Source organism: Aedes albopictus, chromosome 2, assembly GCF_035046485.1.
Source record: "Aedes albopictus strain Foshan chromosome 2, AalbF5, whole genome shotgun sequence".
NCBI classification, from domain to species: Eukaryota; Metazoa; Arthropoda; class Insecta; order Diptera; family Culicidae; genus Aedes; species Aedes albopictus.
Window position 1 is genome coordinate 99008262 of NC_085137.1, and position 72089 is coordinate 99080350.

The window sequence follows — 72089 nt, forward strand, 5'->3', positions numbered from 1 at the left end:
ACGACGACGCCAGTGCAGCGGAGGACGGAAATGAACCAACTCCCACGCTGAGGGAAGTTAAGGATGCCATTCACCAGCTCAAAACCAACAAAGCAGCTGGTAAGGATGGTATCGCAGCTGAACTCATCAAGATGGGCCCAGAAAAGTTGGCCACCTGTCTGCATCGGCTGATAGTCAGGATCTGGGAAACCGAACAGCTACCGGAGGAGTGGAAGGAAGGGGTAATCTGCCCCATTCACAAGAAAGGCGACCATTTGGAATGTGAGAACTTCAGGGCGATCACTATTTTGAATGCTGCCTATAAAGTGCTATCCCAGATCATCTTCCGTCATCTGTCACCTAAAACAAATGAGTTCGAGGGAAGTTATCAAGCCGGCTTCATCGACGGCCGGTCGACAACGGACCAAATCGTTACCGTACGGCAAATCCTCCAGAAATGCCGTGAATACCAGGTCCCTACGCATCACCTGTTCATCGACTTCAAAGCGGCATACGACAGTATCGACCGCGCAGAGCTATGGAGAATCATGGACGATAACGGCTTTCCTGGGAAGCTGACTAGTATGCGAAACTACCGGGGTGCCGGGGTTGCCAGGCACCCCCTAGAATTTGAATGCATTGCTATGAGATATGGGGCGATGAATGATGAATGGATGAACTTATGAATATTTCTTTGTAGTGCACCCCCTGACAAAAAATCGTAGTTTCGCCCATGCTGACTAGACTGATTAAAGCAACGATGGACGGTGTGCAAAACTGCGTAAGGGTTTCGGGTGAACTATCTAGTTCATTCGAATCTCGCCGGGGACTGCGACAAGGTGATGGCCTCTCATGCCTACTCTTCAACATCGCCCTGGAAGGTGTGATGCGACGAGCCGGGCTCAACAGCCGGGGAACGATTTACACAAAATCCGGACAATTTGTGTGCTTTGCGGACGACATGGACATTATTGCCAGAACATTTGAAACGGTGGCAGAGCTGTACACCCGCCTGAAACGCGAAGCAGCAAAGGTCGGACTGGTGGTGAATGCCTCAAAAACAAAGTACATGCTGGTAGGCGGAACCGAACACGACCGGATCCGTCTGGGTAGTAATGTTACGATAGACGGGGATACTTTCGAGGTGGTGGAGGAATTCGTCTACCTCGGATCCTTACTAACGGCTGACAACAACGTGAGCCGTGAAATTCGGAGGCGCATCATCAGCGGAAGTCGGGCCTACTACGGGCTCCAGAAGAAACTGCGGTCGAAAAAGATTCACCCACGCACCAAATGCACCATGTACAAAACGCTAATAAGACCGGTAATCCTCAACGGGCACGAGACATGGACCATGCTCGAGGAGGACCTGCAAGCACTCGGAGTTTTCGAGCGACGCGTGCTAAGGACGATCTTCGGCGGTGTGCAGGAGAACGGTGTGTGGCGGAGAAGAACGAACCACGAGCTCGCTGCACTTTACGGCGAACCCAGCATCCAGAAGGTGGCCAAAGCCGGAAGGATACGTTGGGCAGGGCATATTGCAAGAATGCCGGACAACAACCCTGCAAAGCTGGTGTTTGCAACGGATCCGGTTGGCACAAGAAGGCGTGGAGCGCAGAGAGCACGATGGGCGGACCAGGTGGAGCGTGACTTGGCGAGCATTGGGCGCGACCGAGGATGGAGAGCGGCAGCCACAAACCGAGTATTGTGGCGTACTATTGTTGATTATGTCTTGTCTTAATGATGTTGAACAAATAAATGTATGTATGTAATGTATGTACCCATTGTGCAATGCAGTTTAGGGAGAGTCGAGACACAAGACGGGAAATGCCAAAACGTCGAGAGACAAAACGGGGAATGCCGAAACGTCGAATGCCGAAACGACGAAAGGGACAAAACGTCGACAGGACATAACGTTGGACACGAATAATCTATGCAATAATGCCGTTTGAGCCTTTATGATAAGTTATTATATTACCTTTGTAAATGTTTTTTGGAAAGTTAAAGAGGTTATGTGCCTTTTTGAGAACGATTTAATAATGAGAAAAAGAAATCACTCAAAGGGGCTTTTCCCTCTTTCTAAATTTTTGTTAAAAAATAAAAACTAAACTAAACTAATAATCTATGCAAGTAGTGAGTTCTTTATTCGTTCAAAGAAACCTATTATTTTACTTTGTAACCGTTGCTACAAGGTTCAAATAGTTTCATAACTACACCATGTGGTCGAAAATTAAAATGTTCGGTCAAGGTGACCTCCGTAGTCACCAAGACCTAATAGTCAAAGACCTCAAAATCTCTGGTTGGAGGTCCTCTGCGGTCCGTGGCTCTAAATATGAAGTATAATTCCCTTCACAGTTCGACAATAGAGCGGCCTTGCCGTCTCGACAGGTTTCGTCCGAAGGAAGCGCCTGTTCTACAACACCAACTCCTGTCGCGCAGAACATTATAGTTTCAACTTTTCGACGTTTTATCCTTTCGACGTTTTGTCCCTTCGACTATTTGTCCTTTCGGCGTTTTGTCACCCATCAATGAGATTATGAATTTAAGTGCATTTGACATGATGAAAATTGAGTTTTTTTTTAAATGTAACTTGATTAACCCTTATGTGGCCGACAGGGTTCCCGGGTACCCAGCGCCCATTTAAAAAGCACGTTGTAGAAAAAAGCAAAAATTTTGTCGGACACATAACGGTTAAACCAATACATAAATAGTCGCATTTTGAAAAATGTTGCAGGTGCTACTTGGGATACTAAGTGTTAGTTAACCCAGGAGCGGTCGCGTCGTGTACTGAGTACACGCACTATGAAAAAAGCACATTTGCGGTACACAGCATGAGCGTGGTGTTACTGAGGGTGGCCGAAGACGCGACTGTTCGAGGGTTAAGCGATTAAATGCATTCGTTCATGACGTACTATAAAAGGTAATTGGCGATCCTCTAACATCTAAACAAGAATTCCATTTGCTGGCCACTATTCTACTATACACCATGTAGCCATTATTTTTTATGAACCGTCCCAACAAACATTTTTGTTGTACAAGAGTGGAATGAACCACTCTTAAGCAAACTTTAGCTTAAGAAACTGTTGTTCGACTAGTTCTGTTTCTTGGGGTCTTCGGTTAAATTGAATTCTTTCAGTCCTTAGTAAACAAATTCTTTGATCCCTTGAAATCTCTCCCACCTGAACTGTATGCATAGGGCCAACCGAGAGCTATTAAACACTTCGCCGGCTGCCAAAATCACAAAGCGACAATTACCGGTCCCGATATAATTTGCATATTTGCATCGCTGGTGCTGTCGCTACTGCTACAGTGCAGTGTGCAATCACCGATGCTACACAGCTGAACAGACGCCCATCTCTCGCTTACTCTTCATTTTCTCACTCGACTGCACCCAAATTGAACCGACTATGGTTCCGTCGACTCCTACCTATATCGACTGACTGGTGCCCAGAGGGGAAAAAATACAAAGCTACCACCACCAGACTACAAACTTACCTAGGTACTGGCTGCTAGCTTTGGTGTCGTTGGTACTCGTAGCAAAAATCGTCATTCCATTCCACCTGAGGCAACAGCAAACAAGGCAACAGCCAGCGCCGGCAACCAACGAACGGTGGTAATGGAATTCATAAAAAGTGCAACTTTTGCTACCCCCGGCAACGGCGGCGGCAATGATATGCAAAGGCAGTAGCAGCAGCCTCGGTGTTCAATTCAGGTGGAGCAGCATGGTTGCTTTTTAAAATTTATGAACTTCAGAACGCGAATGAAAAACAGGACAGGTACAGTGGAACTCAAATGATGAGCAACAAAACAGTTTTTTTGGTGGATTTTCAGCTTATCTATTCAAGTGGCATATGTTTAGTATTTTGAGTCATTAACGCACGCGTAGAAGCTTATCTTCTTCTTATTCATATTCGGATAACCATGAATATGAATATGATATGAACATGAATATGATACTCATTTTGTCCGAGTATTTTCTAACGGGATAAACGAATACCGTCAACGATCGGCAACGAACAATTGGAAAACTATCACAACTGATCCAAACATTTTGCACGCCACTGTACGAAGGTATTCGAGCAAGTAAGTGTTCACCAGCCGTGTAGTCTTGTTTGAAAGATGAAGTTCGGTTGAAGGAACACATTCTACCGTTTCCAAGTGGGCAAGAGTGAGCTGAGCGTGTGCAGGCAGGTGGGGCGCATGGATGGAAGCAAACATTCCACCATTCAGAACGCGCGGTATGTATAAACTGTGTTTCAAGTGAAGTGATGAAAGATGGCAGCAGAGTTGTAGTTGAAGTTAGGAAGCAAGAAAAAAGAAAGAAATTGAAACCCAACCGTACCTCGACGGTCGGAAAGGGAAACCGGGAAACTGTGCGGATTCAGGGAAAATGGCATTTGAATTGGAATGCATTTCATATTTCAGAGTTGAGTTCTGTTCAAGTTTCGTGGATATTTTATTCAAGTGGGAAGGTTCCACCCCTTTGGCGCAAGCGAAGGGATCTCAAGCACGCACCAGTTTTTGGCTGTTCTACTGCTATGTGATGATTGATAAAAGGCAACTCAGGTGGCTTGAATCGATTTAAACGTTACGGTTTGAAAATGAATAGGAAGAAGACTGGTTTGTACCTTTTTGTTTGCCCATGTTTAATTTGCACGGCTTTTGTATTTGTATTGGATCTTAGTGGACTCCTGGATCCGTTCTTCCTAAGATTATCTAAATATGTATGTTCAGTTCTTACCTACTTACTTTTAGTCCTGAGCGCCCACGCTGGTGCAGAGGGTCGAAAGATCTCCAACCTAGGTGATTGCCCTGCATCGCCTTGATCTGTGGAGAGGTCAAATTTATGTCGACTTCTTTGATTTCCTTGTTGAGGCTGCGCCTCCATGAGCCTCTAGGTCTGCTTCTGCTGCAATGTCCTTCTGGATTCCAATCTAATGCTTGTTTGCAGATTTCGTTTTCGCCCTAGTGTGGTCGACCCGCCTCCATTTTCGCTCCAGAATTTATGTCGTTATCGGTTTTGGAAGACATCGACGATGGAGATCTAATTCTCATGCCACCATACATGAATTATACAACGCAGACATCTATTGATAACGACCTGCAGCCGTTGAGTGTTCTCCACTGATACACACCAAGTTTCACTGGAGCCCGACCTGGTGTGATGGTTAAAGTGCATGCCATTCACGCCGAGGACCTGGGATCGAATCCCACTCCCGATAAACTCACAAAATGTGAGTTCTTCCTTCGCAAGGGAAGTAAAGCGTGGGTCCCGAGATGAACTAGCCAAGGGCTAAAATCTCCATAATACAGATAAAAAAAAAGTTTCACTGGCGTACAGCAACACAGATTTCACGTTGAAAATTCGGATTTTGGTGTGTCGACTAAATCTGGTTGTTTTCCATACATTTCACTCGCAAAAGTTGCATTCGCCTTCTGGTGCCGCCATCGGCCGGCGGTGTCAGGCCATTCGGCCGAACGATCATTAAGCCGAATGGTCATTTGGTCTTATTTTTCGCCATTACTGGTACAAAACCTGCTTCACAGCTTAGTGTTCTATGAGCACTTCCACAGTTATAAGCTAAGAGCTTCCATTGCCTATGACCACATGGTATGTGTAGTATATCGTATGGCAGGGACGAAGATTGATAAACTAGGGTAAGGGAGGTATTTTGGACCCCAATAGGAAGTGGATGAACAATTAAGCGAAAAAAGAAAGTCCCCACTTAAAATTATGGATAATTTCAGTAGGCATTACGTAGAGCAACATGTTTTCTGTCGAAAAAGGCCAAGAAATATCAAAACTCCTGAAGGATCTCGGGCTTCTATTTTGGACCACCTGATTTTATTTTGGACCACCAAGTGCACATATTTTGGCCCACCAAATTAAACTTCAATTGATTGATGAAATGAAAGTCACGTCAGCAAAAATTTAAACATAGTTAAAACTTCATGAAGTTTACATCTTTTCTATTCATTTTTTGAGGCAGGGAGCGTTTAAAAATTACGTAACGGTAAAAGATGAAATTTTGTTGAAATTGTCAGTTTTTACGCATTGTAGTATGATGTTTCATAAAAAAAATGTTACGCAAAACGTGTATTTATTAACTATTGCATGACGTCAGTCACCATGCATAAATTACGTAACGCTTCATAGAAGTGTGAAAGTCTAGTGATTTTGCTAAATATAAAGGCGTTCCATACGTATTGTAATGAGTGGAAAGGCCATCAAATATAAAGTTATTTGAATGATACGTAAATTGTAAAACATGCATTAGATAACACATTGTCTCAGTCATCAATTGATTGCCGAGAAGGACAACTTTTCTAAACTGGATGACTGAACACCTGAAAATTTAAACTTGTCGAAAAGTTGTAAGGATACAAATCGAATCGATATTTTTAACCTGGCGAAAAGTTGTTAGAACAAATCGAACCCACAACAATCTCATTGTAAAATAAACGTATAACAACCCAGATCACGGGAGGTCCCATCTTATTCTATATATCTGTTTTTAGAGTACATTGCGTTTGCATGAATATTTTCTCCCTTTAGAAGGAACTGGAGAGATAGATCTGACAGGTGGTCCAAAATATGTTCACATCTGATTATGTTGAACATATTTTGGCCATACCTCAAACCACCATTTTAGTAAATATTATCGCTCCACCGAGGTTAAGAATAGTTTATTTTGAGTTCTTACAAGGCCCTAACTACATTCACATGAAATAAATATTTATTTGTAAAATATAATACCTCTTTAAAGTCGACTACAAATTTGTCACCTTCTTTGTTTTTGATGCTTTTCCGTGCGTTTCATTGGAAGTGAAAACATTTTCTCTATTTTTGATACTGAACAGCATATTTAACTGACATCCAAAATAAAAGTCATCACATAGTTGAATACTTTCCGTGTTCCAATAAAAATTTACCAAGATTTAGAAGAGATTATGTGATAAATATCATAAAACTCCCTAGGTGGGCCAAAATACCTGCCCGGTCCAAAATACCTCCACTACCCTATAATCAACGAAGTCAAGGGAATTTCCCTTACGAAAAGTTCCTAGACCGATTGGGAATTGAACCCAGCTCCCACCCTCAGCATGATTTTTTTCTTCTTTTCAACATGGGTCGTTCTTTCTGGTATCATTGCCAAAATAGTCTTTGGCGTTGAAACTGCTGATATTCAGATCACAATTTTTTCCTTCTTTTAAACATAGCCTATACTTTCTATATCCGTTGTTAGTTCCGTTTATAGTTTTTGACAATAATTGTTGAAAAAGGCAAAACAACAGATCCGTTTCCAGTTCTCTGCTGAATTGCAATTCATCCTGATGACAATTCGGTCTAATAACCATTCGGCCTAATGACCTTCGCCCTAATGGCCTTCAAATGCAGGGTCACATCTCGGCCGCTATATGGCTACCAAAATATTGGAAGCTTTTAACATTCTCCACTGATTGCTCAGATACCGTAAAGCAGGAAAGGTTGGCCGTGTTTATATCCAATGATTGGATCTTGTTGACGTTGATTGTGCGTTGATGGTAAGACCTGCCGCCGAGGAACGATTGGCAAGATCATCCCAATAAGGCGACGTGAAGCATCGTAGAGGAGACGAATGTCGCCAGTGTTAGTGGCCTTCTCGCCTCCGTCGGTTAGGTAGTCCAACTACGCTCTTTTGTCCCGTCTATATGAGCGTTTCACTTCCTTCTCAAGAGCCGAATAGCACTGACGGGCCACGGTTTTGGCTCCTCGTATTTTTGCTCGCTCTATCGCGACTTTGGCATTTCTTTGCTGCTTCTTACGGGTACGTACTTACCTTACCGATCAGGCCAAGGCCGGAGTGGCCTCTGATGTACATAGTAGCCGTCTCCATTCCACTCGGTCCATGGCTGTTTGTCTCTAGTTCCGCACTCTGCGTTCGGATGACTCTCGAGAACCATTTTAGTCGGGTTGCTATCCGACATCCTGATGACGTGACGTGACCCACCCACCGTAGCCTCCCGATTTTCGCGGTGTGGACGATGGTTGGTTCTCTCAGCAGCTGATGCAGCTCGTTGTTCATTCGCCTTCTCCAAGTCCCGTCTTCCATCTGCACTCCGCCGTAGATGGTACGCAACACCTTCCGTTCGAAAACTCCAAGGGCGCGTTGGTCCTCTGCACGTAGGGTCCATGTTTCGTGCCCATAGAGGACCACCGGTCTAATCAGCGTTTTGTAGATGGTTAACTTCGTGTTACGGCGAACTTTATTCGATCGTAGAGTTCTGCGGAGTCCAAAGTAGACACGATTTCCTGCCACAATGCGCCTCTGAATTTCTCTGCTGGAGTCGTTGTCGGCGGTCACCAGTGAGCCCAAGTACACGAGTTCTTCAACCGCCTCGATTCCATCATCGTCGATATGAATTCGGGGTGGCGGGCGCGGTGATTCCTCCCTGGAGCTCTTTGCATTATGAACTTAGTCTTCGACACATTAATGACTAATCCGATTCACCTGGCTTCACTATTTAATCGGATGTACGTTTCCGCCATCATCTCAAAATTGCGAGCTATAAGTAATATCAATATCATCAGCGAAACCAAGCAGCTGAACGGAAACGGACTTCGTGAAAATCGTCCCACTCGTGTTTATCCTCGCTCTCCTTATTACACCTTCTAACGCAATGTTTAACAGCAAGCACGAAATACCATCACCTTGCCGTAACCCTCTGCGAGATTCGAAGGAACTCGAGAGTGCCCCTGATACTCGAACTACGCACATCACTCGATCCATCGTCGCCTTGATCAATCGTATCAGTTTATCCGGGAATCCGTGCTCGTGCATAATCTGCCATAGCTGTTCTAGATCGATTGTATTATACGCCGATTTGAAATCGATGAACAAGTGATTGTTGAACGTTGTTGTACAGTGTTACACGTTGTATTCGCGGCATTTCTGCAACACCGGGCGGATGGCGAACATCTGGTCCGTTGTAGCGCGTTCACTCATGAATCCAGCATGATATTGCCCCACGAACTCTCTTGCAATCAGTGATAGACGGCGGCATAAAATTTGAGAGAGTATCTTGTAGGCAGCGCTCAGTAGTGTGATCGCGCGGTAGTTCCCGCAATCCAACTTGTTGCACTTTTTGTAGATGGGATGCACGATACCTTCCATCCATTCCTCCGGTAATACTTTCTCCTCCCAAACCTTGGTAAAGACCCAGTGTAGTGCTCTCACCAGTGTAGTGTAGTGCTCTCTCTACCATATTTTAGAAGCTCGCTTGGTAGTTGACCTGCTCCAATGGCTTTGTTGTTTTTCAACCGGCCAACCTCCTCCTAAATCTCTTGAAGGTCAGGGGCCGGAGGTCTTTCGTCCTGTGCACATACTTCTAGATCTGTTACCACGTCACCTTCGGTACTTGCAACGTCGCCATTGATGTACTCATCGTAATGCTGCCGCCACCTCTCGACCACCTCACGCTCGCTCGTGAGAATATTCCCGTAATTATCTCGGCACATGTCGGCTTGTGGCACGAAGCCTCTGTGCGAGCGGTTCAGCTTCTCGTAGAACTTTCGTGTGTCCTTAGCGCGGTACAGCTCTTCCATCGCTTCACGATCTCGTTCTTCCTGCTGGCGCTTCTTCATCCGGAAAACTGAGTTCTGTCTGTTCCGCGCCTGTCTATAACGGGACTCATTCGGTCTCGTACGGTGTTGCAGCATTCTCGCCTATGCTGCATTCTTCTCGTTTTTCAACTGTTTACATTCGCCGTCGTACCAGTCTGTGATTCGGAGTCGCGAAGCCTAGTGCTGTAACCGAGGTACTACCTATGACGGATCGGATGTCCCTCCAGCCATCTTCAAGTGTAGCTGCGCCAAGGTGCTCTTCCGTTGGTAGGGCCACTGCTAACTGCTGCGCGTAGTCTTGAGCCACTTCTACGTTACGAAGTTGCTCGATGTTGAGCCGCGGCGTTTGACTTCGACGCGTGGTGATAACTGTCGAAAGTTTTGAGCGCATGCATACAGAGGCTAAGTAGTGATCGAATCTATATTCGCACTGCGGTATGTGCGGACGTTGGTTATATCAGAGTCGATTAGAACGTGGTCGATTTGGTTTTCTGTTTGATGGTCGGGTGATCTCCAGGTGGCTTTGTGGATATCTTTGCGGGGGAAGAAGGTGCTTCGGACTACCATACCACGGGAGGCTGCAAAGTTTACGCATCGCTGGCCCATATGTTCCCTAATTGCAGACTTTAAGTTGAGCACTCAAGTTCTATCTATCTATCTATCTATCTATCTATCTATCTATCTATCTATCTATCTATCTATCTATCTATCTATCTATCTATCTATCTATCTATCTATCTATCTATCTATCTATCTATCTATCTATCTATCTATCTATCTATCTATCTATCTATCTATCTATCTATCTATCTATCTATCTATCTATCTATCTATCTATCTATCTATCTATCTATCTATCTATCTATCTATCTATCTATCTATCTATCTATCTATCTATCTATCTATCTATCTATCTATCTATCTATCTATCTATCTATCTATCTATCTATCTATCTATCTATCTATCTATCTATCTATCTATCTATCTATCTATCTATCTATCTATCTATCTATCTATCTATCTATCTATCTATCTATCTATCTATCTATCTATCTATCTATCTATCTATCTATCTATCTATCTATCTATCTATCTATCTATCTATCTATCTATCTATCTATCTATCTATCTATCTATCTATCTATCTATCTATCTATCTATCTATCTATCTATCTATCTATCTATCTATCTATCTATCTATCTATCTATCTATCTATCTATCTATCTATCTATCTATCTATCTATCTATCTATCTATCTATCTATCTATCTATCTATCTATCTATCTATCTATCTATCTATCTATCTATCTATCTATCTATCTATCTATCTATCTATCTATCTATCTATCTATCTATCTATCTATCTATCTATCTATCTATCTATCTATCTATCTATCTATCTATCTATCTATCTATCTATCTATCTATCTATCTATCTATCTATCTATCTATCTATCTATCTATCTATCTATCTATCTATCTATCTATCTATCTATCTATCTATCTATCTATCTATCTATCTATCTATCTATCTATCTATCTATCTATCTATCTATCTATCTATCTATCTATCTATCTATCTATCTATCTATCTATCTATCTATCTATCTATCTATCTATCTATCTATCTATCTATCTATCTATCTATCTATCTATCTATCTATCTATCTATCTATCTATCTATCTATCTATCTATCTATCTATCTATCTATCTATCTATCTATCTATCTATCTATCTATCTATCTATCTATCTATCTATCTATCTATCTATCTATCTATCTATCTATCTATCTATCTATCTATCTATCTATCTATCTATCTATCTATCTATCTATCTATCTATCTATCTATCTATCTATCTATCTATCTATCTATCTATCTATCTATCTATCTATCTATCTATCTATCTATCTATCTATCTATCTATCTATCTATCTATCTATCTATCTATCTATCTATCTATCTATCTATCTATCTATCTATCTATCTATCTATCTATCTATCTATCTATCTATCTATCTATCTATCTATCTATCTATCTATCTATCTATCTATCTATCTATCTATCTATCTATCTATCTATCTATCTATCTATCTATCTATCTATCTATCTATCTATCTATCTATCTATCTATCTATCTATCTATCTATCTATCTATCTATCTATCTATCTATCTATCTATCTATCTATCTATCTATCTATCTATCTATCTATCTATCTATCTATCTATCTATCTATCTATCTATCTATCTATCTATCTATCTATCTATCTATCTATCTATCTATCTATCTATCTATCTATCTATCTATCTATCAGCTCGCATTTCTGGTTCTGCTCAAAATTCGTTTTTGTTGATTATTGACCCGCTTGACATATCTCATCTTTTCTTCCAGTAAAATCCAGACAAAGTTTTCGTTCTAAATAGCCTTGACTGGTAGAAAAAAGTAGCTTTATTTTCTAAAGCCGACTGGAAAGAATGAACTCACATCTCCGTGACATCCCATACACAGCCCGAAGAACGATCCACAGCTCCACACAGTGCTACCCCAGCAGGAGATAGCAGTATGCAGATAAATTTCCTCCGCCGTTGAAGGTCATCCTTTCACCCCGTAAATAAGGTTCACAATTTTCCGCATCAATGGCCGGACCTCTATCATTGAATCATCTGCTTCACATCGTCCGTTTGTGATGCTCTGGCTCTGGGTAACGATGAACCTCCTCCCGTGCCAGCCGCCAGAGTGTGCGCAAAAAAAAAAGAACTATCCTTCTAACAAATGTTGTTATCTCATAAACGGTTCCACTTTCGGTCGACAGCTAAGAATTCCTACACGCCACCATTTCTTGTGCCAAGCGTTGTCGTCATTGCCGTCGTCATGCAGGCAACCTCCGGGTTGTTTGGGACCAAGGAAGTGCGATGCTGACACTTACCAGCCAGACCTAGGCGAAGCCAAGTTCCATCAGTCAGCCAACCAGCGATTGGATTCACTACCTATACATGCGGCGAAGCGAATATAGAAGACATCGAATGTCACTTTGCTGTAGCAACATTTCATTTGGAGCATTTCTCACTTTTGCTCTTTTGATTCCGGCCCGCATTGCCCTCATCGTCGCCTTCAATCCTTGTCCACTTGATGTTTAGAGAAGAATGGTACCGTTGTTGGGGGTAACATTTATCGGTTCAAGACGTCATGCTCTGTACCTTTTCATGACGTTCAATACATACAACTTTATCAATAAATACAAACATTTTGGAATGCAATATTTTCATTCATGTAACACCACTGTACGCCGTATTGCGTATTCACAAAAACATTACTACATATTTGGTTTTTACAAAGTATAGCATTATGAAACGAGCCTTGGAACGAGCTCACCAATTCTAAAAACTTTGTCAGTTGATCAACCTCACCCGATACTACAGTGAGGTGTTGGAACGACACAACACACATCCGCCAGCTTCAACCAACTGAAGCCAAGGAATCTTCCTCGCCATTTCCCCCCTCACATTGTCGCTAACTGGTTTGACTAGGACGATGTGTGGCGCAAAATGCTCTGACTTCCGCTTCAAGCCGACTGACTGTACGGATGAGAATGAATCGACAGCGGGAGCAAAGAGGAGAGAATATGAATAGAATTTCCATTCTTCAGTCGGATCCAGCAGTGGCGCTGAACTAGGAGGAGGTACAGCTGGTGGAACTCAGTCGAGCGCAGATAAGAAAAGGCTTTTTCCCCATTGCATTGGCCGAGGGGAAGCGTTCTATCGCAGCCAGCCAACCGTCCAACAAGGGGTAGAATATGGAGCAAGCCGATTTGAAAAGAAGGATTTTCCTTTAACTATTATTGCCTAGCAATAGCTTAGGGGCATTACAGTGCGCAAGGAAAGGAGAACAACAAAAAGTGGGCACTTACGCTGTGTCGAATCGTTTCATCATCGTTTACAGGGATTTTACACAGAGTTTATTGGTTTATTGATTGAAATATTACATCGTTGTAGGGCAGGTCAAGGATTTGATAACCAGTTTTTGTCAATCCTTTTAGCTAGTCGTTTCCTTATTCTTTGCTTACTAGAAATTCTAATAGATAAGCATGAGCACGATACAGGCTGGGTATGCTGCGCAGTTCAGATCCCATTGTGATCCACTAGCCTCTGCCCAGCAACTCCTATCCCTACCTCCAAGCGGTACCGGCCGGAAACTATAAGCAACCTTAGGGAAGATCGGGTAACCAACCCCGGTGGGAACTTTGGTCGTAGGCTGACAGGGAAGGGGGGGTTTGCTTCGGTAAACCTGAGCGTCTGTTCTCCAGGAGGAGCGGATCACAACAGCGTCTGATCCCCATGTTAGGGGCGGCTGATCTACGTCCGAGTGTCAGGGAAGGACTCTAAGCTCAACTGTGCACTATTGTCCTCCGGAAAGTGGGGGGTTGGTGTCAGGCCCTACGAGCCACCCGTAAAAAAACATTGTAGCGGAAAATCAGCATCAGAATAATACGAACCGAGACCAACGGCAGCGACCCCAGCGAACAAAAAGGACTTGCGATTGGAAACTCGCTACGTAGAACTGCCGATCTCTCAACTTCATTGGGAGCACCCGCATACTCGCCGATCTACTCAAGGACCGCGGGTTCGGCTTCGTAGCGCTGCAGGAGGTGTGTTGGACAGGATCCATGGTGCGAACGTTTAGAGGTAATCATACTATCTACCAGTGCGGCAACACACGCGAGCTGGGAACAGCTTTCATCGTCATGGGTGATATGCAGAGGCGCGTGATCGGTTGGTGGCCGATCGACGAATGAATATGCAGGTTGAGGATCAAGGGCCGATTCTTCAATTTCAGCATAATAAACGTGCACAGCCCACACTCCGGAAGCACTGATGATGACAAGGACGCATTTTACGCGTAGCTCGAACGCGAGTACGATCGCTGCCCAAGCCACGACGTCAAGATCATCATAGGAGATTTAAACGCTCAGGTAGGCCAGGAGAAGGAATTCAGACCAATTGGTAAGTTCAGCGCCCACTAGCAGACGAACGAAAACGGCCTACGACTCATTGATTTCGCCACCTCCAAAAATATGGCCATACGTAGCACCTTTTTCCAACACAGTCTCTCTAATCGTTACACCTGGAGATCACCACAGCAGACGGAATCTCAAATCGACCACGTTCTGATTGACGGACGGCACTTCGCCGACATTATCGACGTCAGGACCTATCGTGGCGCCAACATCGACTCCGACCACTATCTGGTGATGGTCAAACTGCACTCAAAACTCTCCGTCATCAACAATGTACGGTACAAGCGACCGCCATGGTACAACCTAGAGCGACTGAAACAACCGGATGTCGCCTCAGCAGAGGACCTCTAGAGGATTGCTGGAGAACAGTGAAAGCAGCCATCAACAACGCAGCCAAGAGCACCATCGGGTACGTGGAACGGACTCGACAGAACGAATGGTTCGACGAAGAGTGCAGAACGGTTTTGGAGGAGAAGAACGCAGCGCGGGCGGTAATGCTGCAGCATGGGACCCGACAGAACGTGGAACGTTATAAACAGAGGTGGAAACAGCAGACCCGCCTCTTACGGGAGAAAAAGCGCCGCCTGGAAGAAGCTCAGCGCATCCCGCAACGGCTTTGTGCCGCGAGGCGAAATGTGCAGGGATGAAGACGGAGGCCACTTGACGAACGGACGTGAGGTGATCGAAAGGTGGAAGCGATGGCGTGGAGAACGTAGGCACGGGAGACCACGGCAACGGAGGAAACGATGATACCAGTGCAGCGGAGGACGGAAATGAACCAACTCCCACGCTGAGGGAAGTTAAGGATGCCATTCATCAGCTCAAAACTAACAAAGCAGCTGGTAAGGATGGTATCGCAGCTGAACTCATCATGATGAGCCCAGAAAAGTTGGCCACCTGTCTGCACTGGCTGATAGTCAGGATCTGAAAAACCGAACAGCTACCGGAGGAGTGGAAAAAAGAGGTAATCTGCCCCATTCACAAGAAAGGCACCCATTTGGAATGTGAGAACTTCAGGGCGATCACTGTTTTGAATGTTGCCTACAAAGTGCTATCCCAGATCATCTTCCGTCGTCTGTCACCAAAAACAAATGAGTTCGTGGGAAGTTACCAAGCCGGCTTCATCGACGGCCGGTCGACAACGGACCAGATCTTTACCGTACGGCAAATCCTCCAGAAATGCCGTGAGTACCAGGTCCCAACGCATCACCTGTTCATCGACTTCAAAGCGGCATGCGATAGTATCGACCGCGCAGAGCTATGAAGAATCATGGACGAAAACGGCTTTCCTGGGAAGCTGACTAGACTGTTTAAAGCAACGATGGCCGATGTGCAAAACTGCGTAAGGGTTTCGGGTGAACTATCCAGTTCATTCGAATCTCGACGGGGACTACGACAAAGTGATGGACTTTCTTGCTTACTATTCAACATTGCCCTGGAAGGTGTGACGCGACGAGCCGGGCTCAACTGCTTTGTGGACGACATGGGCATTATCGCTAGAACATTTGGAACGGTGGCAGAGCTGTACACCCGCGTGGAACGCGAAGCAGCAAAAAAGGAAGGACGTGAATGCCTCAAAAACAAAGTACATGCTGGTAGGCTGAACCGAACACGACCAGGTCCGTATGGGTAGTAATGTAATGAGAGACGGGGATACTTTCGAGGTGGTGAAGGAATTCGTCTACCTCGGATCCTTACTGACGGCTGACAACAACGTGAGCCGTGAAATTCGGAGGCGCATCATCAGCGGAAGTCGGGCCTACTACGGGCTCCAGAAGAAACTGCGGTCGAAAAAGATTCACCCACGCACCAAATGCGTTCACGTACAAAACGCTAATAAAACCGGTGGTCCTCTACGGGCACGAGACATGGACCATACTCGAGGAGGACCTGCAAGCACTCGGAGTTTTCGAGCGACGCGTGCTAAGGACGATCTTCGGCGGTGTGCAGGAGAACGGTGTGTGGCGGAGAAGGATGAACCACGAGCTTGCTGCACTTTACGGCGAACCCTGCAATGCTGGTGTTTGCTACTGATCCGGTTAGCACAAGAAGGCGTGGAGCGCAGAGAGCACGATGGGCGGACCAGGTGGAGCGTGACTTGGCGAGCATTTAGCGCGACGGAGGATGGAGAGCGACAGACAAAAACCTAGTATTGTGGCGTACTATTGTTGATTATGTCTTTTCTTAAATGTGATGTTGAAAAAATAAATGTATTTATGTATTATATCAGTTTTACGTCTGATTGTCTCTGTTATCACAGGATTTGATTCCCCTTAGTGGGTTTTGGACCCACTGGTATGCTTTTAATTAACCAAACGCTCAAACAACACTGACCCCTTAGAACACTCTGCGCGTGCACTTAGTTCTGTTTTTGTTTCTGCGTGCGCGCATAAATTGCGCACTGGGATTATGACTTGCGGGCTCTCAACTGCTCTCACGCAGTACTCTAGTCACCCGCACAAAAACTCGTGTCAGCAATTATGTACATTTTATTGTTCGTTTTGGTCGTTTCTATTTTGTAAGGTAAATGCAACTGAGAAGTTCAGTGAAAGATGAGCGTAAATGGGCCCAATTTCTGCGTGGCATGCTATCCCTGCTGGGCGTTGCATGCTAGCACGTTATCTAGTTTCGTGCTTCCTTCAAAGAGCGAACAGCACACAGGAATCATTGAACATATCTGGGATTTTGAGTTTTGTTATACACTAGAACCTCTTTTTATGCACATGGCTGGGACTGCATAAATTAAAAATGTGCATAAATTAAAAAAGGCATAAAAAGAGGGAAATTTATGCATAAATTAAGTTTGGGCTTTAACTAGGGCTTTAATTAGAGAATCTAGTTCGCGAGAACAGGTCTTGCTCCTGGGCAGTTAAGATGGGGCTAAGGGGGCATCCAGAAAGTTCCCAGATAGCCCAAAAAGGGGGTTCCAAGGGGCTTCAGGGGAGTTTTAAGGGGTTGTTTCGGGGGATTTGTGGAACCTTCTGAGGGTGTTCTGTCAAGATTTTTTGGTGTTTTTATGGGATTACGGGGAATTCTGGGGTATTTCAATAGTATTGTTGCCGCAACCACTGTGCAATCGATCGACATGGTGAAACAACCAGGGATTCTTTTGTATATCGGTGCTCCCAACAGATCAATTGTAGCCTGTATAGCCTGTGCAGAAGATTTAGTTTGATAGAGCACAGTCAGCCTCATTGTTTGCTCAGCGAGATGGTAGTGTTTTGTGTAATGAATTCGGCACGTAGTAAGTGCAAATAATGTTAGTCTACAATTACAATTAGTTTGGAAGACGTTGCATAGCGATATTAATTCTATGGAGAAGACAGATATGTAAGTTTATTATCGATTACTTTATCAAATGAAAATTGATTATTTCAAATATATTTTAGCTTTAAAGCTGTTCAGTATAACAACTGAAAGACTGTTTTCCTTCACTTCGTCATCCACCAAACTGCGCCAACAAGTATTAAGTGGGTTTCAGGGGCGTTCCAATGGGCTTTTGGGGCAATTCAAGGGATCTCAGGAGCCTTTAAAGGACGTTGCCAGAGGTTTGAGGGGCGTTTTAAGGTATTTCAGAGTCTGCTCTGAAACTTCTTAAAATGCCTCAAAAATCCCCCTTAAACTCCCCGGGAACCCCATGTAACGCATCTGAGAGGCTTCGAAACCCCTGAGAACTTCTCCGTAACGCTTTCGTAACGCCCCTGAATCCCCCGAAAATGCTCTGAAACGTCTTGAAATGCCTCCAAAATCCCCCTTAAACCCCCTCGGACCCCATGTAACGCACCTGAGAAGCTCCGAACCCCACGAAAACTCACGCCTCTGAATCCCACCGAAGAGGCTCTGAAACGTCCTGAAATGCCTCCAAAATCCCCCTTAAACCCCCTCGGATCCCATGTAATGCACCTGAGAGGCCCCAAACCCTCCGAAAACTCCTCCGTAACGCTTTCGTAACGCCTCTTAACTACGTCGAAAATGGTCTGAAATATTCTGAAATGCCTCCAAAATCCCCCTTAAGCCCCCTCAGACTCAATGTAACGCACCTGAGAGACTTCAAATCCCCCGAAAACTCATCCGTAACGCTTTCGTAACGCCTCTGCCTCTGAAACATCCCTTCTGAAATGCCTTCAAAATCCCCCTTAAACCCCCTCGGACCCCATGTAACGCACATTAGACCTTCGGAAACACCCAAAAACGAACCTGTAACTTTCCTTTGCTCTCCTCTATAAACACCCCTTGGCCGCCGTTGCAATAGTTCCCGTCATTATGAAATATTCTTATGCACAATATTGACTCTGAGTAACTCTCCCTCTTTTTATGCAGGGCATAAAAAAGGTGCATAAATTAAAAGTGCATAAAAATAACATGCATAAAAAGAGGTTTTAGTGTACCCACGGCATGGTCATTGAAAGAAATATGGCATTCCGAGAGGTTTGTGAATTTTGATGCACCGCCAGGGGACCGGTTCCGGGACGACCAGGTGGACAATAGTGTTTCCAATATCTGGCATTTCAACAGCCATATTGACTGTGCTTATGAAAAAAGCAGAGAGAAAGAAGGTGATATCCAGGATCATGCCGAACATCTGGCGGATGAATTATTCTCGATGTTTGATGTTTATAAGAAGCTAGGAAATGCCTCAATATTTCGAGCAATGTTCACCCTTGCTGCTGCAGAATACATCTTAATTCATCATTGAACACATCTCATCCCATGTTCTCATCTCACCCAATGATAGGTGCATCATCTCACTGAAGATTCTGCGCACCACATCCTCTTCTCACGAGTAACCAAGCTCCCAGAAGAGTAACGATTCCTCTTCTCAGCCCCAACAAAGAGCACCGAAAACAATTCCACTCGCAAATTACAATTGCACCTTTGACGATAACGACACCGCACCATCCTCGGCGACAACGATTTGTTTTAGTCTCCGATTGAAAGCACCACCATAAACAGCATCGTACCGAGTTTTCCACAATGCTCTATCGTCGATGGCTAGTGGCGACGGTGGTCACGTTGAAATGGGTGCGACCATCAATCAGCCCGCATCATCGCGTAGGAATAAAGGAGAGAGCACCGCGGGGTGGCACAGTGCACACTGCAGTTTGCCTTGGTTACGTCATACCTCAGCCTCTTTCACTATGGTGCCACATCCGTCAGACCGGAATAGATGGATGCTGTTCGCCCGAATTCCACCCAACCACGCACCAACCAGCATCCGAACAGTAGTGGGCCACCGTGCGTTGTCATCAGCTGGGAGGTCAAATACTAGTGCAAATAATCGCCTGTTTAAATTATAATTAATTCGATTTTAGTTGGATCATCTGGATGCATGTATTTTGAATGCCGCCTGCAGCTACCGGGGCAGGGTTCGAATGGTTCTATCAATGTGGGTGTTTTTTTGGTAGTTTTTGGACCGAGTAATCGCTTTGCAAGGGTACTTTGTATGAACAGGAATAGTGGGAGTTACAGTGCAACGAAAATAGTTAGTAACAGTGGTTGTTCGTTAAAAAACGCCGGCTTAAAATATGCATTACATTTATTTGTATTACATCACAATTAGGATAACATATAATCAACATTAAAGGGTCCTTAAAATAAATTAATAATAATAATAATATAATCAACAATAGTACGCCACAATACTCGGTTCGTAGCTGTCGCTCTCTATCTTCGGTCACGCCCAATGCTCCCCAGATCACGCTTCTCCTGGTTTTCTTATCTGCACTCCACGCCTTCTTGTGCCAACCGGATCGGTAGCAAACATCAACTTTGCAGAGTTGTTGTCCAGCGTACTTGCAATATACCCTGCCCACCGTATCCTTCCGGCTTTGGCCACCTTCTGATACTGGGTTTGTCATAAAGTGCAGCGAGCTCTTGGTTTATCCTTCGCCGCCACACACTGTTCTCCTGCACACCGCCGAAGATCGTCCTTAGCACGCGTCGCTCGAAAACTCCGAGTGCTTGCAGGTCCTCCTCGAGCATGGTCCAAGTTTCGTGTCCGTAGAGGACCACCGGTATTATTAGCGTTTTCTACATGGTGCATTTGGTAAATGAGGATGAGTTTTTTTAGACCGCAGCTTCTTCTGGATCCCGTAGTATTTAGGCCCGGCTTCCGCTGATGATGCGCTTTCGAATTCTACGACTCACGTTGTTGTCAGCCATCAGTAAGGGATAGACGATCCTCCCTGAAGATATTACCGTCTATCGTGGCATTACTACCTAGACTGACCGGATCATGTTTGGTTCTGCCTGCCAGTATGTATTTTGTTTTTGACGCATTCATCACCAGTCCGACCTTTGCTGCTGCGCGTATCAGTTGGAAAAACAGCCTCTCTGTCACAGTTCCAAATGTTCTTGAGATGCGGAGAGGACACAGCTCAAGACAATCTTGTACAGAGGATTTGAAGGGAAGAGTATGGCTGGAATTCACTGACATCATCTTGAAGCTGCAAAGGAGGAGGCGCGTGGAGTCGTAGAATGGCTAGTGCAGACGCTATACAAGAGATGGTCCAAGGGTTCGGAGTCGGCAACCCAAGCAACACAACTTGTTACAATTCTGTATATAATACATTATTCATACAAACCTCACTTATATCACCGAAAAAGCACAAAAAAGGCGGCTTATAAAACATTTTCGATGTTACTAAAGATGTATTTCAATACATTCTTATAACATAAAATTAAGTATCGAATATGTTCTCGGCAACATCGTAAGAACTTACTTGTTGCTAGCAGGAAAGTATTCTTTATCAATCGCACACTGTGCAAATAAATGTGACACCTATTACATGATATTTGGTAATGGCTCAAAATAATTGTCAAGCCTTATAGTTCATTTGTAATTTACCGTCTCGATGTTTGGTCACAATGGCCTAAATTCATGTGGCATTCGAAATTTATGGTACATAAAATACACACCTCTTCATAAATTATTTCGCCTTCCATCGGACTGAAAACAAGGAGGGAGGTTTTTGTCATATTTCTAGTTTTTGTAAGATTTTCGAGCACATTTTCAGATATTCAACATGGTGGGTTCTTGACACAGTGCCGTCTGAAAGTTTTGGAAAGCTATTTTCAATTATATTGTACTAGCAGTCCCGGCAAACGTCGTCCTGCCTGCCTACTCTGTTTTTTGACATCCGGTTCTATGAAGAAATGCCCCTCAAAATGGAATTTCAGATTTTCCCGTTTTTCTTGCCTTCTCGGTCACTTTTTTTAATTATTTTTTCGTACGAACACGTCGGAGCCTTGGCGGAATGCAACAGTGAAATAATCATGTCGATCTGTTGACCCGTTCCCGAGCCTATTCGTGACATACAAACACCATTCCATTTTTATTTATATATAGACTAGCTGTCCCGGCAAACTTTGTCTTGCCGTCTTGTGGTGGTTTGACAACTATTGAGCTCAAAAAAGCACCGCACTCTAGATTGGTTTCATTTCGATCGTGTTGATTTCCTTCCCAGCTCATGCAAAATCAGTACTTTATCAATTTTCTTACTTTTCTAGTTGATTTTCGTAACTTTTTGTAGATATAAACACAGCCACCACGAATACGAACCGAACCGTTCAAGAGTCATCCTGATCGGTTCAGCCGTTCGTGAGTTTTGTTGCCTCAAAGGGGCTTCAAACTCATTTTTATATATATAGATTAATTATGTGCTGTAGAATTTATATTCGTTATCAATAAGGCAATTATATTATTCTATTGAATGCTTAAATTTTCCCAGATAAATAATTATTGGGAGAAAAACTTGTAGATGAACAAGCGGCTATACATCTATAAAAGCATTTGAGTCAAATCTTTTAGAAGGCACTGTAATTTATCTGGTCTGATAGGAAAAAAAATCAAAATATTGAAAATACGTTCAAATAACAATTTTTGTACATGTTTGCCGAATACTACCTGAACCGATTAAAATACATTGAAAAAAAATCTTAGCAACGTATTTTCTACATCCATTAGCAAATAGCATACAGGATGTGGGTTTTGGTTTTGGATACTTGTTTTGATCATAATTATGACAATAACAAAGTTAGAGTGCAGCTCCTGGGACGAATCTGAATAAATTCTTCTCTAATTTTGCGGGAGTAAATAATTGTGTTTCAAGGGGAAATTTATTCGCCACGTAAGTACTCAAAGTGACCGCAAAACATAAAATATGAGTTTCGGGTGCCTTAATAGTTAAATTTCCGTGCATGGGATGTTTCATAAATTTAAGTGAGTGAGAGAAAACAGAGGTCTGATAAACGTATACATTAACGTATTGAATACGTAAAAATAATGTATTCGTAACATATTTGAGCTCAAAAGTTATAACTATGTGCTGCTGAGGTTTAACATATCATCTTGAATTAAAAGAAATCAATGGTACCCCAATCAAGTTTAAGCAACGTTATATTTACGTTTCTGTAACATGTGGTGAGGTTGATAAGTTTTTGCAGAGGTTTGTTAATGCCGATCATAGCTTAAACTTGATTTCACCATAAGATGTGTACAGTTACGATTATAGTACTGTATTACAACATCTTTTCGAAAGGCTGAAATAACAAAAGGCTGACTTACGAAAGGCTGAATCACAAAAGGCCGAAAATGTCAGAAGGCTGAAATAACATAAGGCTGAAATAATGATTCCACTAATTTTCAAACGGCGAGTCTAAAGGCAGTCATGCGAGCCTAAAGGCAACACTAACATCACAGACAAACAGACATAACACTCTAATTATTCATATCATTTCATTTATTTAGTATTACATCAAATTCAAGATAAAACTGAATCAACAATATTTCTCCATAATACACGGTTCGTGGCTGCCGCTCTCCATCCTCGGTCGCGCCCGATGCTCGCCAAGTCACGCTCCACCTGGTCCGCCCATCGTACTCTCTGCGCTCCACGTCTTCTTGTGCCAACCGGATCAGTTGCAAACACCAGCTTTGCAGGGTTGTTGTCCGGCATTCTTGCAACATGCCCTGCCCACCGTATCCTTCCGGTTTTGGCCACCTTCTGGATGCTGGGTTCGCCGTAAAGTGCAGCGAGCTCGTGGTTCATTCTTCTCCGCCACACACCGTTCTCCTGCACACCTCCGAAGATCGTCCTTAGCACGCGTCGCTCGAAAACTCCGAGTACTTGCAGGTCCTCCTCGAGCATGGTCCATGTCTCGTGCCCGTAGAGGATTACCGGTTTTATCAGCGTTTTGTACATGGCGCATTTGGTGCGTGGGTGAATCTTTTTTGACCGCAGTTTCTTCTGGAGCCCGCTGATGATGCGCCTCAGAATTTCACGGCTCACGTTGTTGTCAACCGTCAGTAAGGATCCGAGGTAGACGAATTCCTCCACCACCTCGAAAGTATCCCCGTCTATCGTAACATTACTACCCAGACGGATCCGGTCGTTTTCGGTTCCGCCTACCAGCATGTACTTTGTTTTTGAGGCATTCACCACCAGTCCGACCTTTGCTGCTTCGCGTTTCAGGCGGGTGTACAGTTCTGCCACCGTTCCAAATGTTCTAGCGATAATGTCCATGTCGTCCGCAAAGCACACAAATTGACCGGATTTTGTGAAAATCGTTCCCCGGCTGTTGAGCCCGGCTCGTCGCATCACACCTTTCAGAGCGATATTGAAGAGTAGGCATGAGAGTCCGTCACCTTGTCGCAGTCCCCGGCGATATGCGAATGAACTAGTTCACCCGAAACCCTTACGCAGTTTTGCACACCGTCCATCGTTGCTTTATTCAGTCTAGTCAGCTTGCCAGGAAAGCCGTTTTCGTCCATGATTCTCAATAGCTCTGCACGGTCGATAATGTCGTATGCCGCTTTGAAGTCGATGAACGAAGGATGCGCTGGGACCCGGTATTCACGGCATTTCTGGAGGTTTTATTGTACGGTGAAGATCTGGTCCGTTGTCGACCGGCTGTCGCTGAAGCTGGCTTGATAACTTCCCACGAATTCATTCCTTTTAGGTGACAGACAATCTTGATCTGGCACTTTGTAGGCAGCATTCAAAATAGTGATCGCCCTGAAGTTCTCACATTCCAAATTGTTGCCATGCTTGTGAATGGGACACATTACCCGTTCCTTCCACTTCTCCGGTAGCTGTTCGGTTTCCGAGATTTTGACTATTAGCCGGTGCAGACAGGTGGCCAACTTTTCTGGGCCCATGTTATTGAGTTCAGCTGCGATACCATCCTTACCAACTGCTTTGTTGGTTTTGAGCTGATGAATCCTTAACTTCCCTCAGCGTGGGAGTTGGATCGTTTACGTCCTCCGCTGCATTGGCAGCGTCGTTTCCTCCATTGCCGTGGTCCCCCGTGCCTACGTTCTCCATGCCACTTAGGTGCTGATCGAAGTGCTGCTTCCACCTTTCGATCACCTCACGTCCGTCCGTCAAGAGGCCTCCGTCCTTATTCCTGCACATTTCGGCTCGCGGCACGAAGCCATTACGGAATGCGTTGAGCTTCTGGTAGAACTTCTGTGTTTCTTGGGAACGGCATAGCAGTACCATTTCTTCGCACTCCGCTTCTTCCAGGCAGCGCTTTTTCTCCCGAAAAAGGCGGGTCTGCTGTTTCCGCTTCTGTTTGTAACGTTCCACGTTCTGTCGGGACAAATGCTGCGGCATTACCGCTCGCGCTGCGTTCTTCTCCTCCAAAACCATTCTGCACTCTTCGTCGATTCGATCCTTCGATTCCGTTCCACGTACCCGATGGTGCTCTCGGCTGCGTCGTTGATGGCTGCTTTCACTGAACTACAGCAGACCTCTAGAGGGGCCTCATCGAGCTCGCCCTCGTCTGGCAACGCAGCCTCGAGATTCTGCGCGTATGCTGAAGCGACATCCGGTTGGTTTAGTCACTCTAGGTCATCGGTACCGTACTTTGTTGATGACGGAGAGCTTCGGGCGCAGTTTGACCATCACTAGGTAGTGGTCGGAGTCGATGTTGGCGCCACGATAGGTCCTGACGTCGATAATGTCGGAGAAGTGCTGTCCATCAATCAGAACGTGGTCGATTTGCGATTGCGTTTGTTGTAGTGATCTCCAGGTGTAACGATAAGAGAGGTTGTGTTGGGAAAAGGTGCTACGTATAACCATATTTTTGAAGGCGGCGTAATCAATGAATCGTAGGCCGTTATCCTGACTTACCTGAGCGTTTAGATCTCCTATGATGATTTTGCGTCGTGGCTTGGGCAGCGATCGTACTCACGTTCGAGCTGCGCGTAAAATGCGTCCTTGTCATCATCAGTGCTTCCGGAGTGTGGGCTGTGCACGTTTATTATGCTGAAGTTAAAGAATCGGCCCTTGATCCTCAACCTTCACATTCTTTCCTTGATCGGCCACCAACCGAACACGCGCCTCTGCATATCACCCATCACGATGAAAGCTGTTCCCAGCTTGCGTGTGTTGCCGCAACTCTGGTACATGGTATGATTACCTCTAAACGTTGGCACCATGGATACTGTCCAACACCCCTCAGGCAACACTACGGTGCCGAACCCGCGGTCCTTCAGTAGATAGGCGAGTATGCGGGTGCTCCCAATGAAGTTGAGAGATCGGCAGTTCTACGTACCGAGTTTCCAATCGCAAGTCCTTTTTGTTCGCTGGGGTTATTACCGTTGGTCTCGGTTCGTATTATTCTTTTGCTGATTTTTCATTACAATGGGTTTTTACGGCTGGCTCGTAGGGCCTGACACCAACCCTCTATTTTTCTATGGATCATAGTGCACAGTTAAGCTTAAAGTCCTTCCCTGGCACTCGGACGTAGATCAGCCGCCCCTAACATGGGGATAAGACGCTGTTGTGATCCGCTCCTCCTGGAAAACAAGCGCTCAGGTCTGCAGAAGCACCTGTCAGCCTACGACCAAAGTTCCCACCGGGGTTGGTTACCCCATCTTCCCTAAGGTTGCTCGTAGTTTAAAGCCGGTACCACGCGGAGGTAGGGAAAGGAGTTGCTGGACAGAGACTAGTGGATCACAATGGGATCCGAATTGGGCAACACACCCAGCATTTACCGTGCCTTAATACCCTGTTGAAAATATGTTTTGGTCATGTAGAGGAGCGCTCTTGAAAACTCGACTGGCATACGTTTCAGGCTCTGATTCTGAATGACAATCGGTCGGTTGAAGGCGCCCTTTTCACCCGCTGAGCTTGCTGACCGGAGGGAGACCAGCAGCAGAACGCGAAGCGAACTTTATACAAATTTGATGCATTTATTTGCACATCAGTCTCGCGGTGGTGTCAGCTGCATGGGGATAGTTTGCTCTCCATTTCCACCGTTTCCAACCTTTGCCGTTGAAAGCATTCCTCCCGCTGCCCGATGATTCAATGTTTGATGAAAGATTTTTCAATTTAGGATTTATCAATTAGTAGGTACCTCTACGCTACGTCCACATCCACACGTCATGAAATCGAGAACGGTCATCGGCTCACAATTAAATTGCACTCTGGATGCCGTTGTAGTTGGCATTTCAGTTTTGCATGAGGGAAAAAAGCGAGGCTGAGAGGGTGCTCCTGAATAAATTCATTATTCACTTCTACCGAAATGCATTTTTGAGTGATTTTCACTTGATTCCTAGCAAGCACCGATTCGCACGTTGTTGAAATTGTTTTTTTTTTTATATTTTTCTGAATAGTTTGGCTTAAAATTGTACCGCGTTGACATCACTTTTTCACCAGAATAGTAAAGGCACAGCGTATACTGTAACCACACTACTGGTTTCAAATTAAATAACGATTCATTTGGGGACGAAATTGACGAATTCATCAAAACTCCAAACCAATACAATAATTAAAACAATACTGGATAGGAATCGCATCGCGAACATCACATCCCATTTTATATATCACCCATCAAAATATTCCTGCAGTACACTCATTGCACAATTATGGGTCACACACAATTATTAGTCACTTTTCACTTTAATAGATAAATACTAATTAATTGCAAGCTTTTGTTAGCTATTATTATTTTTCGCTCATAAGTTGATTTGTTTTGTGTCACTATACGTATCGCACACGGGCTTATACATCAAAACATACATATTATCAATATTTTTTTGTTCGGCGCAAAACCAGCTGTCAAAGTAACGCTTCGATTGTGAATATCGGACAGTGCGTGCGCTGCTTTCGTAAGCTCTGTAAAAGCGAGATTAAGTGATTTTAAAGTGCGAAATGGTATCGTCACCAGAACAAAGGTATAATTTACATTCTAAATGTAGAAATTCATGTGACTGTAGCTAATTAAAGCTTATTTCAGGCAAAATTTAAGTGACTCATTATTGTGCCAAGGAACACCGAAAATCGCACAATTATGGGTCACTTTTTGTGCAGCATAATATTGACAGTTCTACGTACATGGGCATTGCATACTTTTAGGCGTTTATCGGTGGTTGTGTTGGAGAATTTGTCCCAATTTTGAAAAATTGATTTCAAATCGTGAAAACACGCTTCGTTAAGAGGTTTGAGACCAGTTTTGGATTCTACTATAGTTGATCTATCGAGAATAAGTGATCATTCATTAAAAAAATAGACAAAACATTATTTTTGGCCCGATTCCTCTCGAGTGACCCATAATAGGCAACAAATTGACCCATAATTGTTACACAGCCAATTTTGACCCATTATTGTGGTTTTCATTATTCACCAACATTTTAGTAATTTTCACCGCTTAAAGTGAATTTTACAAGCAGATTTTTATTTAAAACAATAAAAAGGGGTTTCAATGAAGAGAATATAAAATAAAAATAATGAAAGTGTTATTTTTGTATGAAAAACGATTCATATTATGAAATGGTTGTTCCTTGAGTGACCCATAATTGTGCAATGAGTGTACTAGAGAGTTAAGCTGTGTTCTATCTTCGATGTCACCAAAACTCGATAGGGACAGAAATTCTAAAGTGGCAGCTGTGAGTCAGCGGTACTGTTTATGTTTAGTTAGGCAAATCGACCAGCTCTGGAACTGTTTTGAGATTTGAAAAATACCGTACCCACAGACGACTATTGGTATAAGTTATTTATAACATGACAGCGGGCCCGAGCAGAGGGGAATATCAAATTCATGACAACAGAATTACATAGCCTGTTTTTATATCAAGACTTGTTATTGATAACTCAATTGATCAAATTATTACTTTTGTATAAAATGTTTTGTTTGGCAACCTTTTTTGTTATGATCAAGTTATTGAGATTCATCCACTACATAACATTTCAATTCGTTGTAGAACAAGTTAAGTTATTATTCAACTCTTGAGAATGAACAAATGGGTGATGAACAGTAACACAATAATAACAAGCTTTCAAATTCACTTCACAATATTCTTTGTTATTAAGTTGTTATTAAATATAACAAAACATGAATTTTATTGATCGTCCACGAACATTTTCTGTTGTGATTTTTGTTATTTTGCCGCTTATGACAGACAACTTTATATGTAACATAATATTATATGTTATTAACATAAAAATGAGTGATTCCATTATTCAGTTATTACGCCAAAATTACATATTTTATAATGCTGTTGATATTCTGTTCTGCTCGGTGGAGTATAAATTATGCAAGAGAAATCACTACTTTCTCCTATTAGCCTAGTGGTTACGGCTATGGATCGCCAATCCGGAGACGGCGGGTTCGATTCCCGTTCTGATCGGGAAAATTTCCTCGACTCCCTGGGCATAGTGTATCATGGTCATTGCCTCACAATATACAAATTCATGCAATAGCAGGCAAAGTAAGCCCTTCAATTAATAACTGTGGAAGTGCTCTAAGAACACTAAGTTGAAGCGAGGCAGGCCAAGTCCCAGTGGGGACGTAGAGCCATAAAGAAGAAGAAAAAGAAATCACTACTTTCAATAACCGACCCATTCCAAACGTTGGGTTAAAGTGTAACAAAATGTACAATTATTATATGTCAAAGCTGTGCCCATTGGGCAAAATCAAGCCCAAAGGTGGAAAAAATTAATAACTTTCTTAATACAAGACCATATGTGACCATCAATGGCTTATTCGAAAGCAAATTTTCTCAAGAATTGGTTAGTGGATGCTTCATGTACGGGCAACTTCTCTGGAACGAGTTATAGAGCTCGTTTTACCCCAGTTCCCCCTAAAATTTGTGAATTTCTGTTATTTTACGGCACTTGTTGTGATTTTAATGATTATTTCGCTGGGATACCATCGCCCCACTCCCATTGAGTAACGTTACATACAAAAAGTTATTAAAATGTTGGAATTTTAGGGTGTTGTGGAGTCAATTAGGCCATGGTATATTTTCAAGGTAGAAATTCATTTTTTATTTTTATTTATGATTTTTTACGTGACAATAACTAAATAAATGATCGAATACACATGGTTTATTCCTAAAGAAACCATTTTTGGCGAGTTTGATCTTAAATTACTGGTTATATTTAAGTTTTCCCGCATACAAATATGAGTAGTTCCCATCCTTATACCACAGATTCCAAACATTTCCAAACGATGAGCCATTGCTTATATACTCCAAAAATATCCTAAATGTTGTTTGCGCATAGCCCCATAGACGGGAGGTGACGGCAGCATATAGTTTTAGAGCTTAGTTTACCCAAACTCCCCTATAAACTTATTTTTTATTGTTTTTTAATTAAAACAACTTTAACTTGAAACTTCTATGCAAGGTATGAATTAATATTGATGAAGAGCCAACCAGTAATATCTCTGCATCCTATGAAATTTGGAAATTAAGGATACAATGGGGTTAAATGAGAAAAAAACATTCAAAAAGCTTGAATGACCATATAAATTGACAAATAGCTTGTTTGGCAGATAATATCCATAGGAGTTCATTAATGACTGATTGATGCACAGGTAGAACACATATAGCCGATGCGCTAAACGCGCGAGTATTCAGCAAAACCATGCTGAGAGTGTTGGGTTCGATTTTTGGTCGGTCCGGGGTTTGGCATTATTGAAATTCCCTTGACATAATGTCAAATGAACAACAGCATTTCCTCAGAATTGATGTGTGTATCAACATATTGATTTGATTTTTCGTATACGGATAGTACTGACCGTCAATGTTAATGTCGATTGATTAAAAATTGATTGAGTTATGTCGAAAAACAACCCGTGCAAAGAAAGAATTGAGTATATGTAATGTAGGGTGCAAGACTTTTTGGACAGGGTGTCCGATTTTGCACAGTCTGTACAGCAAAGTATCTAGCCGAATACAAAAAAATCAAGTCCATACCAACATCTTGAGGAATTTATATCTAACCTGAAAAGTTTTGTTTTTTGTGCAATTAAACTTGATTAATTACTAAACTTTTCTTTTGCTGTGGCCATATCCACCACTGATCTTCGTTAGTGAACAAGTAGGCGAAAGACTGCATATGCGACATAAGTTTGTTCGAGAACATCTGGCAAGGAAATCATCCCCAGAGCAAAATTCGTCAAATATAATGGCAGTATGTCTTTATAAAAACGATGAAATTGTACTACCGCCACAAACGGGAAGATTCTGCTTTAATGAACGCAACGCCAGATGAAGGTGACTTCGATTATGATCAGATGTACAAAGAAATGTGCTCAGGAAATCTAGTATCTACTACTAAAAGACATACACTATCCGTCATAAGTAGAGACTCACAGAAAGTATTGCAATAATATTGAATCACCCTAACTCACCTCGATATCTCTAAAACCAGAACACCTACAAAAATGCCGCTTTTTGAAAAGTTGTTGCTTTTGGGCTTCTGAATAACATTGATAAGGGACTGTCCATTAATTACGTAAGGGATTTTTTACGATTTTTCGACACCCCCACCCCCCCTTGTAAGATTTTTTGTATGAGAGCCCAAAAATTTGTGTATGGCTCGTAAGATTTTTCAAACCCCCCCTCCCCCTATAAACCCTTACGTAATTAATGGACAGCCCCTTAAAGACAGCATCTTTGTAAGGTATTGGAGATATCAAGGTGAGTAAATGCGATATAATATTGTTGCAATACATTTTTTGAGTATATACTTATGACGGGTAGTGTACTTGGCTAAGTGGAATAAGACTGACATATTATTAGTGTATAGCAAAACAAAATAAACACCTATTTGATGTTTAGGTTGCTATTTCGTTAACAAAAATATACTGAATGCATTGTGGAGAGTTTTTACTACAATGTGTTACTACAACCCCCATAAAGTCTATCGGCAAACAGCAGTTTGTATATTCTCAAATTCACGCTGCAGCTCTTCATCATGAAATGCTTGGAATGGTGAATAATGGAAGTGTGCGACATGGATTTTAAATATTATTTCACGTATCTATATATATAAAAATGAGTTTGAAGTTCCTTTGAGGCAACAAAACTCAAGAACGGGTTGACCGATCAGCACGACTCTTGCATGGTTCGATTCGTATTCGTGGTGGCTGTGTTTATATGTACAAAAAGTTACGAAAATCCACTAGAAAAGTAAAAAAATGGTAAGATACGGATTTCTCATGAGCCGGGAACAAATAAAGCGTGATTAAAATTAAATCAATCTAGAGTGCGTTGCTGCGATGACCTCAACAGCTGTCAAATTACCACAGCTTGGCAAGACAAAGTTTGCCGGGACAGCTAGTTGATTATAAATTTCTTCATCTTCAATACCAAAATTCCGAGAAATAAGCAGCAGCATATTTTGCCCCATTATCCCCCAAACGTCATATTTATAACATTTTTCATGTATACTCATTGAAATCAGAATGTTAAAATATGAATGATATATTATATTAACTGCAATGGAACAATTTGATTATACTTCTAGGGAAATTGGGGTGAAACAGGCTGAAGCAATGTCGTAAGTACAAGAAACATTCGTATAGGAATTATCTGCCAAACAAGCTATTTGTCAACTTATATGGTCATTCAAGCTTTTTGAATGTTTTTTTTCTCATTTAACCCCATTGTACCCTTAATTTCCAAATTTCATAGGATGCAGAGATATTACTGGTTAGCTCTTCATCAATATTAACTCATATCTTGCATAGAAGTTTCAAGTTAAAGTTGTTTTAATTTAAAAACAATAAAAAAATAAGTTTATAGGGGAGTTTGGGTAAACTAAGCTCTTAAACTATATGCTGCCGTCACCTCCCGTCTATGGGGCTATGCGCAAATAACATTTAGGATATTTTTGGAGTATATAAGCAATGGCTCATCGTTTGGAAATGTTTGGAATCGGTGGTATAAGGATGGGAATTACTCATATTTGTATGCGGGAAAACTTAAATATAACCAGTAATTTAAGATCAAACTCGTAAAAAATGGTTTCTTTAGGAATAAACCATGTGTATTCGATCATTTATTTAGTTATTGTCACGTAAAAAATCATAAATAAAAATAAAAAATGAATTTCTACCTTGAAAATATACCATGGCCTAATTGACTCCACAACACCCTAAAATTCCAACATTTTAATAACTTTTTGTATGTAACGTTACTCAATGGGAGTGGGGCGATGGTATCCCAGCGAAACAATCATTAAAATGATTACAAGTTCCGTAAAATAACAGAAAATCACAAATTTTAGGGGGAACTAAGGTAAAACGGGCTCTATAACTCGTTTCAGAGAAGTTACCCGTACATGAATCATCCACCTACCAATTCTTGAGAAAATTTGCTTTCGAATAAGCCATTGATGGTCACATATGGTCTTGTATTAAGAAAGTTATTAATTTTTTCCACCTTTGGGCTTGATTTTGCCCAATGTGCTGTGGTTCAGTTTCTCTGTGAACATAAATTAAACAGATACTCGTGAGTTTAATTGCTTGTCAAAAACAATCACAAACCACAAACTAAATTTGACGGAATTGATGCCGAACTTATAGCCATTGATACCAACTACAGTAGTGCGTGAAGTGTTGACAAAAAAATGGTTTGAAATAATGAGTTGGCATAAAACAAACCAAAAAGTGTATAAATTAGCCAAATCGGCGGAAAATTGGTTAAATTGAATGGAAACCACGTGGAGTTTTACCTTACGTGCTGCAAATATGATATAGAGCGACCAAGTTTGTATACGTATGTACTACTATTCTAAACCAATTTGATGAATAGTAAAGCGCTTTTGATGTGGTTCGTTATATGTGCTGTCAATAAACTACATCTACTCAATTGTTGCTCATTTCACACACGTTGGCGCAAACAAACTTGTTTAAATGTATCTGAATCGTAGACTTTGCTAACATCTTTTCCTTCATGCACCCTAACAATAGCCGTAGTTTGTGGATGGGCCCCTACACCAGATCAGGTTGCTACTATTGCAGGACCAATAACACAAATGACAGGCAATTAAATCGTGACACGTTTATGGGTGTAATGAGTAGGAATAATCAAAATGGGACAGAAGAAGATGAGAGAAAGAGAGAGAGAGAGTGGTACTAAACTCGAGTGAGATTTATATGAGTTATGGCACACTTCCAATGTGTGACGTGATGAATAATGTAGCATGGTGACCACTTGTTACTGTCACGTACCTACATCGATTGTTGTGGTACGTAATAAAGGTGATATAACGCTGTGATTGAACGAGTGTAATTACAGGTGCTGATTAGTATCACGTTAAACTTTTTGAAAAAAAAAACATTCTAGGAAAAAGTCGTTAATGTAACCTTTGGGAGGAACAACAGGAGTATTAGTGTTGAAATATGGAACCAGAATAGTTATTTATGTAAGGAGTTTCAAAAAGTTGATTTTTTTTAGCACGAGTCGTACATCTAACCAACGAGGCCGAGTTCGATATATACGAAGAGTGCTGTAAAAGTCGAGTTTTGCAACGAATTCCATACAAAATTTTATGCAATGATTTTTGTTTTTCATTATACAGTTCATTTGAATAGCATAATGTTCATAATTCAACTCAAATGAGTTGCATAATGAACATTACTCAACTGATTTCAGTTGTAGAATGAAACGGTTGGGAAAAGTAGGTCATTATGGTACTAAAATGAGTAGTGTAAAATAGAAATTATGATACTGAATTGCATAAAAGTTTTATATTTCAAATGTGATAAAAATGTTTAACGTTTACCAAATATGGATGTTCTAATATTTCTCATATTTTGTCATATTCTGTCATATTTCAATAATAACAATCTGATGTTTTAGTTGTATTACACCTTGTCCTTTTTTTACGTCCATGCTTGGCTGAGCGACAAAAAATTCTACCGCTAAGACAATGAGCAAACTCAACAGTTTTATATTTTTTAAAACATCTTCGTGATTAGGAGAAGTGCACAAAAATATAAAAATGTGTATTTTGATCATTGTTTTGCCGGTAGAATTTTTTTTCGCTGAGCCAATAGTGGACGTAAATCAAGGTTTAGGTGTAACAGTAAATTAGCATGAGTCTCCATTTCACATCACAACTTTTTGTGGTGCGAGTTTACATCATACACGTGGTTTCCTTTCGGGCATTAATAATGTATGGTCTTGATGGGCAAGGATTATTCTCTTTATTAGGCCAATGTCCTTAAAAAGTGCAATGCGAAATCCATTTCAACAACTCATTCACACAAACCGGGAGAGATAGCTATGTGATTCTCTCGATGCATGGTCGCTGCGGTAGATTCTCGTTGGTAAACCGACAAGTGGCTGTACATGGATGCAGTAGGGAAGCATTCCGGCCCGCAAGAGCGAAATCAACACCCGGTTCCGAACGAAGCAGGCGTGAGCGTGTGTTACCAAACCGAACATGCTTCCGTGTGGGGAGAGACGGGTAAATCGGATGATCTCTAGTACTAGAACTACAACTTGAACTAGAGCTAGAACTAGAACTAGAACTAGAACTAGAACTAGGACTAAAACTAAAACTATAACTAGAACTACAGTGAAGCCAGACGAATCGGATTAGTCATTAATGTGTCGAAGACAAAGTACATGATGGCAAAGGGCTCCAGGGAGGAACCACCGCGCCCGCCACCCTGAATTTATTTCGACGGTGATGAAATCGAGGCGGTTGATGAATTCGTGTAGTTGGGCTCACTGGTGACCGCCGACAACGACACCAGCAGAGAAATTCAGAGGCGCGTTGTGGCAGGAAATCGTGCTTACTTTGGACTCCGCAGAACTCTACGATCGAATAAAGTTCGCCGTAACACGAAGTTAACTATCTACAAAACGCTGATTAGACCGGTCGTCCTCTATGGGCACGAAACATGGACCCTACGTGAAGGGGATCAACGCGCCCTTGGAGTTTTCGAACGGAAGGTGTTGCGCACCATCTTCGGTGGAGTGCAGATGGAAGACGGGACTTGGAGAAGGCGAATGAACCACGAGCTGCATCAGCTGCTGAGAGAACCAACTATCATCCATACCGCGAAAATCGGGAGGCTACGGTGGGCGGGTCACGTCATCAGGATGTCGGGTAGCAACCCGACTAAAATGTTTCTCGAGAGTTATCCGACCGGTACAAGAAGACGTGGAGCGCAGCGAGCTACTTGAGTCAACCAAGTGGAGGACGATCTGCGGACCCTACGCAGAGTGTGGAACTGGAGACAAACAGCCATGGACCGAGTGGAATGCAGACGGCTACTATGTACAGCAGAGGCCACCCCGGCCTTAGCCTGATCGGTAAGATAAGAACTACAGTTAAAACTACAATTATAACTAGAACTAACAGTGTTATCGAGTTTACTCAAAGTTACACATTAAGAAAGCAGTTTTGAGACCACCACCAGTATAAATACAAATGCAAATTTTAGAAAAACATCCCATGTTTTTTTTCTAGCTTTATACATGTAAAACTACCATATCTATGAAATAGGGAAATAAAAAAAGTTTACTTTTTAATTGTTTTTTTCTCCCACATGAAACATGTATGAAAAATTTCTTGAGATGTTGGAATTTTTTGTTTTGTTCAGAATCTTATTTAAGAGGCCACGAAAGAAAAACTTTCTTTCCAATTTGTGTTTTTTTTTTGTTTGCATTCCCATTCGTAACAGTGTGATAAAAAAAATCAGCTTTGCGATTTTGGAACGGAGGATGTGCCTCTTAAATTATAAAAAAGTAAATGGCAATGTGATTGTTTTAATAAATTATTTGCACCATCATGAATATCAGAAAAATAACTTATGCCCTAGTATAAAAAGTCACCTTTTTCATACTGGGATTTATTTCGTCCTCCTGAAACAGTTTAATTTTCCAATAATTATCTACAAGCTCTTGAACAAAACCTGTAAGATTCAGATTTTTCCCTCCGAAATTTCTCAATTTTCCCTTCAGAAATTCTTAGAGAGATTCGTCCACGAATTTAAAATAGTTGAAAACCATCCATATGAATCTTTCCACTATGAATTGCGGTAATAAGTTCCTCCAGCAATTCCTTCAGGAAATCTTTCTGGGAATGTTTAAGGAATTTCTCTGTGAATTCCTACACGACTTTATCCTTGATTTCCTTTGAAATTCAAAGTTTCCATTAGAATGTTTATCAAAGCTATCCAAAGATTACACCAGAAATTTTACAAGAATTCCATTATAAAATCTTCCTTGGATTCCTTCCGAAATTCCACAGACACCTTTAGGAAACTCGCCATGAATTCAATTCAGAAAGTTTTTCACGGATTTTTTTATAAGTTCTTCAAGAAAATCACACTTTGATTGCTACAAAAATTCCTGAAGAATATCCTACATAATTTACTTGAAGGGGGTCCTCCCAAAATTTCTCCATAAAATTCCTTTGGAAAAGGATTCCTTCCGAAATCCGTACAAGCATTATTAGAAGAAAACATCCACGGATTACTTCAGTAATGCTTTCAGCGATTCTTCCAGAAAATCAAAAGAACAGAATTCTTCCAGAAAAATTCCACAAGCATATATTCAGAAATTCTTCCAAAGACTTCTTAAGAAAATCTGTACAAGATTGCTTCAGAAATTCTTCCAGGAATTCTTTGAGAAGTATCCCTGGAGATTTCTTAATTAACTCCTTCTGAGATTCTTATTTAAATTCATCCAAGATTATTTCAAAATTGATCCATGGATTCCTTTCGAAGAAACTCCAGGAATTCGATCTTAAATCTACCAAGGTTTCATTCAGAAATTCATTTAACGGTAACTTTAGAAATTCTTTCAGGGATTTCCTCATATATTTTCTCAAGTATTTCTCCAGAAATTTCTCAAAAATTCTTTTCGGTAGATCTTCATGTGTTTCTTCTGAGATATTGTCAGAATGCCAGGGATTATTTAAAAAAATCTAGGAACTAGTTTCGAATAATCTTCGCATTTTCTACAGGTATTCCTTCAGAAACTCTTTCAGTGGTTTGTACAAAACAAATCTTCCATAGATTATTTCTAACGTTCTAAAAAACGACGCGAACACCGTCCTCAGCCAGAGGCTGTACAGACTTATTGAAATTTAAAACTAGACCAGAGACACATGGAGCATGCACTAGAGGATACGAAGAAGAAACTGTTCTCACGAGAATATTATCTCCCGGAGCGCGAATTGAACTCTCACCCTATAGCATGGTGCGATTTAAAGCTTTGTGACCCTCACCGCAGGGCTACGAGTCTCCACACTTCAACAAGTCCACCAGAGATTAATTCTGGAATTGCATTTGGATTTCATTAAAAATTACTGCATGAATGTGTCCAGAAATTTCTTCAGGGATTCAGAGAATCTGGCACAAATTTCTGAAGAGATTCTTGCACTATTTATTTAAGTAATTCATGCAGGAATTCTACCTGTAAATTCCTTCAATAATAATAGATATCCATCTAGAGCTTTATTCAAGAATACAGCTTGAGATTTCTACAAGGGTTCTGCCGACGATTTTTTCGAAAATTGCATCGGGCTTTCAGAAATGTCTACTCGGATTCCTTCTTGAATTTCTTCAAGGATTCTTTTGAAAATGCCTCCAGAGACTTTTCAAAAGGGGATTCCATCAGAAATTTCAGTAAAGGATTTGTTGAAATTTTTTTGCATGGAGTTTTTTTTTAGAAATTGCAGAGATTCTTTCGGATTTTTGCAAGGTTCTTTATTTGGAAATTCCTCCATTGATGGCTCCTGTAGCTCTGTTTCATTCCTCCAGAGATTTGTACAGAAGGTTTACAGAAATTGTACTGAAATACTGGATGAATTCTTGACAGAATCCCTGAAGGTATTCCTAAACAAGATCTTTGGTGGCTGTCTGAAAGATCCGCATAGAAATACATTCGGAGATTCTTAGAAGAAATTCTTGAAAATTCTAAAGGGACTCTTTTACAAAAATTTCTGATCCAATTCAGCAGTAATCTCAGGAGGAATTCTTCGATGAATGCCTGGGAGGATCTTCTCTATTTATAAAAATGAGTTTGAAGTCCCTTTGAGGCAACAAAACTCACGAACGGCTGAACCGATCAGGATGACCCTCGCATGATTAGATTCGTATTCATGGTGGCTGTGTTTATATGTAGAAAAAGTTACGAAAATCAAATGAAAAAGTAAGAAAATTGATTAAATACTGTTTTTTTTATGAGCTGGGAAGAAAATCAACACGATCAAAATGAAACCAATCAAGATTGCCATGCTGCAATGACCTAAACAGTTGTCAAACCACCACAACTTGGCAGGACAAAGTTTGCCGGGACAGCTAGTACTTGATGAAAAAAACTTCTTAAAATATGTACCTTCTTTATTCCTAAAAAAACTTGTAGAAATTGGAGCATTTCATACAGAAATTTCTGAAGGAATTTCCTAAAAAGTGACTGTAGAAATCCCTGCAGAAACTACAAACAAAGATAATGGTGGAATTCTTGAAGTAATTCAACAATAAATTTCTGAGGGATCTCTGGTAGATTTTCTGAAGGATTCATAAAAAAAAACATGAAGGTACTTCTTCATGATTCTTTAGAACGTTTGAAAGAGTATCTTGAACAATTTCTGAATGGATTAATAAACAAAAAATCATCCTGAATTTCTGAAGACAATCCTGAAGAAAAAAACATCAAGAAAAAATATTTAAAGAAACACTGAGAAAATCTAAAAAAAAAAGATTTTGTGAAGTTATCATTGAAAGAATACCTGTATGAATTGGAGAACCTCTTAAAGGAATTTATAGGAAAATTTCATAAAATTTCTCAATAGAATCTTTGAAGAAATTCCTGCAGCAGCCCCGTAAAAAAATCTGTAAGACCTTTCTTCAGTCTGAATAAAACCTAATTAATCCCTGGAGGATGCAGTGAAGAACTCTTGGAGGAACTTTCAGATGAATGTATTGAGAATTTTATAGAGCAATTTCTAAACAAATACCCGAGAGAATTTATGAATATGTAGAATAATATTTGGAGGAAACTCTGAAGAAATTCCAACAATATTTTCTGAAAGCGCATCTGTATTTTTTTTAATTTCTAAAAGATAATCCGTGAGGAATGTTCGTGAAGAATCTCAGAATCTCTGTGAAAAAAAATCCATGAACTACATCTTATGATGAAATTTTTGGAGGAAGTTTTGAAGAAACTCCTGAAGAATTTCCGAAAAGATTGTTTTTTAATAAAATTCTAGAACGAATCCTGAAAAAAATCCCATAGCAAACTCCTAGAGAAAATTCTCATGATATTCCTGGAGGAATCCCCTCAGAATTGTTCAATCAAGGAAGCAATCCTTCAAGAAATTTCGTAAATAATTCCTGAAGGAATCCCAGGAGGAATTTCTAAAAAAGTACGTGGACTTTTGTTTTGATGAATGTTTTCAGAATTTACTTAAGAAACTTCTGAAGAAGACCCATGAAAGAATCTATGGAGGAATCTCTGGATAAATTCTCAAAAGAAATACATGGGCGGGAATCTTCGGAGGAATTATTGCCGAAATATTTTAAGGAAATCCCGCGAGAATATTCTTTCTATGAAAATTTCAGAACAATTTTTATTAATCCTGAAAAACAACGTTCCCTAAAGGAATTTCTTGCGTTGTCTCTGGCAGTAATCGTAAAAAATATTGAGAGAAATCTTTAGACGAATTCTTGCTGAATTTTTAAAAGGAATTTCTGCAAGAATGCCCCTTAGGCGATAACTTCGTAAAGTAAAAATTCTTTGATTTGGAATTCCTCGAGATAATTCATAATAATGCGCAATATTACCTTGATTCTACCATGACTGTATTGACTTGAACTAAAACGAGAACTAGATTTAGATCTGAAACTTGAACTACAACCAGAACCAAAACTATAGGACTATAGGGTATGCGGTATGGGAATTTTTCAAGGCGAAACGAAACGAAACGAAATATAAAATTTCTAATACGATGCGGTACGAAACGAAACGAAATTCAAAAATGTTTCGTGAGATCGATACGAAATCTGAATTGACCCGGTATTTTTCGAAACGAAACGAAATTTACGAAAAAGTTCCGCGGAATTCTGCACTTACATAAATTTTGTGCGAATTGATACTGCGTGTGTGCGGTGGCGCGAATTGCATTTCCATAAACATTCCCATCCCGTAGCTTCTTTTGTTACAGTTCCATTAAGATTTTTTTTTAAATTTTTTGCGACCTACATTGAAAATTTGAATAACTCATTAATAATCTAATAAGATTGCTCCAATGACTTAATAAGAGCACACTAATAATGCGTTACATCATTGCGACTACACTATAAGAAGTTCTAATGCCGATTGTTTATCAGAAACCTGAAGCAATCATATAGATACATCAGCCAGATGATTACTAATCGAACTTTGTTCAATTTGATTAATCAGAAAATACCCAGTAAAACTCATATAGAAATTGAAAAGAATATTTAAGAAAAGTATGAGCACATTAAATATGAAGGCATCCGCTAATTTGAAAATGGAAAAAAAAATAACGCAATCATCTCTAGGTTACTAGGCAAAAATTTCTACCAGATAGATCTGGACTATAGTGAACCTGTTGTGATGGTTAAAGTGCATGCCCTTTTCTCCGAGGATCTAATACCACTCCCAAAAGACTTGAAAAATGTGAGATCTACCTGCGGGTCTTTCGATTCGTGTTTTTGGGCCCCGAAATCAACTAACCTAGGTCTAAACAAACTGTTACAACAGTTGAAGTAAGATTTTCCAGAATTTTTGAAAAAAAATCTCACCTTATATCGCCAGCCCAGAGCATGTTGGTGAATAATCTGATGAAATCCAGCTAACAAACGTATTTTTTTACTGAAATTTAGTATAAAAGTTGGCTGCGCACACAGCGATGTTAGAGTTTGTCGTGCTCGTCTATATTTTGAAGTACATTGAAGTCTTAAGCTGAACATATTTTAGAAATTTCACAATTAAGAAAAACATGATTTAGGATTCCCCTAATATTCTTTTACAGTATTTTCTTCAATTCATCCAAATATCGCCAAAGTACTTTTTTCAGTGTCTGCAAACTTTTTCATGTAAGTAGAGCTCTATGGAAAACAAAAGGACGAACACGAAATTTTACGAAATGTTTTATCAGCAATAGAAATAAAAGTTCAACCTTCATCATACAGATTTGATGGTAAAACTCTTTCAAGATTTCCACTGGGAATTTCCTGGAAAAGGGTTTTACCAGAAACTTTTCCATGTACCAAAATTTCTACCGAATTTGTCTTATACGATTTCTCCTAGGATTTCATTATTTTTTCTAGAGACATCTTCTGGAAGAGCTTCTATGTTTTCTTAGCGCTTTTGCTAGTGTAACCCACACCCTATAACATCCATTCCTAATATTTTCCATTAGTCTGCTAAAGATTCCTGTTGAGAATCTAAACTGAAGAATGGAACTAAACTCGTATTTTATGTATTTTTGAGATTTTCGATAGATTTTCGATCAACTAGAAAATTTACCAAAAATATTAAGTATGGTCCCGCATACCGAAAGTAATGAAAGCATATCTTTTGAGCAAGATCTTGATGGTATTTCCAAGATAAGAAATATATTCGAGATTTTTCTGTCTTTATTATAAAACCTGGGAGTGGTTTGCCTCTCGCTTTACGAAATGTTTTTTAAAACACTTTTGAGTAACTTGAAATAAGCAAGATTTTTTAAAGATGATGTGAACATTTACACAATTTATTTGTTTTCGAAATTCATTAGACATTCCGCGGAATTCCGTTTGATTTCGTCAAAATGTATTTTTTGGAGGCGAAATTTTTGGGATTTGGCGAAACGAAACAAAATTCAAAATCATAAATTTCGCCTAGGTAAATTCCGTGGAATTCCGCAGAATTTCCTTTCGAGGCGTATTTGACGAAATAATTCGGTATACCGCATAGGGGTATATAGGCCATTCCTTGTTAATGGTTTCCAGATTGGTTACAATAATAAAATAATAATCATACGGTGGACGTTTTACTCCATGTTCCTCGTCTCGTGGAGACACAGGCACCAGCGAGCATTCAGTATTTTGGTCGCAAAAGAACACACAACAAGCACACGGGGAACAAAGCTGGAGGAAGCCAGAAGAGAAAAAAAACACAGAATCGTGGCTTTGGGATTCCCCGGAAGCAACGACGATGCCTCGGTGTCTGTTTATTTCTCAATGAGACGTGGCTTGGCAAGCGAAAGCCAACCAGACCAACCAACTATCGTTCATCGAATGAGCAGAAGAAAAAAATCCAAACTACGAGCATGCATGCAAACCAGTCAGTGCCAATGCTTCAATCGCTGGCTGCTGCTGCTGTAGGTATAGTGAATGAGTGAGTGGAGTGTGGTTCGGTTGCACCAATTGGGAACCCTTTTGTTGAGGATTGGTGTGGTTGGATTGACTACCGAAAAAAGAAATGGATAGGATCTGTCTGCATAACGTTGTGCGCTCTGTACGTGATCAGAAGTAAAATATGGCGAACTACTGGGTTTAACCAAATGGAATCTTGGGCAAACTTGGCAATCAAGATTCGTTAGAAACTCAAAATAAAATCTCAAAATAAGGTTCTTAATTGTACATAAGAATGGTTGTTTTTTTTTTGTCGGAACAGTTGTTCACTAATTGTTTTGAAACAAAGGACGTCCAAGTTATACGTATTATGTTCGAGTTGAATACCAGGAATTTATTGCGGAATTTAAGGAAATTGAAAAAAAAAAATACTTGTCTATACTTAAAAGAAAACAACAATTATTGAATTATAGGTGACCAACTTTTTCAAAAGAAAGAACTCGTCTACTCAAGAACGCTCCTAGTAAGATGTTAAACTGGAACATACCTGCACAGCCAATCGCATTTGGTAATTTTTACCGAAATCTCAACTGCTGAGTTCGGTAATGATTTTTACTGAAATTCTGCAAAAAAAAAATACAAAATTTCGGTAAAATGTTATCGCTTATCTGTCAAACTCTAAAGAAGTTCGGTAAATGTTGCCAGCTTTTCCAAATTTTTCCGGTAAACAAAACTTAACGGTTGAGATTTTTGTGAAATATTACCGAAGTCGATGATTTTTTTGTAAGTGTGTGCAAAAAAAATTCTTCCATAAAAATATATAAATAACACGTGGTTCAGAAAGAATCCCAATGTACACAAGTTCATTAGCTCTTGATGTTTCGTCTGGAATCTCAGGGTAATTCACATATAAGGGAATTGGCAAAAATCCCTTTAATCAAAATTGTAGAATATTCCTAAAATACAAAGCTGATAGCTGATGAAACGCTAAGAAGAAAATATAGTAGCAAAGCCATTCTATGACATACTCCTTGAGACTTCAGATAGACGTGACTTTGCTCCTATCCTCTTCCAAATCCCGTCGTATGAATCATTGCGATGTGAAGGAAAATATCCACGCGATTCCCATTCCCCCAAACGGATCGGGTACACATGTGCACTATGCAAAAAGGAAGGTGTTTTCATATTTCTTCAACCGAAACCACGTCTTGCGACGACAATCCACGCACTAACTCTGATGCGAATTCCCGGTGGCATCATAACAAATCGACACATCTTCGAAGCATGAAGCGTGAAGTCGTGGTTACTTGAACTCCTCTTGGTGATAGCAGACGGATAGTGTTTGCAGTTTTGCTGGAAAAATGATGATTTTCCTGAGGAATTTCAACCAGATATTAAATATTTTGAAATGAATAATTCCAAAGTAAATTTCAAATCTTTTATTCGATTACAATTCATTGCTGCATTCAATTATGCAATACAAATCAAAAAGAAAATTTCTCTCATTCCGGTATGTTAAGAAATGTTCGAAGTTATAGGAAAAACTAGAATATTTATGAATCTTAAGAACGAAATTTCTTATTAATAAAAAAATTTAATGGCAACTCGCGTGTTATGCCTCGAGCATGTGTGCTTGTCAACAACACAACCGTCGCAATACTCTTCTTTGCAATAACTAAGGAGTGTATCGGAAATTAACTGTAATTGTTCTAAATGCTCTATATCGGAGCACGGTTGGTCTTTTTATTCCGGTACTTCTATCAAATCCTCTCAATATAATTAAGTTAAGAACAGCATGAAGAAATTTGAAAATGTTTAGCTTTATTGAAAATATGGTTCAATTCAAAACCGCACAAAATAACAATCTGTACAAAATGCTATTTTTTTAACGTTCCAATAATTTGTAGCGAAAAACCTGTACTGGGAAAAACCTGGAAAATAGTAATTATTACTAGCAGTTATAATTGTTATAATGCACTTAATATATCACTCAATACCGACTTTAATTTTTTTTTATAGGAAATCCCCCAAACTTTCCAAAAATTGTCTATTCCAAAAAGACACCAGTTTTGGTCGAACTTTAACGCTCTATTAGAAATATCTACAGAGGTTATGAAATTCCGTTCTCTGGAGAAACAAAATGCGGATGAAAAAAATGCGAGTTTTCAACTTTATGTATTTTTTTTTACGTAATCGTTCTTTGGAGACGCATAAAAAAAGAATTCTTCAAAATATTTTCAATTTTTAATTTTTACGAACTAAGCTAAAATGCGGAAGATTTTTTTCTTTAAAAAAAATTTCCGATATTATGAGCATTTTGGGGAAGAATATATTGAGCTTGAGCTTTATTGACCACCCGTAGATGCTACTTCAGTATCGCCAGACCAGCTACACTCTCACAAGGAACCAATGAGATATCTGACGGGGACTAGCAGGCATCTTCAGTGTGACATTCTGGGGAAGAATATATTTGCGCAAAAAAACTAGACGAACCAGCCAAGGGATGAAAGTCTCGTTAATAAAGACAATAATAATAATTTGCGCAAAAATAAGAAAAAAAAGAATATTTCCCCACAGTTTTCAATTTCAATTTCAAATTTTTAGGAGGTGTACAAAATTTTAAAAACACATGTGCAATGTTGAGATAAAAGTCCAAGTTTAATGATTATTACTAGAAAATGGGAACTGCCATTCTTTTTTTCAAGGATTTATATAGTATCTCCAAGGCTGTTGTGAACATTAACACTTAATTCCCGATACACTCCTTATCAGAGACGTATGTGTTGTGACAATTGATGTATGTATATGTTGCCAACCTGATAAGGAAACACGTCATAAATTTATTTAGGAAATTCTTAAGTAATCCCAGTTTGGAAGGTTCTTTCGGAATTCTTTAGGCAACTTCTATTGTTTGGCAATGCATTTAGGAATTTCTTTGGATATTTCAACGGAATTATCTACAATTCCTGCAGCAATTTCTTTGGTAACTTGTTTGGTGATTTTTTGAGAATTCTTGCGGCAATTTCCTTGAGGATTCCTTCTGTAATTGTTTAGGACAGGGGTTCTCAAACTTTTTCAGGCTACGACCCACTTTTTATTTTTGTAGAATTTGGCGACCCACCAGCAAGTATTTTCATAAAATACATATGTTTTGCAAATTTGGAACTATATAAATACATTCCATTATGATGATTAGTCGAGTCAAGTACAAGACACTGAAGACGACCTTACAGTTGAGGTCGAAATACGTATCTGTCAAAGGATGCAAATTCTTAGTGGAATTCAAAGGAACCGTACTTAACCCGATTTTCTTTTATTTACATTCCATTAGTTTTATAGGCTTTGATAAACTTACGTTCCGTTGTTTTAAACTATTTTTTTTAAATTTATAGTGTTCTTTTTGTTTTTTTGAAAAGCCAAATAAGGTTAAGGTACCCATGAGTTCAGTTTCGGTTAACTCTTAATCTAAAGAATTTGGTACAAGTTTTTAACATATTTAATCAGTCTGGCTCCAACCAGCACTACAGAACAGGTTTAACGTATTCTCTCACATATTCTAAAACTAAAAATAAAATATAATTTATACAAATTCTTTGAAAATATAGTGGTAATTTTGTGCTATTTACAGCGAGTGGGTAACATCAAAAAGAGTTTTTAGGATTATAGTCCTGCTGGATATTCAAATGAATCCTCTTGAAATGTTAATCAAATCCTTCATACACACTTCTTTTATTTCTATATTTATTTATTTGTCCTTATCTTCGTGTGGCTTTGTGGTCGTGCGGCTAGTGCCACCAAGCATTTAGTTGCATCGTGCTGAGAAGCGTGGGTTCAATTCCCGCCGCAGCCGTCAAGAAAGTTTTCGGCTGTACCACTGGGCGTTGCATGCTAAGTAGTCCGTTGTCTAGTGTCGTGCTTCCTTCAGAGAGTGAATAGCTCCCCGGAAGCATTAAACGTGTCCGTGTTTTTTTTAAGTTCAGAATATTGATTTTACCGATGTTTAGCTTTAGTTAAGTTTGATAAAAGTAAGGCTTCTTGTCGAAGTTGATATTTTTTTTCTGATTTTTGGTATTTATATATATGTTTTTTTATCTTTGCTGGTGTCTTTAGACTCGGCTAAGACCTATGTAGATCCATCTAACTGAAAATTCAAGCTGCAAGCAACAATTTGAAATCAGTTTTGCAGAACACTAGTAAAAGCTAAAATATTACCCTAATCTGAAACCATCTGATCGAAAACTCATAGTATGATTTCAGAACGCAAACAGTAGTTTTAATATTCAATACACCCCAGACTAAGACATCGATTACAACATTTTGAATAGAATTAAGGGAAACCCTAAATTTTAGAAAAAAAACTCTGCTGATTCTCCAAGAAGGTTTTTGTAAATTAGAGAATGGCTTATTAACATAAGTTACTTAAGACATTTCTTACATATAGACCAAGCCTTCGCGACCCACCAAAAATCAGCCCGCGACCCACCAGTGGGTCGCGACCCATAGTTTGAGAAACGCTGGTTTAGGAATTTTATCGATAATTTTATTGAGATTCCTCCTAGAATTCCTTTGTATGATATTGTGTTCACTTGGAAACTATACTTCTAGGGATTATCACTTCGGCACTATCTTCGAAAATTGCTTCGGTAACTCTATTTTTTTACGATTCCATTGCGAATTCTTTCTACATTTGTTTTGAAAAAATCCTAGTGTGATTTAAGGATTTTTTTCCATAATTCTTTCCGTATACACACTTAGAAAAAATCACCAACTTCGGTAATATTTTACCGAAATCTCAACTGTTAACGGTGACATTTACCGAACTTAAAAACGTTAAAATTTGACAGATAAACGATAACATTCTACCGGAATTTGGTAATTTTTTACAAAATTTCGGTAAAAAACCATTACCGAACGCTCAGCAGTTGAGATTTCGATAAAAGTTACCGAACGCGACTAGCTGTGTATGCTTTGTGAGTTTCCTATCTAAGTTTCTTAATTAATTTCCTCACAAACCCAAAAAATCCCAAAAAAAAATTGTAAAAAAAAATATTAAAAGAATTTTTGAAGAAAGAAATTTGAAAAAAAAACATTCATTTTCCAAAGGAATTCAGAAGAATTAAGGAAATTTACGAATAATATTAACAATAACAACTGCCTGAAAAGTTCCCAAAGCAATTGGTGTATGTGTTTCCATAAAATTTTCACAGAAGTTCTTTAATTTTTTTCCACGAAAATGCGCGAGCAATTTTAAAAGAATTGACCATACCAATTTCCAATAAAAAAAAGCCAATAAAGATTAAAGAGCCAAAACTATTTCCATAGATATTTCTGCAAGGAATCAGAAGGAAAATTTCAAAAGAACGTCCAAATGCTTGAGGAATTTACAAAATAATTGCTTATATATTTTCCAAAGACAATATTAAAAAAAAATTGCAAAAGAATTAATGAAGAAATTCTCAATTGAATTTCTGAAACAATTTTCGAAGGAATTTTCAATAAGATTCCTAAAGGCATACCCGCCTGCTTGTGACGTAGTTGAGACCACTGCCAACTGAGTGGGGCCTCTCAAAAACAGTCAAATTCGGATAAATTCGACGCAGTTCATTGACACCAATTTGACATATTCACGTGAAAATTAGTGCATGAGACCCATGATATGTTGAGGAAGAACAAACGATATTCTCGTAGCTATGAAAGTACACCCGATTCTTTCTTGTACGGGTGCGTTTTTCTTTTTTTTTTTTGCTACAACTTGGTCACTACTTGTGTAAAAATTTTCGTATGAAATTGTAAAAAAATTGACAGGATTATAGCAAAAAAAACCGATCCGTGCAAAAACGGGTGGCGTACGGGAGATTCTGCCACTCCGATTTTAGCTGAAAATCAGCGTAAGAGAGAATCCAATTTTCATGAACATGTATGAGAATTTCAACCTTGCTCCTCAAACTTTCCAATTTATGCCATATTCTCAAATTTCCTGAATTTAGAAAAAGATTCTTAAATTGTTTTTTTTTTGAAAGTTTATGCTTCAGCTTAGTTTTCGATTTAACCAATAGCTTGTCATGTAATGTTAAAATTCAGAGTTCCTTCCAAAATAATAACTGTACCGAACTTCAATTTGCCCTAAGCTTTCCGGGATGTCGCCAACAGCACAACCCTAGCACCACTTGATATATATATATATTTTTTTTTAATTTTGAAAGTTGTGTATTGCAATTCACGTAGATTTTTTTTCCATGGTCTGTGACAGCATTTTCAACTGGAATACTCCATGTTTTGCAACAGTTTTAGTATTGTTTGGAAAATGTATCGGGAATGATTCAGTTTTAGATGTACCACTTTAGGGTTTGTTCAAATATTACGTAACACTAAGGGGGGAAGGAGGGGGTCTAGCGCTGTGTTACGCTTCATACAAAATTCCAAAATTTTCCATTAAAAATTTGTAACGTGGGGGAGGGAGGGGGTCTAAAATAGTCAAATTTTGCATTACGTAATATTTAAATGAACCCTTAGCTTGTATAAAATTTGTAGTTTTTCTATGATGCAATATATATGATTTCAAAGTCTGATAAATGTTAAGCATCTTTTTTTCCAAGAAAAGCATATTGGAAAACCAGTTCTAGATATAAATATTAAGTTGTCTACGATTTCGTATGTTTAGTTTTTATCTGGAAGTTAAAAAAGGATGATTAAAATTTATTGAAAAATTTGTTGGTGTGCCGCAACTTGTTTGACAATTTCAGGAAACTTTCAAGACATATTCTCTGGAAATTTCATCGACCATTAAATTGGAAATTATTCAGGGATTTCCTTCAAAGTTGTCTCGATATTTGCGTTGTGAATTTCTTCGGCCATTCTTAAAGAAAATTCTTCAGACAATTCCTCTAGAAATTCAAAAAGTCCCCAACGAAATTGCTGAGAAATTTGTAAAGGAATTAAGGGAGCATGAAATTTGAAAATGGAATTATGAAATCAATTTCGGAATTCCCAAAGAAATTTACCAAACAAATTTCCACAACGTGTTTGAGAAGTTCCCAAAAAAAAATCACCGTAGGAGTTTCAATAAAATTGTCTAAGAACGTCTGAAAGAAATTTTCAAAAAAATTGCGAAAGCATTTCAAAAATTATTGACCCAACCAATTCCCAATAATGTGGAGTTGAACTGATGTGATCCGTTTTTTATTTATTTATTTAAAACACGGACACGCTCAATGCTTACAGTGAGCTTTTCCGCTCATTGAAGGAAGCACACGCACCTCAACATGATGTGACTAAGAGCTTGGTGACACTAGCCGCACTTTAGTTAAAGCGCATGATTATCATGCCAAGGACCTGTGATCGAATCCCACTACCGAAATACTCACAAAATGAAAGATCTTCATTCGGATTAGAAGTACAGCCGTAGGTCCCGAGAAGAATTATCCCCGGACAAAATGTCTAGATAATAAGTTTAAATAATAATCCCAATAAGGCCGATGCAAATATTTAATTTGTTTTATGGTGGCCTATTACTCAACACAAAAGAAAATGTTTTCAAGCAACAATTTTTCAATATTTGAATTTTTTTTTTTAATTTTTTTTTGTTCCTTAATTGTTTATTTTTTCCTCCCCCCCCCCCTTCGTACTTGAAGAGTGGTGTCGGACATAGAAATGAAAACTTTGTGATAGAAAACTCGGTCAGTATACACTTATTAAGTGAAACTATCTTCAGAAACCTCAATATTACCCTCTGTGGTAAGCAGCTGTTGTAGAATCTTTTCACGCTTTGTGCGTTTTAACAGTAATTTTTTTACGGCCGCTGTTTGAACTTACTGCACTTATGGTTCTAGAGCCGTATCTAGCTGCAAAAAAGTTTTCGCCAAAATTATTAGTTTCATTCATATGTTGTCTTCAGGGAAGTATCTTCTTTTTTTACTTTTTTAGGTCCAAATGGTTCTCAAGATCACAATGACAGCTTTTGAGTTTATTTTCGAATGGAGCAATGAAAATATCTGTAAAGTTGGACATTGAATGCTGAACAACTTTTCCGAAGAAACCATATTTCTATCTCTTATGACCTTAGATAGGGATACAAAGTCTAAAATGCCAAGATGGTGTAAAATGGCCCTACCTATAAAATTATTCCTGAATGTAATTTGATCATTACTACAGGTGAGTAGTGCCAAGATATGTTTGCATAAAACATTCTTCTAGATGCTACGCCACACAGAGGTCCGATTTTGATAAAAGCTGGCAGAAACTCAATTTTTGAACATGTCTTATATGGGATACAGTATATTGAGCATTCATCCATAATACCAGCAGTACTAACTGGTATTAAAAATTGGAAATATGGTTTTTGTATCTTGTTACAGCACTGTTGGAGCCGGGCCCATCAAACTAACAGAACTAGTTTAAGTTAAATTGAATTCGAAAATACCTATTTGTAACCCTATTAGCTCAATGAATTCTCTGAGAGCACTTTTAGATGAGATGAGCGCGCTTGCGCACGCTAGCCACTGTCCACCTTCTGTGGACAATCGTGTAGGTAGAGAAACAATCACCATCCCCTTGTATATATTGTAAAATGTAAATAGATCAGTACAAAATAGAAACTCAGACAAAGCGTACGTACGGTCGATCTGTGTCGCTTATTTCTCGGTCGAGTGCAAGAATCACAAGTCCCCCGTTACCAAGGGACTTTGCGCGTTGTCTGTGTCGTTCAATTCGGGTCGATTTTCTAAGTTGTCGGTTACCACGACACTTAGCCGTTTCGTTGTGGTGCGGTGGTGATTCGATTTAGAATCTTATTCTAAGTACCCCGTTACCAAGGCACTTAGGCAATTCCGTGTCAAGTGTCTCAGTCCGACCTTAGTGAGAAGGTGGACGAGCGTACAACGACCTCTGGTTGAAGAACTTGTGCACGCAAAGGGCTTGTGGCGACCCAAGCCCCCGGTCAGTGATTCCGCGTTGTGTTACCGTACTTTTCCGCGCGTTTCGGTGGCTGCTACGGCAGCGAAGAAAGCCCTTCGATACCAGGCAAAGTTCGCGCTCGAACAAGCACTAAATAGCTGCTGATGGAAAAAGTGCTGAATTTTTGATAAAGAACACAAACAAGTTCAACCACTACCAAAGTCTATTGATATACAGAGGATAGACAAAATGATCGGGACAGGCAAAATTTTCAATTTTCAAAAAATGTTCAATTAGCTGTAACTTTTCGAAAAGTGCATTAAATATTTTCAAATTTTTACTGTAAGTTCCTCAACAAGTTGTGTATCAGTGGACAAAATTTGGAAAAGATCGGACAATTCTTCACGAAGTTATAAAGATTTTTGAAAAGGGTAAAATTATCCGATAGCCAACTTTGAGTTGTTATATCTCCGGATTCAATGAACCGAATGCAATGAAATTGTGACCATTTATGACTTATATAATGAGCTATGAAATACCATTGACTTGACTTAATATTCTTAACACGGAAGAAAATTATAACGATTAGATTATTTTTCTAATAAAGCACTAAATTACCCAAAACATCAACATCGTTTCAAAATGCAAGATGCAAATTATAGTTCATTTAGTTTCCCTGTAATTGACTTATATATAAATGCGTTTTGAAGGAAAGTAACAACATAGCCGCCAATAAATTGAAAAAGTAATGGGATGCATGTTAAAAATAGACCAATTTACTAAAAAATCGTGAAGAAAATAAAATCGCTATAACTTTTTCGCTTTTTAAAAATTTCAAGTTAAGTCAAATGTTTTCCAGAGTTCATTATATAAGTCATGAATGGTCAAAATTTCTTTGCAATCGGTTCATTAAATCCGGAAATACAACAGCTGAAAGTTGGCTATCGGATAATTTTATCTTTTTCAAAAATCTTTATAACTTCGTGAAGAATTGTCCGATCTTTTCCAAATTTTGTTCACTGATACACAACTAGTTGAGGAACTTACAGTAAAAATTTGAGAATATTTGATGCACTTTTCGAAAAGTTACAGCTAGTTGAATATTTTTTGGAAATTGAAAATTTTGCCTGTCCCGTTCATTTTGTCTATCCCCTGTATGTTGGAAGGGGAATGGCGTTCAGTCTTTGGAGGAATAACTCAAAATCCGTTTTTGAGTTATTCCTCCAAAGACTGAACGCCATTCCCCTTCCAACATAATCACCAACGACCAACAGTCGAAATTCGAAGAAATCTATTGATATAAGTTATACAATTACTTTCAAAAGTTTATTCGTAAGTTCTTGTGTATATCAGACATCTGCAATGGAAAAAGAGATCAAAATAACACTTGTGGCTGCAAAATTGACATTGCATGTTATTAGTACGAGAAATTCTTACAGTTTGACTTCAAAGTGTCTTACAAATCGCTCCCCGCTACTCCCCGCGGGGAAATTCTGTTCAGATGCTCGTTTATGTATGCAGAATTGGTTAAAAAAAATGCAACTGCCAAGAGCTGCCAAAACAATAGTACCATAATGATATGCAGGGCCGGATCTAAGGGGGGGGGCGGGCCCGGGCCCCGGGCCCCCACATTTTAGAGCCCCACAAAAACCTTTTTTGGTTGCTAACATTAGCTTTATTTTTCATATTGCTCATGTACTGTTCGAAAATGAGGAAAAACATTTCTGTTCATCTCTCCGAGGGGCCTCCTCATCCGCTCGGGCCCCGTCCCCCCACAATCCTTAATCCGGGCCTGATGATATGTATGTAGCAGAATTGTATGAAAAACATCAATTTTGTTCGGATTTTGTTCTAAGAAATCGGCAAAAAATGAAAATGCCTTTAAAATAAAATTGAGCGCTAAATCATGTTCCAGTACATTCGTATAGGCTAAAATTAGCAGACTACTATGATTTGGCAATTTTTGCCAGGTATTTTCAAATCTGGACCACTGTGCGCCGCCGTCAAACCTACGGAAAATATTTGAATTCCCAATGAAAATAGACAACTTCCGGTTTTTCGTAATTGCAATTACGGTTTTCTGGTGATTTTATTATCAGCCAAGTGTTGCCAAGATATTTGAGACACAAATGGAGGTGCATGGTGGTTGATGCCTAAAGTATTCATGTTAGGGATCATTCAAAGATAGTGTCCCGAAATATTATGAGTGTGGTTTTTGAGCATTTCCATAAAATGACATCTTACCCCAAGGCAGTGGCCTTTTTGCACCACTTTCGTTTTATGAACCAACTTTTAAAATCGCAAAGAATCGATTAAAATGCATTAATTCCGTGAATATTTCTGCTTAAGGCAAAACTGGAAGCATTTCCTCATTTTTTGGTTTTTGATTTTTTATTCAATAACGAAGCAATATTTTCAAAATCGGTTTTCGTGCACATGTAGATGATGCATCAAGGTATCTTCTGATTTTTTGTGGTGGAAAAAGTTTTCCATTTTTGCAGAAATCATTTTTTGTGACATTTTATTCAAAAATGGTTTCTGCAATAACGAAAAACATTTTACACCACGAAAAAAAATCAAGAGATACCTTGATCCATACTCTACATGTGTACGAAAACCGATTTTGAAAATATTGCTTCGTTATTTTATAAAAAATCAAAAACCAGAAAGTGAGGAAATGGATCCAGTTTCGCCTTAAGTATCAAGCAAATATTGTTTAGTTGCTATTACCACTGTGAATGCCTAACATTTACAAGCTATTACCACAATGCTCTGGTCAAATTTTTAGCTTAACCCGTTAACATTAGGGCGGTGCTGAACTTTTTTGAAATATGTATGGGAGTTCATATGGGAAAAAATCGTTTTTGTGGTTTTGCCATACAAGCTTGAGCCACCCTAAATCTTTCCTCTTTTCAACAACAATTCGTTCTGAGGTGGTTTTTTGAAGAAACTTTCGAGTTATAACGGTTTAAATGAGCCACCATTTGATCAAAATCGAGGGGTCTGCAATAAATGTTGTGGCTCTAACTAACGGAAGGTCCTTCAATTTGAGTAACTAAATACATTTTCCTTACTTTTTTAGCGAGGACTTTCAGAAAATCGACACCTTAAACTTTTTTGAAAACAAGGTGTGAATAGTGGACCGGTCTCAGCGAGAATTACCCATCTCTTAAGGAGGTATTTCGGTTTTGCAGGTGTCACCCAATTTTTACAGAAAAAAATAATAAAAAGAGAAACTTCTCCGAAGAGACAAAACTAATAACCGTCATTTAATTGTGGTAGGTACGCTTATGCGATACCTAGTGTCATTTTCAAGATAATTTTTCCCATTCCTTTTTCCGCAGGTAGATGATGAATGATTGAATCTTTATTATCGAGACTTTCAGCCGGTGGCTGGTTCATCTTCGAAGTAAATGATGAAATAGGCTTATTTTTATGGCACTAAAGTACCAAATGAAGGATAATAAGCCTCTGAAGCCAACCTTTTGATACGTGATAAATAAATATATTTATATATTCAATATATAAACTATATATAGTTCAACTATTCTACCAAATTCTCGATTAATTTTTTTTCTCAAACTCCTATTTCACTAGGAAGGAATCTCCAACCTAACTGGCAACTTCTGTCCTACCCATCATGACGGTTGGAAAAAATACACTTTCCAATGCTCAACTTCCATTCTGCAAGCAAATAGTCGCCTTTGCCACACTGCCTTACCGCTCACCGCCCTATTCCACACCATAAACGACGACAACGCATCCATAAACACGGCGCCCACACAATGCAACAAAAGAAAGTGATTCCTTTTAAGGTCCCCATTTGGGGGGAAAACACTAAAGGAAGCGCATCGACCGAAGGCAAATCATCGTAACACCAGCCGTGCATGGAACTCACCGAAATCCCGAAACGCATGGCAATCATTGGCGTAACTAGAGGGGGGGCCAGGGGGGGCAGGCCCCCTCCAGAATCCGCCAGGCCCCCCCCAGAAATTTGTCATGACTTTATAAATGGAAATTAGAAAAAATCTAAAAACCACTGTCGTGGTGACAAACATAGATTTATAATAGACATTTATTTGGCAGCATTTAATTGCCAGTTATTGGAGACAATTCTCAACTGAGAAATTAAATCTAGATGATAATTTCCAGGAATTCCTGGATGGGTATCTTTAAGAATCTTTGAATTTTCTAGCAGCATTACTGCAAAATATGGTTAAGTGCTTCTTTACGGAAATCAAGTATCATGTGGGAAAAAAACTGGTTGAATTTGCAATGGAATTCCAGCAAAAGTTTTTGAATTCCCAATGAGAATAGATGTACGTAGCTGAAGCGTAAACGCGAGTGTATTCATTAAAACCATGCTGGAGGTGACTATTAATTTCTTTTATTTCGTGGGCCAGAGGTATTTTGCATCTATCAAACAACGCACAAATTCAAATGGTCATTGAGGAAGTTTTAATATATTTAAAAGCTGGTGCTGCAAGGGGTAATCGTAATCCTGAAGATATTCATGATTGGACTTGTAAAAGACTTGGTACTCATGAGATAATTGTGAAAGAATTCCTGGATGACTTCTTGGAGAATTTTTTGGCTTCTATGTCCCTCTAAAATTATCTAAAAGAATTTCAATACAAATCGCTGGAGGAATTCCTCTACAAATCCTTCAAATTATTCAACAAATCTACAAGTAATCCTAAAAAAATCCTGGGGTGAATCCCTGCAAAACATTATGAACGGAATACTGTAATTTTTTAACTAACCGCTGAATAAATTAAAAAAAAAAATACCCAAGAGAAATTTCGGAAGAAACCATTCCAAGAATTCTCGGAGCAATACCTGCAGGAATCCCTGGAGTAATTTCTGAAAGTATACCTGGAGGAATCCCTGGATGAATTCCTGGAGGAATCCGAAGAGCAATTATGCTAGGAATTTCAGGAAAGAAAATCTGAAGAATCCGCATCAGAAATCCCTCTAGAAATTACTAGAAAATATTTTAGATGAATCTAGATGTATTCCTGGAGGAATCCCTAGAGGAATTCTTCAAGAAATCACAGGAGGAATTCCTAGATGTATTTCTGGAGGAAATCCGGGAGAACCTTCTGGAAAAATTCCATGCGGAATCTCTGGGAAAGTTTCTGGACTAATGCCTGGAGCATTAGGGGATTTTTTTATTATCGTACAAATTGGTACGAAAGTTCTGAAGCTTAATGAAATTAGGTAGGGATCATATATATTGGAAAAACTAAATTGAAAAAAAAATCAGGGTCGCCTAATTTTCCGGCAAACTCCAGTGAAAATCAAACATTTTCCACAGACACCACCTACTTTGAAAAATCATAACTCAAGAACAAAGCATCATAGACACTTTTTTTTTGTGAAATCATAAGCAAATTTTCTCAGCAATTCCAAGATGGATTTCTGGAGGAAATCCTAGAAAATTTTCTGGACAAATTCCTGGCGGACTCCCTGGGAAAGTTAATGGATAAATTTCTGAAGGAGGCATCCCTGGAGATGTTCGTGGAGTAATGCCTGGAGTATTAGAGAAATTTCTGATGAAATTCCAAGATAAATTTTTAGAAGAATTCCCAGAGGAATTTCTGGAGGAATTCCAGGAGGAATTCTTGGAGGAATCTCACGGAAAAATCCTTAGAGGAATCCCTGCAGGAATTTCTGGTATATTCTTGGAGGAATTCCTGGTGGAATTTCTAGAAGAACCCGTGAAATAACTCCTGGACGGATTTCTAGAGGAATCCCTGGAGTTGAATTTCATGGATTAATTCCTAAAGGAAACCTGCAAGAATTTCCGGAGGAATCCCTTGGAAAAATTTCTATAGAATTTCCTGAAGAATCTCCTGAAAGAATATCGGAAGCAATCTCTGAAGGATTTCCTGCAGAATTTCCTGGAGGAATGCTGTAGGATTTTCCGAAGAAATTCATGGAGGGATTCCTGGATCAATTTCTGAAGAAATTCCTGTAGGAATTTCTGAAGAAATACCTGCGGTAAATCTTGGTGGAATTTCTTGAGGAGCCCCTAGAGACATTGCGGTAGTAATTTCTCAGGAATTCCAAGAGGAATTCCTATATGAATTCCTGAAGGAATTCCTGGGGTATGTCTGAAGAAACCTCATAAGGAATTCCCGCAAAAATTCTTAGAGAAATTTCTACAGAAATTCTTGAATGAACCCCTGGAGATATTCTTGGAAAGAACCCTGGAGAAATCCCTGAAACAAATTTCTGGAGTAACCTTAGGAGGGATTCCTGGAGGAACTTCCGGATAAGTTCCAGGTGGAATCTCAGGAGGAATTTCTGGACAAATCTCTATAGGAAATCTTGGGGAAATTCCATGGAACTATTCATGGATGAATTCCAGGAGGAATCTCTTAATCAATTCTTTGAGGAATCCTTCAATGAATTCCTGGAAGAATCTCTAGAGAAATTCTGGAAGGAATCCATGGAGAAATTTCTGAATATATTCCTAGAGAAATTCCTAAAGAAACTCCTAGAGAAATTCCTAGAGGAATTCTGAGAAGAATTTCTAATGGAGTTCCAGGAGAAATTTCCAGAGGAATTTCTGGAGGACTTACAGGAGCAATTTCAGAAGGAATTTCTGGAAGAATTACTGGAGAAATCATCGGTGAAATTTCTGGAGGAATCCATGAAATAATTCCTGGAGGAATGTGTAGAGGAAACCGTGGAGAAGAAATTCCTGGATTAATTTTTGGGGGAAACCCTGGAAGAATTTCTGGAGAAATTTCTGGAACAATTCCTGAAGTAATTGCTGTACGAATTTCCGAAGAAATTCCTGGAGGAATTCCTGAAGAAATACCTGGGGTAATTTTTGGTGAAATTCGTGGTAGAACTCCTGGAGGAGTCCCTGGAGTAATGCCTGGATGAAATTCTGAAAGAATGCCAGCAGGAATACCTGAATAAATTCTTGAATAAATTCCAGAAAGAATTTCTGGGGAAATTTTTAAAAGAATAACTTGAGAATTTCCTGGAGGATTTCTGAAAAAATATTTGAAGGAATTCCTAGAGACGTGATCACCGGCAAAATCGATTGCAGCTGTCTTCTTGGCAACTTGCACTTCCACGCTCCAGCCCGCCGCCTTCGTAATTCAAGATAGCTGTGGATTCCCATTCATCGTTCGAATTACGGATATCACAGCCCGTTTGAATCGTGTTGTAGGTTGTTTAATGATGTATGTGACTTGTTTGATTTTAATATAAGTAAATTAGTGTTTAAAAATAGAATTAAGCAGCGGTCGGAATTTTCGCTCATTCTCACGAAAATAAATTTCTCCCTCACGCCAATTTTCAGCGAAAATCTGGCTTCAGAAATCTCCCGCACAAAGAGCAGAGCGAAAACATTTTTTCACTCACTCCCAAAGGTGCGAGAATTTCGTTTGCCCTTTGTCGGCTGATTATGTTGTCTTTCCTTGACTCATATGACGCCGAAGATGATTGGTTTTATGCATTATATTTTCTACTCCCTCTGTGTGGTTGGCGTGGTGGTGTGGATAGAGTGCGCGTGTCGCGTATGTTTTTAGTAATGTTCCAGGTTCGAATCCCGTCGCGGGCACAATTTTTGTTAATCTGCTTTGAAAAGATTTTCGTGAAAATTGGGTGAGAGAAAATTTAACAGAATGAAAATAAATTATCTGTAGGTTGAAGCGATTTTCTGTTATCATGAATCGCTACTCTCGAAAGAAGTGCTGGAGGGGAAAAGTGTTCCTCAAGCAAAATAGTGAAAATAAGCTCTCCCGCCGCCGTGAGAATAGCCATATTTCGTATCGCTGAAACGAAAATTACGAACCCTGGAATTAAGTCTAGCTAATCAGTCTGTGCGGCATTCAGTCGAAGATGTTGTCAAATAAATAAATAAAAATAAATAGATATCTCAGGAGGAAATCATTCAGGAATCCCAGGAAGAATTATTGGAATATTTCTTGGATAAACTCCGGGAGGAATTCTTGGGGTAATTTCTAAATGAATCCCTGGAGGATTTTCTAGACAAGTTCTTGGAGATATTGCGGTAGTAATTTCTGAAGGAATCCTGGATTAATGCCTGGAGGAATCCCTATAGAAATCTCTGGAGGAACTTCTGGAGGAATGCCTGGAGGAATCCCTGGATAAATTCCTGGAGACATGCCTGTATTCATTCCTGGAGGAATCTCTCGAGAAATTCCTTAAGAAATCCCTGGAGCAAACCCTGGGGAATTTCCTTGAAAAATCCCTGGAGAAATTCCTGGACTAGATGAGTTCCTGGTGGAGTTTTCAGAAGAATTCTGGGAGCAATCTAGTGGAGTTTGGAGTTTTTAGAAGAACTCCCGAAGCAATCTCTAGATGAATTGTTGGAGAAATCCCGGGATGAGTCCATGGAGAAATTTCCAGGAGACATTTCTAAAGAAAACTCGTGAAAAATTCCTAGAGGAATCCTTAGAGAAATTTCTAGAGAAATTCTTGGAAGAATCCCTGGGAAAATTCTTGGAAAAATCCCTGGAGGAATCCCTGAAGCAATTTCTGGAGAAACCGCAGGAGGAATGGAATGGAAAGTTCTCTGGACAAATTCATGCAGGAAGTTCTGGACAAATGCCTTGCGGAATCCCAGGAAGAATTCCTGGATTAATCTGTAAAGGAATTTTTGGGGAAATTCCTTGGAACTATCCCTAGAAGAATTCTTGAATGAACTCCTGGAGGAATCTCGAGAAAAATTTTGGTAGCAATTAATGGAGGAATTTCTAAAGAAATTCCAAAAGAAATTTCTGAAGAAATTGCAAGAGAAATTTATGAAGAAACTCCAAGAGAAATTTCTGAAAAAAATCCAAGAGAAATTTTTAGAGGAATTCCCAGAGGAATTTTTGGAGGAATTCCTGAAGGAATTGCGGTAGTAATTGCTGAAGGAATTCCTATGGGAGTTCCTGGATAAATTCCTGGAGGACTTTCTGAAGGGATTCTTGGGGTAATTCTTAAGTAACCTCTTGAGGAATTCCTGGAGGCATCCTTAGAGGAATTTCTAGAGAATTACTTGGAAGAATCCCTGGGGGAATTCTTGCAAAAAAACCTGGAGGAATCCCTGAAACAATTTCTGGAAGAACCTCAGGAGGAACTCCTGGACAAATCTCTATTGGAAATCTTGAGGAAATTCCGTGGAACTATTCATGGAAGAACTCCAGGAGGAATCCCTTAATGAATATCTTGAGAATCCCTGAATGAATTCCTGGAAGAATCTCTAGAGGAATTCTGGAAGGAATTCATGGAGAAATTTCTGAAGGAATTCCTGGAGAAATTTTTAGAGGAATTCAGAAAGGAATTACTGCAGGAATCGTCAGTGGAATTCCTGGAGGGATCTATGATATAAATCCTGGAGGAATGTGCAGAGGAAACCCTAGAGAAGTAATTCCTGGTTTAATTCTTGGAAGAAACCCTGGAAGAATTTTCGGAGGAATTCATGGAAGAATTCCTGGATCCAAACTTGAATAAATTCCTGGAGTAATTCCTGAGGAAATATCTGGGGTAATACCTGGAGAAATTCCTGGTAGAACTCTTGCAGAAGTCTCTGGAGAAAGCCTGAATGAAATCCTAGAGGCATGCCAGAAGGAATACTTGGTATAATTCTTGAAAAAAATCCGGGAGGAATTTCCGTAGAATTTTCAGGGGAAATACTGAAGAAGCCGCTGAAATTCCTGAGGAAACCCTGAAATCCTGGATTAATTCCTGCAGGAGTTTCTGAAGGAATCTCCTTTATGAGTTCATCTAGAAATATTTAAAATAATCTCGGAATTCGTTTTTGTAATAATAACAGAAGAAATTTCCGGTGAATCCCTGGAGGAACTCCTGAAGTAATTTCTGAAGAAAACCCGATGAGGAATCCCGGAAGCAAGCCCCATGAGGAACTCTTAATGGAATTTCAGGAGAGCTTTCTTAGCGAATACCTGGAAGAATTTTTGTAGGAATATTCCTGGATAAAAAAATGAAGAAATCAATGTCTACAGTAATTGTTGAAGGAAAACTAGGATCCCTAAAGGTTTTTTGTACAAATTTTTCAAGCAATTCTTGGAGTATTTTTTAATAATCGCTAAGTAAAACTTTCTAAGATAATTTCAGGAATACTTTTCTGCAGAAATACTTCGAATCATTCCAGATGTAATTATTGGGGCAATCTCTAGTGGAATTCTGAAAGGCATATATGGAGAAATTCCTGTAGAAATCTCTGAATACTTGCAGAAATACCTTAAAGGATCTCTGGTAAAATTCCTGAAGGAAACCTCGAAAAAAGCTCTGGAACAATTACTGGAGGAACCACTAAAGATATCCCAGGAAAAATCCTCGAAAAAATGTCTAGTGGAATCCCTAGATGAATTCTTGATTGAATTTCTGGAAGAAGCCATGCTGGAATCACTGAAGCAAGCAATGGAAAAAAAAATCTTGGAAGAATTGTTCGTACTCATATAGTTTACGAAACTATGAACAAATCTAAAACAGTCATTTTGATTACTCAAAACTACAATACTGATTTGCATATTCACATATCGGGCACCCATTCCGCTTAAAATTCATCTCAAGTCAGGCCCCCACTGGGCCCCCTCCAGGAAAAAATCCTAGTTACGCCAATGATGGCAATATCGAGTGAAAGGTGGTATAAATATATTTATGATTCGCTTTATTTATGTTCATATTTCTTCCATGCTGGATTTCATCCTTCTCCTCCGGAGATCCCCCCCCCCTACCTTCCAAAGACGAATCTATCCGAAAAGCGAGAATCCCAAGCGTACGGCGAGCGTCTCTTAAGTCTGCATGACGATGATGATGGGATGGTAAGGTAAGACAGACCTAGGACAGACAAAGACGAGCTGTTTCTGTTTTGTGAACTTCTGCCAGTCATGTACGACGCATTCACCTTATCTCTGGCTGAAGGAAAATATATGATACCCATTTTCTGCACATTTTCGAATCTTCTTTTGTTGGCGAATATCTAAACAAAATATGTACATACACACGTTCGGCTCGCTGTGCGGTGTGCAGGGGTGGGGGTATCTCTCCTTTCCGCGCCCGTCGTCTCCACCGGTAGTGCGGTGTCCGAGAACGATGATGATCATTGCTCTGGCAATTGTGTCCAATTTATGTTTTATTTATTCAAATTTAGTCAATTTGCGAGTGCGGGAGAGCAACTTCTCGTGTGTTCTTGGAACCGATTATAAAAGCTACGTGAACTGGAGTTCATTTTTCTTGGTAACCTCACCCCCTCCTTGTCAAGACGTGACAACGAAAAGCTACATACTTGGGAATTGCAGGTTCCACTGAATTGAAGGGTCAATTATCAGCACCAGTGAAAAGTTTGGAGTGATAACGCCAGATCACGCTCCACGCCTTTTTTACCAACCGGATGGTTAGTAAACACCAAGTTTGCAGGGTTGTTGTCCGGCATTCTTGCAACATGCCCTGCCACCGCATCCGTCCAGCTTTAGCCACTTTCAGGATGTTGGGTTCACCGTAGAGTGCAGCGAGCTCGTGGTTGATCCTTCGCCACCACACACCACCTTCCTGAACGCAGCCAAAGATCGTCCTTAGCATGCGTCGCCCGAAAACTCTGTATGCTTACAGGTCCTCCTCGAGCATGGTCCATGTCTCATGTCCATAGAAGACCACCGATCTTATAAGCGTCTTGTGCATGGTACGGTACGAAATAAGGACTACGATTGGAAACTTGGAACATGGAATTTCAAGTCACTAGGTTTCGCAGGATGTGACAGGATAATTTACGACGAACTACATCCCCGCAGCTTCGACATCGTGGCGTTGCAGGAACTTTGTTGGACTGGACAGAAAGTGTGAAAAAGCGGGCATCGAGCAGCTACCTTCTACCAAAGCTGTGGCACAACCAATGAACTGGGAACAGGATTTATAGTGTTGGGCAAGATGCGACAACGTGTGATCGGGTGGCAGCCGATCAACGCAAGGATGTACATGTTGAGAGTTAAGGGCCGTTTCTTCAACGACAGCATCATAAACGTCCACTGCCCACGCGAAGGGAGACCTGATGACGAGAAAGAAGCGAGACATACAGGCGCGGAACAGGCAAAACCCAGTCTTCCGGATGAAGAAGCGCCAGCAGGAAGAACGAGATCGCGAAGCGATGGAAGAGCTGTGCCGCGCTAAGGACACACGAAAGTTCTACGAGAAGCTGAACCACTCGCGCAGAGGCTTTGCGCCACAAGCTGACATATGCCGAGATAATCACGGGAATATTCTCACGAGCGAGCGCGAGATGGTTGAGAGGTGGCGGCATCATTACGATGGGCACCTCACTGGTGACGTTGCAAGCACCGAAAGTGGCGCGGTAACAGATCTAGGAAGTACGTGCGCAGATCGAAAGATTTCCAGCCCCTAACCTCCAAAAGATTGAAGAGGAGGTTAGCCGGTTGAAAAACAACAAAGCCGCTTTAGCAGATCAACTACCAAGCGAGCTTCTAAAATACGGTGGAGAAGCACTGGTGAGGACACTACACTGGGTCATTACCAATATTTTGGAGGTGGAAGTATTACCGGAGGAGTGGATGGAAGGTATCGTGTGTCCCATCTACAAAAAGGGCGATAAGTTGGATTGCGGGAACTACCGCGTGAACACATTACTGAGTGCTCCCTACAAGGTAGCCTCTCAAATTTTAAGTCGCCGTCTATCACCGATTGCAAGAGAGTTCGTTGGACAATATCAGGCTGGATTCATGGGTGAACGCGCTACAACGGACCAGATGTTCGCCATCCGCCAGGTGTAGGAAATGCCGCGAATACAACGTGCCCACACATCACTTATTCATCGATTTCAAACCGGCTTATGATACAATCGATCGAGAACATCTATGGCAGATAATGCACGAATTCGGATTCCCGGATAAACTGATACGATTAATTAAGGCGACGATGGATCGAGTGATGTGCGTAGTTTGAGTATCAGGGACACTCTCGAGTCCCTTTGAATCTCGCAGAGGATTACGGCAAGGTGATGGTCTTTCGTGCTTGCTGTTCAACATTGCGTTAGAAGGTGTAATAAGAAGAACGGAGATAAACACGAGTGGGACGATTTTCACGAAGTCCGTTCAGCTGCTTGATTTCGCTGATGATATTGATATTATTGCTCGTAAATTTGAGAGGATGGTGGAAACGTACATCCGACTAAAGGTCTCCAGGGAGGAATCACCACGCCCGCCACCCCGAAATTATATCGACGGTGATGAAATCGAGGCGGTTGAAGAATTCGTGTACTTGGGCTCACTGATGACCACCGATAACGACACCAGCAGAGAAATTCAGAGGCGCATTGTGGCAGAAAATCGTGCTTACTTTGGACTCCGCAGAACTCTACGATCGAATAATGTTCGCCGTAACACGACTATCCACTATCTACAAAACGCTGATTAGACCGGTAGTCCTCTATGGGCACGAAACATGGACCCTACGTGCAGAGGACCAACGCGCCGTTGGAGTTTTTTTTATTTTTTCAATTTAATTTACGGCACTTTACACCGAAGTGCATTCGTGCCACGCCGTTGGAGTTTTCGAACGGAAAGTGTTGCGTACCATCTACGGCGGAGTGCAGATGGAAGACGGGACTTGGAGAAGGTGAATGAACCACGAGCCACATCAGCTGCTGAGAGAACCAACCATCGCCACACCTCGAAAATCGGCAGGCTACGGTGGACGGGTCACGTCATCAGGATGTCGGATAGCAACCTGACTGAAATGGTTCTCGAGAGTCATCCGACCGGTACAAGAAGACGTGGAGCGCAGCGATGGTTCTCGAGAGTCATCCGACCGGTACAAGAAGACGTGGAGCGCAGCGAGCTAGGTGGGTCGACCAAGTGACCAAGGACGATCTGCGGACCCTACGCAGAGTGCGGAACTAGAGACAAACAGCCATGGATCGAGTGGAATGGAGACGGCTACTATGTATAGCAGAGGCCACCCCGGCCTTAGCCTGATCGGTAAGTAAGCATGGTACATTTGGTGCGGGGTGAATCTATTTCGACCGCAGTTTCATTCACCACCAGTCCGACCTTTGCTGCTTCACGTTTCAGGCGGGTGTACAGCTCCGCCACCATTCCAAATGTTTAAGCAATATCCATGTCATCCGCAAAACATACAAACTGGCCGGATTTCGTGAATATCGTACCCCGGTTGTTGAGCCCGGCTCGTCGCATAACACCTTCCACGGCGATGTTGAGTAGGAAGCAGGAGAACCCATCACCAGGGATATACAGATTTATCTGAATTATTCAGATCCGTACAGATTTCGTTTTATACGAAATACAGATTTTTGGGTTGGAGGGGTTATTTTATTTTTGTATGGGATACAGATTTTTCAACCAAATTTTGTATGGGATACAGATTTTTGAAAAGTGCGTTACAGATTTTTCAAAAAACCGTCTGGCATTCTTGCCTATCACTTTGTAGCAGTCTTCGTCGAGATTCGAATGAATCGGATTGTTCACCCGAATTCCGAGAGCCGTTCTCGTCCATGATTGCTTATTTTTTCATTTATTTAATAATAGCTCTCTGCGATCGATACTGTCGTACGCCGCCTTGAAATCAATGAACAGGTGATGCGTTGGGATCGGGTATTCGTGGCTTTTTTGGAGGATTTGCTGCACGGTGAAGATTTGGTCCGTTGTCGAGCGACCGTAGACGAAGCCAGCTTGATAACTTCCCACAGACTCTTAACTTTGGATGAAAGACCACGAAAGATGATCTGAGGAACAAGTGGGATTCCGTTACTTTACAGTCTCCCGAATCGTACTTGATCTACAGAGAAAATGAAAATGGCGGGCCGACCAACAGCAAGCTGAGTGGGCCCCTTTTCCCATCCGGGAGCTTGAGTCCAACGGGTAGCCGACAATACTAGCCAGGACCTGGGACGGGACACGTCAGGTGCTAGTGCAAATACGAAACCATTTGCCTGCCAAAAAAGACCACTTCTAATTGGTCGATTTGACAAAAGCAGCGTTGCGCCGCGTTACGTTCGTTTACAAGAGGGCACTGTGTTGTTGAGTTAGCCGTGTTGCTAGTAGTCACAGGTTTTTTAAACCTCGTATGATTGATAATTAATAACTAACAACATTAATCGTTTTTCTCACTTTCTGTGCTGTTTTTATCCGGAACTTGACATGGTGAATGAAGTGCAAAACGATACATTATGGGCGCAGTGATGTGTATCATTCTGGGCTTCATTTTTACGAAGGTTTGCCGGCAAGGGATGGAAGTCTGTGTGTGAGATCCAAACGAGGAAGATCAGATTGTTTTCAAACTCATTCTTAGAATTAGAATGCTAAATAAAACTAGTCAACAAGTTTTGATTGATTTCAATATGAAAAGTGTTGGCAACACTAGAGCAACCCCCGTATGAACAGTAACAAAAAGAATAAGAGGGCTTGTACCAATGAGCTGTCACGTCCCGTCCCAGGCCAGGACTCAGACTTCCAAGGCAGAGATGATAACTTAAAGCGGTAGTTGGTGAAACGCTTGCCAATGGTGAGTACTTATGTACATTCCCATACCCCTCCCTTTCTTGAAGTCATCCCAAACGGGTGTACCGTGAAAGTAAGGAAGAGAGAGAATGAGTTTTAGTAGGTCGATTCCCACATAATCGGAAGAACTACCTCTTGGGAATCAGATCAGCAATTTTTTTATTCTATAAAAATACGCTTTGTTGTCAAGTCTAGGAATTCACCAAATTACGTTCTAGGTACCTGTACCGCTTATCTGCCCTGCCAACCATGCTGAGTTCGCCGGCCGTAGAGTGTAACGAACTCGTGATTTAAGGTATGCGCACAGCAAAATCTGGCCAAAGAAAATCAAGCTGTAATAATTCATTCCAACTTCCAACCAAAAGCAATTCATCGTAAAAAAGCATTAATTTACTTTAAATCAACATCAAGACATTGCTGATTTGACTTGTTATATCCGTCATCTCGAGTTTTGAGCTTGAGTCCTTCCGTAAAGTTTTGCTTTGTGTCAAAATCAATCTTATTTTTCGATGAAAGCTGTCGTTCTTGACATTTTTTGAAGGTTCCAATTCACGGTTACTCAATATTTTTCAATTGGGTTGAGTTTTGAAGAGTATGAGATTTTACGTTTTTTGGGAAAAATGCAGTACAATTTCTACATAGTTTTCTGCATACAAACGCAAGCATTCTCCGCCAAAAAACAGGGGACAAAAATCAATTCAAATCAATACACAATATCTAAGCTTTTGAATAAGGGGTGCCAGCCATTTTTCCCGTCATTTCCCGTAGTGAAAAAGATGATTTGCTGTACATTTCTAAAAGTTCGGTTTTTCAAACCACAAATTCATATTGTTGACCAAACTATGTATTTATTGCCAAACTTCGATTTTTTCTTGCTCTTAAGTTGATCTGCAACCTTTCCAGGTTGTAATGATGTATAGAACCGAATACTTGAAAGCTAACTTAGGTCTGCGGGGACGGTCGCTTTAATGTACATTGTCAGATTTTCAGCACGTTTGTGCAAAAACTTTTCGAGGACTTCTTGTTCCCTTGACTCTATTTTAAACACAATGCCAAAATATATCCCGAAGTAAATATTTTTCGAATCCTTACACAATAAGCTTTCATTTGCGCCAGAGATTGCCACGATTCGTTGAAAATAGAGAAATTTCTATCCAAAATGCGGTGGCTAGATTTTGCTGTGTGCATACCTTAATAGCACACACCATTCTCCTGCACATTCCCGAAAATCGTTCTTAGCATGCGTCGCTCGAAACATGTTGGTAGCGCAGCCCTGGTTTAAGTTATCAAAATCATAAAAGAGAGTTTTATATTACGATCGACAGCTCAATCGCAACATTGTTATATGACAAGGAAAGTGTTACCCAATAAACATCGTTTTCGTCATAAACAACCCCTTTCCAAGGAAGCAATATTTGATGGGTACCGACCAGCACTTCTTCATTCATTCCGTTCGTTCTATTCAATGTCGCCCGCAGCAGCCCCCATCCCACCGGATTCGGTCGGTGTAGCGCATTACCGGGTGCATTAATAGCAACCGAGCGTAAAAGTTGGAGCGGAAAAGCATCATCAGTCCTCCGGGAATGGGACGGAAAACGAGACGAATATCTAACTGCACAAACACACAAAAAAGAAACCGACGACGACGACGAGAAAGCAAACAAATGTAATAAATTTTCCTTCATCGTTTTCCCCCCTGCGAGCGAGAAGCTGTTGCGGTGAAAATGCCATTAGAGCAGGTTCCGATATGGTGGTCCCGCGAATCATCGACATCTTTCGCTGCTGCGTTGCGTATTTTGTGGGTCACCACACAGCAGGAGGGCATAAATCGTTGGCCACCGACGACCGCCATCCGTCGAACCATTACGATAGAAATCAGTGGGGATTGTTGGTCGTTGTCTCGTTGTCTTTTGTCGAGTTGTTGCCGTTCTACCAACCAGTGTGATGAAAACAAATCATTTATAAGTTTAATGCAAACTTGTAGAATCTGCAATCTATGCTGCGCGCCCATTCCTATTAGATAATGCAGATGCCCATATGCAGAATATGGAAGCAAAACGTTAGCGTTAGCGTTAGCGTAGTTGCGGTATACTTCGTAGATTGGATACTAACTACATTCATGTTCCTTTTGATAATCATGTCCAGACTGCTTTCGGAACTAGGTTGGGGAATTAACCACGCTCCAGTCTAAAACAAGAATACCAAAAGTATGAATGTCGCTATTCCCGGCCACGCCCATCTTTACCGTTACTTGGGATGCGGGGAGGAAATGTTGATGTAGTACTCATTTAAGAGGCCTCCGACTCAGCGACACTCCCATAAGTACTACGGAGTGGGGGTTGGGAGAGGTGTTGCCGGCAATCAAAAGAGATGATATTATTTACAGTATGAATTGTTATGTTTCTGCTCAGTGAGAGGCCCAAGCAGAACCGATTCCTCCAGGGTCATCGGAACGTTGCAATATTTTTAGGAAACCGTATAATTGCGAAGCATATGTTAAAAAAATAAATAAATAAACAGATAAAATAAAAAAATAAAAATAGAAACCGGGTCATCGGAGCGTAGCAATACTTTTAGAAAACTATACAGTCGCGAAGAGTATGTCACAATATAGATAACAGAATTGAAATAAAAAAAAAATAAAAATTAATAAAATACATTAAATCTACTCATCGATCGGAACGTTGCAATATGTTAAGAAAATCGTAAATTGCGAGATAAAAAAAAAATTAATAAATAAATAAAAAATTTGCTCATTATGAAGCACAAGCAGAAACCGGGTCATCGGAACGCTACAATATGTTCAGCAGATCGTTCAAATTAAATACAAATTGCGTACAAAAACTCTCGATCGTATGTAACACATGTCGACACCAAAAATGACGAACAACTCAAATTATTTCGCAAATGAAAAAAATAAATAAATAATAGAAAGTAACTCAGAAACTTGAGCCAACATTTGACGTGCGAACCTTTTATAATGTGTTGAGTAAATATAAAAACATTTTTTTAATTTTTACACTATATACAGTTAATTATTCAAATAATATGGCACGAGCTCACCAATAAATATACATCCATGTGTTCAGAAATCATGTGCTCCTATTGCCGCGAACAAAAGCGGCATCTTCCCAATGACTCGCACCACTACACCAGATCACATTGAACTGCTGTGGTCACACACGAGGAACGACACTACGCGCAAACAAACCGACGACGACGATAACGCGACCAAACCAATGCTAAAAAACGATGTCTTGCCATTGACTGGCACCACCATCACAAAACACATTCAACTGCTCCAGCTACACATGGAGAACGACCGCATCGAAACAGATTCCACGAGAAATTTGGATACTTTTACAAAGCGCACGAAACCGAACTTTTGCTAACTTCGTGGAAATCTCGGATTAAATCTGTAGTTACTTGTTGGATCCAATTCACTAGATAAAGCACTATTCAACTGTTCAAACATAAGTTTAGAAAGGTATGGACGAATCAAGAATTGAAGTGAGCAAAAAATGACAGCCAAAAAGCTTTTAGCGCCCGCGCGCGCTCAACGCCCATATGCAGAATATGGAATCAAAGCTACCAAAAATTGAAAATGATTGACGTAAGACAAAGATGGCCTCTGGAAATCAAAGCACTTTAAGGACAAGGTATTTGGAGTACATAGCTCAAAATTTCTAGAGCACCGTTTTTTAGAACCGTTGAACGGATTTGGATGAAAATACATCACGCTAATTGTTCAGTGGTTGTCAACAGCGTGATGCATTTTAATCCAAATCCGTTCAACGGTTCTAAAAAACGGTGCTCTAGAAATTTTGAGCAATGTACTCCAAATACCTTGTCCTTAAACAATCAGAAGGTACTTTACTTGATACGTGATGTTCTACAACTTTTTGCTGTGAGTCTACGCCGAATAAAACATTCGCCTCCACTGGTCTTCACTGGTGGACCGACGTTGAGTAGCAGTAGATACTTTGATCTCTATGGTGTTAATCAATGCTCGCAGTCTTCCTCGTAAAAGGTTTGAGCGTCTCTTTCAAGGCCGAACTGTCGATCTCAATGATTTCGATATCGTCCTTGAAGACCAGGAGCATATGCGACCGCATGACAATGATTCCGCTCCTTTGCAGACCAGCTCTTCTTGTCGCTCCCTCCATTGCAGTGCTATGCTGAATAGTAAGTTACAAAGAAGTTCGATGATAATTTGCCAAAACTCGTTTCTATTCACTGAATCGTACGCCACCCGCCTTGGAATCAATAAACAGATGCAGCATCTGCAAAAGTTGCACATAAATCGAGAATCTATCGCAGTTACAAGATCTTCCTGCAAAAATGCTAATCTTCCCAAAAAGTTTCTATGGATTCTTCTGTTTTTGGGAGTGAATGTGGCCTTCATGCCATTAGAATTGTCGAGGAAGATGAGTTTTTCCTAGTGAAAGGAAAAATTATGTAAATATAAAGGGAAAACAAGTGCAGTACGCTGAAAGGGATTCAGGG